This window comes from Manis javanica, chromosome 10 (genome assembly GCF_040802235.1).
Source record: "Manis javanica isolate MJ-LG chromosome 10, MJ_LKY, whole genome shotgun sequence".
Classification (NCBI taxonomy): domain Eukaryota; kingdom Metazoa; phylum Chordata; class Mammalia; order Pholidota; family Manidae; genus Manis; species Manis javanica.
This window is the reverse complement of record NC_133165.1, coordinates 32,200,812-32,272,063: the sequence shown is the minus strand read 5'-3', so window position 1 is coordinate 32,272,063 and position 71,252 is coordinate 32,200,812. Positions and strand designations below refer to the sequence as shown.

General features: G+C 45.7%; 2 protein-coding genes and 1 long non-coding RNA gene across 3 annotated transcripts; 2 read left to right on the top strand and 1 right to left on the bottom strand.

Annotated features, from left to right (window-relative positions):
- Positions 1-16,176: 16,176 nt before the first annotated feature.
- LOC140844042 (uncharacterized) lies at positions 16,177-24,149 on the top strand. Its single transcript, XR_012122170.1, has 2 exons — positions 16,177-16,611; positions 21,684-24,149. It is a non-coding gene; the product is annotated as an uncharacterized lncRNA (long non-coding RNA).
- Positions 24,150-30,766: 6,617 nt separating this feature from the next.
- On the top strand, positions 30,767-64,776 carry LOC108384116 (cytochrome P450 3A12-like). The gene is made up of 11 exons (XM_073215109.1): positions 30,767-31,081; positions 39,447-39,540; positions 41,852-41,904; positions 43,215-43,314; positions 49,989-50,100; positions 50,362-50,452; positions 51,749-51,897; positions 54,051-54,178; positions 55,234-55,300; positions 55,984-56,053; positions 64,638-64,776. Exons 1-11 carry the CDS (start codon positions 30,840-30,842, stop codon positions 64,675-64,677), a joined length of 1,146 nt encoding a protein of 381 aa, XP_073071210.1. The 5' UTR covers positions 30,767-30,839; the 3' UTR covers positions 64,678-64,776.
- Positions 64,777-65,422: 646 nt separating this feature from the next.
- Positions 65,423-70,688, bottom strand: LOC108407603 (speedy protein E4-like). The gene is made up of 6 exons (XM_037003706.2): positions 69,955-70,688; positions 69,320-69,532; positions 68,812-68,870; positions 68,285-68,370; positions 66,221-66,748; positions 65,423-65,554 (listed from the first exon to the last, which is right to left on the bottom strand). Exons 1-5 carry the CDS (start codon positions 70,061-70,063, stop codon positions 66,481-66,483), a joined length of 735 nt encoding a protein of 244 aa, XP_036859601.2. The 5' UTR covers positions 70,064-70,688; the 3' UTR covers positions 65,423-65,554; positions 66,221-66,480.
- Positions 70,689-71,252: the final 564 nt, after the last annotated feature.

The following is a 71,252-nucleotide window of genomic DNA, read 5'->3' as shown; positions in this document are numbered from 1 at the left end:
AGCTGATTGGAGGCAGGAACCAGGTCTGTGCCTCGGACACTGCCTGGCATACAGTAGGTGCTTAATAAGGTACTGGTGAAGAAACGAATGAAGGAAGAACCCCTCAGGGCCCCAGGCTTCAGAAACTGCGTTTTCAGAGAAGTTCTTTGTGGCTGATGAGCAAACAGGATCCCCTTCCCCTGCACACGGCACCCAGGTGCCCCACCTGTGGTCTCAGCCACCCTGAGGCCCCGCCCAGGCGGGGCGTGGCAGACACTTTCTGCTCACCCACCTGCGGCCGCCTTGGCACGCCACCAGGGCAGGCTGAAGGGGTGAGCCAGGGCCAGGTGGGCAGCCAGCTTTCCCGTCTCCAGCCACAGAGAAGAGGAGACCACGACCTGGGCCGGGGGACAGGCTGAACCAGAGGCCACTCCCAGGGAAGACATACCCCCTCCCCAAGCAGTGTGGACAGCCTTCTTCAAGCTCAAGGGGACAGCTGGCTCTGAGCACAAACCCAGCACTGTGGGGGGGTCCTTGGAGAGCTCCAGCCCATTCTGCAGAAGGGGAAGCCGAGGCTCGGAGGGGAGCAGACAAGGACAAGTATATGACAGGCATAGGACATGGTGGCTGACGAGAGCACTGGAGGCGTTCATGGGTACAAATCCCAGCCCTGCCTTCCGCTAGCTCTGTGACTCTGGGCAAGTCCTGGAACGTCTCTGAGCTTTGATTTCATCATCTGGAAATGGGGTCGAGCCCAGCGTGTGAGACGCCTTCAGTGCCTGATGGCTGCAGGCATTCTGGCTGTGGCTTAGGGGTCGTCAGAACCCAGGTCCCACCCTGACCCAGTGCCTTCCCCACAGTCCCTTGGGGACTGGACCCAGCCGGGTTGGCCCAGGAAGGCTCCTCGGGCCAGGCAGGGCCCCAAGCTCAGGCTGCAGAGTGGAGTTCTAGAGTTTCCTTCCAGCGCCGACACCTACCCGGGCCTTGCCATCCCAGCCCAGCGGCTGCGTCCTGTGTGCTCCGAGGATGGGCGGAGGCTGCAGTGCCACAGCAGGGAGAGGGCCAGTGGGTCGGAGAGCTCCACTGGGTGGGGACACGAGGAGGGACAGGCATGCGAGCTGGGAATACGGTCTCGAGGCCGAGGCTCAGCTGACAGAGACCCATTTGGGCAGGTGGCCACTCTGGGGCCACATGCCCAGGTACTCTGCACAAAATAGAGAAGCTACACCTTCCCCCCGCACCACTCCTCGTACTTCTGTCCCCGTGAGTGTCCAAATCCCCACTCCTCCCTTTGCAATGAGACTTTGCACCTCCACCAACAAGACGCGCAATCTCTCCCGGCCCTTGAGCCTGCACGGGCCTTGGGACTTGCTAGCAGAATTTGGTAAAATTGACGCTGCCAATCCCAGCCTGGGCCTCAGCTCCCACTTGCTCTCTGGGTCCCGTGCCCAGCCACCATCAGAAAAAAATCACCGGATGGTGATACCACATAGAGGAGAGCCTGGCTGTTCCGGCTGACGCTGTCTTGGATCAGCTGACCTCGGGCCCAACCTCACACCAGCTAGAGAGCCGGGCCCAAACCAGCGGCACCACCTACCCAGCCTGGGGCTGCCCTGATGCACCAGTAAGACCAGGACCATACATGAGTCAGTCAAACTCTTAGAAGAAAACATATACAGAAATCGCTTGAACATAAATGTGAGCAACGTTTTCCTGAACACATCTCCTCAGGCAAGGGAAACAAAAGCAAAAATAAACAAGTGGGACTGCATCACACTAAAAAGCTTCTGTACATCAAAGGACACCATCAGCAGAACAACAAGGCTTCCTACAGTATGGGAGAATATGTTCATAAATGATCTATCCCATAAGGCTCAATATCCAAAATACATGAAGAGCTTACATGCCTCAACACCCAAAGAACAAATAACCCAATGAAAAAATGGGTGGAGGATCTGAACAAACACTCCTCCAAAGAAATGCAGATGGCCAACAAGCACAAGAAAAGATGCTCCACATCACTAATCATCAGGGAAATGCAAATTAAAACCACAATGAGATATCACCTCACCCCAGTAAGGATGGCCAGCATCGAAAAGTCTAGGAACAACAAATGCTGCTGAGGATGTGGAGAAAGGGGAACCCTCCTACACTGCTGGTGGGAATGTGAGCTACTTCAACCATGGTGGAAAGCAATCTGGAGGTTCCTCAGAAAACTAAAAGTAGAAATACCATTTGACCCGGGAATCCCACTCCTTGGAATTTACCAAAGAACACAACTTCTCAGATTCAAAAAGACATATGCACTCATATGTTTATCGCAGCACTTTTTCCAATAGCCAAGGTATGGAAGCAACCTTAGTGTCCATCAGTAGGTGAATGGATAAAGAAGATGTGGTCCATATACAGAATGGAAAATTATTCAGCCATAAGAAAGAAACAAATCCTGCCATTTGGAACAAGGTGGACGGAGCTGTAGGACATTATGCTCAGTGAAATAAGCCAGGCGGAAAAAGACAAATGCCAAATGATTTCCCTCATTTGTGGAGTATAGCAATGGAGCAATACTGAAGGAACAAAACAGCAGCAGACTCAGTGACTCCAAGAATGAACTAGTGGTTACCAAAGGGGAGGGGTGTTGGGAGGACTGGTGGGGAGGGAGGGAGAAGGGGATTGAGGGGTATTATGTTTAGTATACATGGTGTGGGGGATCACGGGGATAACAGTGTAGCACAGAGAAGGCACGTAGTGGATCTGTTGCATCTTACTACACTGACGGACAGTGACTACTCTGGGGTATGGGTGGAGACTTGATAATATGGGTACATGCAGTAACCACATTGTTTGTTCATGTGAAACCTTCATAAGACTGTATATCAACCATACCTTAATAAAAATAAATTAAGAAAGAAAAAGACAATGTGGGCTGTAGCCCGTCGGTGGGGCTTGCCACTGACCTTTGAAGAAGTCAGCAGAGCCCAGAAGGAGTGCCTGTGGGATGATGATGGGGATTATGTTCAATCTACAGCCTAGTTACAGCAAGAAGCGTCATCCAACTGAATCTTCGAATACGTGAACACGTCGTCACCTCTCTTCATTTATTCAAGTCTTCCTTAGTTTTTCTCAGTAATGTTTTTTTATTTTTTATTAAGGTATCATTGATATTCAATGTTATGAAGGATTCACATGAGCACCATGGTGGTCACTAGATTCACCCATATTACCAAGTCCCCCCATCCCCCATTGCAGTCACTGTCCTTCACTGTAGTAAGATGCTGTGGAGTCACTATTTGTCTTCTCTGTGCCGTACTGCCCTCGCCGTGACCCCCCTCCATTATGTGTGCTAGTCATAATGCCCTTTAATTCCCTTCCCCCTCTCTCCCCACACACCCTTTCTCAGTATGTTTTATCATTTTCACTGAAGTTTCCCAGCGGTGCCGTCCGCATCCCGTACACCTGAGGGAACGTTTCCCTCCGTGCTGGATGCAGCGTCCTCTCCATAGCAACAAGGTTCCCGCCGTAGAGCGAGCGGCTCTAGGTCTGAGGGACGTGCTGTAGTCAAGCCGCGAGTGTCGTAAACCAGGTGCGGTGCGGAGAGGCGCAGGACGTGGCTGGAGCATTGGGACGGCCGCAGGAGGAGCAGACGAGTTTTCCAGGTGTGGGCGCGGAAAGCCGACGAGCCAGCAGTCCAGCAGCGGTGAGTAGCGGAGGGGACCGGGGAGCGGCGGAGTCAGCGGGAGCCGGGCGGCCGGGGCGGCCGGAGCAGGACCGGCCAAGTGGATGGGAGCGCTCTCTGCCCGCCTCCGCTGCCGCAGCTGTCGGAGCCGCGCCGCGGCCGCTCCGCTCTCCCTGAGCCGTCGCGTCTCTCCCCTGGTCTGTCTCCGGCTGGCCGCTCCTGCCGCCGCTGCCGCCCCCCGGGAAGGTCCGCCGCCGCCGCCTCCCCGGCGCTGGGCGGGCGGCCGGGACGCGGCCGGCCAGTTTTCTGGTCCGGGCGGAGCAGGTTTTGCCCACTCTTCAGCCCCTCGCCGGGCCGGGCCGTGCTGCGTGCTGCAGGTCGGCGGCCGCGGGTCCCGGCGGAGCGCGCCACGGGCGGACCGGGCTGGGCCGGCGGCGATGAGGTTGGGACCGGCCGGCGAGGCGAGCCCCGGGAGTGCGGTCCACGTTCCGTGGGGAGGTGGCGCGGCGGCCTGGGACTCCCGCCGTGGGAGACCTGGAGCTGGCGGCGAGCTGGGGCGGCAGGTGCCTTTGCGGAGTTGTTACCCGGTCTCAGGGATGCGGAGGCACCCCAGACAGATCCCCTCGCCCGGGAGAGCTGCTTTTCCGCGTCGGGATGGGGCTCTGCGTGGACGCCCTTTTTCTCTTTGGTGTTTTTGGGGAAGTTGTTATCTGGCCAGAGTCGCGGTGCGCTGCACCCGGGTAATGGAGCTTGGATGGCGCGCTGGGTCTGGGGTGGCTGGCGGGTGGGGGAGGGGGCCGACTGACCGAGGGTCGCGCGCGTCCGCCGCCGGCGCTGCAGCTGCAGTGTTTATTGATTTGTGTGAGTTGCTTGCATGTCTGCTTATGTCGGGGGCGACACGGTGCTGTTCTCCATCTCTTGTTCAGTGAGTAGTGAGATGTCTGCTGATTGCTGTTGTCTGGAGAGGTCCTGTGGCGAGAGGAGGAGAGTTGTCCGCCCGGGGGCGGGGGGCTCTGGCGCGGGCCCCCGCCCGGAAACCCGGTACCTGTTTGTACAGTAATGGGCGACAACGACCCTGCCGCCGGCTGCAGCCCACGCTGTGTTAGGAATTTCGTGTAGGTTTTCCACCAAATGGCTCCCTTTGGCTCCTGCGTTATTTTTATTTATTTCTTTTTCATTTTGGTATCATGAATATACACTTACATGAGCAGCATTGTGGTTACTAGATTGTCCCCATTATCAAGTCCCCACCACATACCCCGTTACCGTCACGGTTCCGCGTTATTTTTTAAACGAGTTTTTAGGACTAGGGCAATAAAGGTGCCTATGTTGATGGGATTGCTGTACTTGCCAGTAAAATGAGGAAATGTGTGTTTGAGTGCCAACTCTCTGCCGCTTCCCAGGCTCCCTGGCTCCCTTTCTCCCTCCCCTCCTGGATGCGAAACTCCAGTTTCTGTAACCGTTCCTGGCAGTTTTAGATTTTGTGTGGGATTTCCTCTCTAGAAGCAGATACCAAGATTTTAACTGTTTCATGATGTATCCTTCCAATTGTAAACACGTGCAGTATATTGGGCTGACACTGAAATCAGTTCTTTCATGAATTATTTTTAGTTATTCAAGTGAATGTTCGCTTTTTAAATTATTTATTTATTTTTCTTTTGGTATCATGAATGTACACTAACATGAGCAACATTGTGGTTACTTAATTTCCGCCTGTTATCCAGTCCCCACCACATACCCCATTACAGTCACTGTCTATCAGCATAGTAAGATGCTCCAGAAACACTACTTGTCTTCTCTGTGCTATACTGCCTTCCTTGTGCCTACCCCCAAAACCCCCTACATTATGTGTGCTAATCGTAATGCCCACTTTTCCCCTTATCCCTCGCTTCCCACCCATCCTCCCCACTCCCTTACCTTTGGTAACTGTTAGTGCATTCTTAGGTTCTGTGATTCAGGGTTTTTTTGTTCTTATGCTCGACATATGAGTGAAAGCATTTGGTACTTGTCTTTCTCCGCATGGCTTATTTCACTGAGCATAATACCCTCTAGCTCCATCCATGTTGTTGCAAATGGTAGGATTTCTTTTCTCCTTAAGGCTGACTAATACTACGTTGTATGTATGTACCACATCTTCTTTATCCATTCATCTACTAATGGACATTGAGGTTGCTTCCATATCTTGGCTGTTGTAAATAGTGCTGTGATAAACAAAGGGGTGCATATGTCTTTTTGGGTCTGCGATTCTGTTTTGTTAGGATAAGTTCCTAAGAGTGGAATTCCTGGGTCAATTGTTATTTCTATTTTGTGTTTTTTCTTGAGTGGACATGGTCCTGAACATTTCAACACATGGACCAGTGATAACGGGCCCATCTGGCACCTTGGGAAAAAGGCTTGTAAGCTGGCCTCCTGTGTGTCCCTGGAGGAATAGCAGAGTTGGCCTCCAGAGATCACGGTAGTGTACCACAATCGTCTGGGACATAGGAGCATCTTATAGGGAAGTTTAGTTTTATCTTTATGGCCAGTGCATGTACCTCCAGTAGCCCTATCTACTGACCCATCTGTAACTCGCACAGGGACGGGGGTGAAAGTCTGGTATACAAGACCAAGATGAGATCCCATTCTTGCCACTGTCCTGTCACAGGACCACTCTCTTGCATGCTTTCTACCTGATGGACAAGATTTGCCTATGCTGCTGTCATTAAAGCAGGTATCTTATTGCCCTTAAAGCTATTTTCTTCTATAGTCCTTGTGGCCTGGTATGCGCCCCCCTGGCTGCAGCTTCCCTGTCATGACTTGTGTGTACCTCCTACCCGTTCAGATGCTGACTGCCTGAGGAACAGGCCAGCTATGGACTTAATGTGCATAGGAGTTTGCACCTAGCTGAATCCTCCACTCAAGGATTATCAGGATTTTATGTTAATAGTCTGGTTACAGTGCTTCAGTTTTGTCACACAGGGGCCATTGTGGAAAATGGGGCACGAGGAGATTGTGAGTCAAAATTTCTGGAGGATTGGGCTGTTGGCAAAGTTGCCATATTTCCAGAATGCCTCACCTGGCCTTTTTGCATCTCCATATCAGTAGGTGTTCCCAAGGGGTGGAGAGTAGAAGTAGGCCATCTCCATATTGATAGGTAATCATTTATTTATTTATTTATTTACTTTGGTATCATTAATCTACAATTACATGAGCAACATTGTGGTTACTAGACGCCCCCTATCATCAAGTCCCCACCATTACAGTCACAGTCACTGTCCGTCAGCGTAGTAAGATGCTACAGAATCACTTCTCGTCTTTTCTGTGTTGTACAGCTGTCCGCATGCTCCCCCCTACATTATGTCTGCTAATCGTAATGCCCCTTTTATCCCCTTGTCCCCTCCCTTCCCACCCATCCTCCCCAGTCCCTTTCCCTTTGGTAACTCTTAGTCCATTCTTGGGTCCTGTGAGTCTGCTGTTGTGTTGTTCCTTCAGTTTTTTTCTTTGTTCTGATACTCCACTTATGAGTGAAATCATTTGATACTTGTCTTTCTCTGCCTGGCTTATTTCACTTAGCATAATACCGTCTAGCCCCACCCATGTTGTTCCAAATGGTAGGATTTGTTTTCTTCTTATGGCTGACTAATATTCCATTGTGTATATGTACCACATCTTCTTTATCCATTCATCTACTGATGGACACTTAGGGTGCTTCCATTTCTTTGCTATTGTATGTAGTGCTACAATAAACATAGGGGTGCATATGTCTTTTTCAAACTGGGCTGCTGCATTCTTCAGGTAAATTCCTAGGAGTGGAATTCCTGGGCCAAATGATATTTCTATGTTGAGTTTATTGTGGAACCTCCATAATGCTTTCCACAATGGTTGAACTAATTTCCGTTCCCCCCAGCAGTGTAGGAGGGTTCCCCTTTCTCCACATCCTCGCCAGTATGTGTTGTTGTTTGTCTTTTGGATGGTGGCCATCCTGACTGGTGTGAGGTGATATCTCATTGTGGTTTAAATTTGCATTTCTCTCATGATTAGCGAAGTGGAGCATCTTTTCATGTGCCCGTTGGCCATCTGCATTTCTTCTTTCAAGAAGTGTGTGGTCAGATCCTCTTCCTATTTTTTAGTCGGGTTATTTGCCTTTTGGTTGTTGAGGTGCATGAGCTCTTTATATTTTGGCTGTCAACTCCTTATGATATATGTCATTTATGAATATATTCTCCCATACTGTAGAGATGCCTTTTTCTTCCACTGATGGTGTCCTTTGCTGTACAGAAGCTTTTGACTTGGATAGAGGCCCACTTGTTCATCTTTGCTTTTGTTTCCCTTGTCCGAGGAGGCATGTTCATGAAAAAGCTGCTCATGTTTATATTCAAGAGACTTTTGCCTATGATTTACTTCTAAGAGTTTTATGGTTTCATGACTTACATTCAGGTCTTTGTTTCATTTCCAGGTTTCTTTTGTGTATAAATGATCGAACTTCATTCTCTTACATGTAGCTGTCCAGTTTTGCCAACACCAGGTGTGGAAGAGGCTTTCATTTCCCCATTGTATATCCATGGCCCGTATGTCGTATGTTAATAACTATATATGTTTGGGTTAATATCTGCCCCCTCTGTTCTCTTCCACTGGTCTATGTGTCTGTTTTCGTGCCAGCACCAAATTGTCTTGATTACTGTGGCTATGTAGTACGGCATGAAGATGGGAATCAAGATCCCCCCTGCTTAATTCTTCCTTCTCCAGATTGCTTTGGTTATTCGGGGTCTTTTGTGGTTCCATATGAATTTTAGAACTATTTGTTCCAGTTTGTCGAAGAATGTAGTTGGTATTTTGATAGGGATGGTTCAGGGACCTGGTTTGTGTGTCAAGTTCTTGGGGGTTGTCTGGTCGGGTGAAACTACAGTTATCCCAGATGTGGTCATAGACAAGCTCCAGGCTTTTCCCACCCCTACCACTGTGGCAGTCAGTCGTACAAGAGTTTTTGAGAGTTTTGGGCTCCTGGAGGGTGTTTATCCTGCACTGGGCACAAATTCTGAAGGCCTCATATTCGTTGTTACAAAAGGTCATCAGGTGGGATCTTGATGAGACCTGTGTAGTTGTGTTTACTGTTACTAATCAAATAGTCAAGGCCATTATAGTCCTACCATGTATTGGATTCATGAAGGCCCTGTGAGCTAGATGTTCATATAAACGGAGATGGTTACGGATGGAGCCTTTGACAGTGACTTGAATGGACATGCCAACCTATTGGATTCTGGTCACAATTATGGAAATGTGTAGAGGTCTGGTAGCCATTAATAGTTTAGCAACTGGCTTCTGTGTATCACACCTTGCTGGCTATGGAGCCCATCACCCGAACAGCTGCGACCAAGGTAATAACCACCTATCCCATCACGGGATGGGTTCGAGACTGGACCCAAAGGCCAGGGAGTGTCATTTCACAGATGCCTACACTGGCCAAATCAGAGCACATAGTTGCAGCAACACAACACCATCTGCGATATTCCCTTGAGTGGAGATCTCTGATGCTTATTTGGGCAAGTGACATATACGAGTGGAAAGCAAGAAGAACTTGCACTTGAGCCATTGGTAGGTGAGAGTCCTTATCAGCAGGGAAAAGCCCCTGTCCCTGAAGATGCTTGGTATAGAGACAGCTCCACTGATGGGCAGCCCCCTGAAGTGGAGGGCTGTGACTTTCCATCCTAAGACCAAGACAATGTGGGTGTTAGAAGACAGAGAGGGGATGAGCAGTCAATGGACTGAGTCACGGGCAGTATGGCTCCCAATCACCCAGGATGATCATGCTCTCCCCTGTAGTTGTGTGCACTGACAGCTGGTCTGTATACCCAGCTTGACCCTGTGGCTACTGACATGGTGCCATGCCAACTGGACAGTTGGTCACTGGCCCCTTTGGGGGCAAGAGCTGTGGAAAGACCTATGGGCCTTAGTCAGCCTAAGACAGTTACTGTATATCATGTGTCTGGCCATTTGCCTTTGGCTTCCCCACTGAATGATGAAGCAGACACATTATTGGCCCACATGCGTTGGCTGGAAGGAAAGCCTGCCTCTGCTGTCTCACAATGTTTGTGTCAGCATTTGTTGCACACATTGCAAAAGACAATGTGGGTTTCTATAATCAAGACAATTTGGTACTGCCACAAGAATGGACCCATAGACCAATGGAACAGACTATGGAGCCCTGATATAAACCCACCCTTATATGGTCAATTAATATATGATAAAGTAGCCATGAATATACAATGGGGAAATGAGAGCCTCTCCAACAGCTGATGTTGGCAAAACTGGACAGCTACTTGAAAGAGAATGATACTGGATTATTTTTTAACCCCATTCACAAAAGTAAACTTGGAATGGATTAAAGACTTGAATGTAAATCATGAAACCATAAAACTCTTCAAAGACAGCATAGGCAAACATCTCCTGAATATAAGGATGAGCAACTTCTTTCTGAGCACATCTCCTCGAACAAGGGAAACAAAAGCAAAAATGAACTCGTGGGACTACATCAAACTAAAAAGTTTCTGTATGGCAAAGGACACCATCAACAGAACAAACAGGATTCTACACTATGGGAGAATATATTTGTAAATGACATAACTGACAAGGGGTTAACATCCAAAATATATAAAGAACTTATACGCCTCAACACCCAAAAAGCAAATAACCCAGTTAAGTTATAAGGCCCGGGGAGGGGCTGTGGTTTACAGTGATTGGCAGATGGCAAGCGCTGGACGAGCACGTCCTCCTTACGCTCATTTTGGGGCACGGAGCAGCTACGCACCTCCAAACACACTGAAGCCCAATGAAAAGGTGGTTCACAGTCAGAATGATGATTCCAAAACCTATTTGAGTTTTCCTGGCCAGCTGGCCTCTCACCTCACCTGTACCTTACAGCTTCTGTTGTAAGATTTACAAGTGCTGGGGATGTCACATCCAACTCGGTGATGTTCGCTGATGCTGCCACATGGCACACGTGAGGGGTATGAATGGAGGAGATGCTAAGGATTCTCACTACAAGGAAAAAAATTTTCTCTTTTTCCTTTTTGGTATCTATATGAGATGATTGTGTTAACCAAGCTTATTGGGGTAATAATTTCTTGATTTCTGCAAGTGAAATCATAATGCTGTACACCTGAAGTTTGCACACTACTGTATGTCAACACCTCAATAAAAGTGGAAATAATGTAAAACCAAAAAGATAATAAGGGAATACTGCAAAGAACTTTATGTCCATATATGTTATAACAGAAATTAAATAGACCAATTCATTGAAAGATGCAAGTATTAAAATTCACTCAAGGAAAAATAGGTAACCCAATTGTCCCTGCATCTTTGAAAGATATTGACTGATAGTTTTAAAAAAAGAATCAAAGACATATGATGGTTAAAGTAGTTTATTAAATGTTTGTGTCCTTAGTGTATCTTGTCTACGTGCTTCTGTTCTTGGCTGGCTCCATTAACTGGTTCTCATGTTTGATTACGTGTGGCAGATCCCCTTGAAATTAAGCAGTCAAGGACTTATTCAACAGCAAAAACCCATTGTTCTAAATATTGAGTCGAGAGATGGAACGTTGAGTGGTGTCTGACTTTCGCTGAAGATTCTGCTTTGTTCTTTCGGGAAGCTGGATCCCACAACACCAGAGACCTCAGCTGACTAGGAATAAAACCCGGGATGAAGAGGCTGTTAATGTAGTGCACGTGATGAGTAGGGCTTCCGAATGTTCATATCACTTTCTGGTGTCCCAGTGGAGGATTATATATTCTGGTAACATGCAGGAGGACACTAATGGGCACCAGCTTACCTGGTTCTCTGGACTCTCTCTGTCCACCCCGAGTGAGCACCTTCTGTTCCTCCTGAGATCTGATCAAGAATGAAATTTCTCAACAATTTCATCAACCATCTCTAATGAAAACAAGAATGATTGCAGCAATGATTATAGCACATGTGCTGTTTTGAATTTCTACATTAGGCATTACATTAATCAAGTCAATAAACATCTCTTTACAAAGTGTTAGGTGATGCCTTTGCGCAAACTAGGGGGAATCGATAGACAGAACATACAGTTACAGTGACTAAATGTTCTTGACCTCCAGCTTAACCTGCCATTTTGGAACATAACTGCATACACCTTTCACAGAGGTTTCAGCATGAGATCACTGCAGTCACAGCTGATGCTGATCAACACTTTCCCCAAACTCCCCAAATTCTAGGAGAGCCCTTGTAAGGAGAAAGTGAAGGTGCCTATAGCCAGGATTCTCACCGGGCTCTGGTCAGCTTGCTCACCACACACGTGTGGGCAACACGTCGTTATTGTCTCTATAGAAAGCTCCGCCCAGTGCTCGGGGCTGCTGTACACCTGCAGGGCTGCGAGGCTGCAGGAGAGCAGAGACGGGAGTGGTGACGGTGCTGAGGACAGAGACAAATCTGCAAGGTGGGAGTAAAATGATCCCCTGGCTGCTCCTGTCACAGAGTCGTTGTGAGGACCCTTGAGGGAGATGTGAAAGCACTTGGTAAGCTGCACGCTGGGGTGGGGATCCTCTGGGTGGAGCAGAGAGTCAGCAGCCACGGGACGCCCCCCTCAGCCTCCTCCCTTTGCTGAAGGTCTACCCGGGGCTTCTCCTCCGGGCAGGGGCTCCCTGCAGGGGGCGGCGGGACTGGGTCAGGAACGATGGCGGCCTCACCCACCCCATCCACCGGCTGCTGGGGCCTCACCTGGGCTCTGGTTGGGGCAAAGGGCTGGACTCAGCCCCTTCAGAAGGCCTGGGCCCTAGTGCTGGTTCCCCCACTAGTTCTGAGCCTGGGTGAAAGTGAAGACCTCGGACCCTAGAGCTCAACAACCACATTTGAATCCCAGCCCCACTAGGAACTGGTTACGAGACCATGTCTGGCACTTATCCTTTCTGCACCCCGTTAGTTCACCTGTGAAATAGGGGCAAAGCAGTGCCTACCCAGAGGACTGTTGGGCAGATTGGACCAGTTCCTGCAGGCCAGCACTCAGAGCAGTAGCTGTTAGGGGTGTTGCCTGAAGGGAACAGGGTGCATGATCAGCTCATGCTCATTCTGATGGGTCCCTGGGGAGGTAATGGGGGGGTATTTTGTGTCTCAGTGAATGGTGTTCTGGCTCCACCTGTCTGGGGCCCCCCTGCTTGTAGCCAGGAGGTGGTCTGCCTGATGGGGTCTGGGAACCTGCAAGAACACCTCAATATGCGTGTTAGAGTTTATTGGCACCTTTAAGGGAGAATAAAGGGCTCCTCGTTATGTTTATTGAGTGTGCCTTACCTCCTTATCACAACCTGTCTTTTGTAACCCCCGCCTGCTTGTCAACACACCTCTGTGGGGCATGGGATTCTCTTAGATGTGTTCACGGGAAGTCTGAGAGGCTCCCCCATAAAGGGGGCCCACCTGCTCTGTTTCAGAGAGTTTGAGGAAGAAAGAAGGGTCCATGGTATCCCTGGTTCATGCTGGTCTCAGCCTGTGGACAGTAAGTCTTCCATCTGGAAACACCTGTGGGGCTTGCCTGGGCCTGGGGGGCTTCCCACTACGTCTCCCCTTTCCACCCAATGTTACCACTGGATCGAACTTTTGGTTCTTACTATGATTGTGGATGCCCTTCGGCAGCAACTGTTGAGAAAGTCGGCAAAAGAGAGGTTTCTTCCTTACCAGACCTGGAGATGACACAGCACACCTGGGGCCACACAGAGGTCAGGCAGAGGGAGGCCTCGGCCAGGGCCCTCTCTTTATTAGGATCTGAGGAGGGGAACCTAGGGCTTCTTGGGCTCACTCCTTCCTGCTGAACTGGAAACATAAGAAGAAGAACTTAAAGGTGGGGAAGAGAAACCACCAGTGGCCCAGTGGGCAGTTAACCCAAATCAAGGGAGAGCTGTACCTCAGAGGAGCCTCCATGGGGGAGGAGGCCCGGCTCTAGGTCTGTCCTGAGGCTGGCAGGGGGTCTCCAGGAGTGGGTGCCTCTGACATGGGGTCTTTGGCAATCAAAGGTGAAGCCCACAACAAACAACTGTCAGGCCTCCCACCAGCCAAATGATGCCCACCACACACGTCCTGAGTTATACAACTCAGTATTTCTTGGGGATTTCTTTTTTTTTTTTTATTTCCTCAGATGTTCATCATGGTGGTTCACTAGTCCCCTACCCCTACCCCCACCTCCGTCCACTCCCGTCCCCCTTGGTAACCTTCTCAGTGTCTGAGTCTAATGCTGTTTTGTTTCTTCTGTTTTGCTTTGTTGTTATACTCCACAAAGAAGTGAAATCATATGGTACTTGTCTTTTCTCAACCTGGCTTTTTTCATGGAGCCTATTACCCTCTAGATCTATCCATGTTGTTGCAAATGGCAGGATTTCTTTTCATGTCTGAATAATATTCCATTGTGTATATGTTCCACATCTTTTTTATCCATTCACCTATTGATGGACACTTAACTTGCTTCCAAATCTTGTCTATTGCAAATACTGTTGTAATAAACATGCGGGTTCATATGTCTTGATAAGTCCGGGATTTTGTTTTCTTCAGGTAAATTCCTAGCAGTGGAATCACTGGGTCAAATGGTATTTCTCTTTTTTCGTTTTTTGAGAAAACTCTATACTGCTTTTCACAGTAGTTGCACCAATTTGCAGTCCCACCAACAGTGTAGGAGTGTTCCCCTTTCTCTGCACATTGGCAGCATTTGTTATTTCTTGTCTTTTGGATATTGGCCATTCTAAGTGGTATGAGATGATATCTTATTGTGGTCTTAATTTTAATTTCCCTGTTGATTTGTCACGTGGAACATCTTTTCACGTGCCTGTTGTCTATTTGTTTTCTTCTTTGGAGAAGTTTCTCTTTAGGTCCTCTGCCCATTTTATAATCAGGTTATTTGTTTTTTTGGGTGTTGAGACACATGAGTTCTTTATATATTTTGGATGTTAACCTCTTGTTAGATGAGTCATTTATGATTATATTCCCCTATAATGTAGGATGCCCTCTTGTTCTGCTGATGTGTACTTTGCTGTACAGAAGCTTTTTAGTTTGATGTAGTCCCACTTGTTCATTTTTTATTTTGTTTCCCACGCCCAAGGAGATGTGTTGAGGAAGAAGTTGCTCACGTTTATAGTCATGAGACTTTTGCCTATGTGTTCTTCTAAGAGTTTTATGGTTTCATGACTTACATTCAGGTCTTTGATCCATTTCAAGGTTACTTTTGCTTATGCAGTTAGACAATAATGCAGTTTCATTCTCTTATGGGTAGTTGTCCATTTCTACCAACACCAGTTGTTGAGGGGGCTGTCTTTTTCCCATTGTATATTCATGACTTGTTTATCATATATTAATTTACCATAGATGTGTGGGTTTATATCTGGGCTCTCTGTTCTGTTCCATTGATCTACGGTTCTGTTCTTGTTCCAGTACCAAATTGTTTTAATTATTGTAGCTTTGTAGTAGAGCTTGAAGTCAGGGAGCATAATCCCCCCCAGGTTTGTTCTTCTTTCTCAGGATTGCTTTAGCTATTCAACATCTTTTGTGGTTCATGTGAATTTTAGAAGTATTTTTTCTAGTTCATTGAAGAATGCTGTTGGTATTTTGATAGGGATTGCATTGAATGCATAGAGTGCTTTAGGCAGGATGGCCATTTTGACAATACTAATTCTTCCTATCCATGAGCATGGGATAAACTTCCAATTTTTGGCGTCTTCTTTAATTTCTCTCATGAGAGTCTTGTAGTTTTCAGAGAATAATCCTTTCACCCTCTTGGTTAGGTTTATTCCTGGGTATGTTATTCTTTTTTGATGCAATTGTAAATGGCATTGTCTTCCTGATTTCTCTTTCTGCTAGTTCATTGTTAGTATATTGGAATGCAACAGATTTTGGTGTATTAAATTTGTATCCTGCAACTTTGCTGAATCCAATTATTAGTTCTAATAGTTTTTTAGTGCAGTCTTTAGGGTTTTCTGTGTATAATAATATCATTTCATCTGCAAATAGTGAAAGTTGAACTTCTTCCTTATCAATGTGGGTGCCTTTTATCTTTCTGTGCTGTCTGATTGCTTTGGCTAGGACCTTCAGTACTATGTTGAGTAGAAGTGGGGAGGGTGGGCATCCTTGTCTTGTTTCTGATCTTTGAGGAAAAGCTTTCAGCTTTTCACTACTAAGTATGATGTTGGCTGTGGGTTTGTCATATATGGCCTCTATTATGTTGAGGCACATTCCCTCTATACTCACTTTGTTGAGAGTTTTTGTCATGAATGAGTGTTGAATTTTGTCAGTGTATTTTCAGCAACTATTGAGATGATCAGATGGTTTTTATTCTTCTTTTTTTAATGTGGTGTATCACATTGATTGGTTTATGAATGATGTACCATCCTTGCATCCCTGGAATAAATCCCACATGTTCATTATGGATCCTTTTAATTTTTGAATTCCATCTGCTAATATTTTGTTGAGGATTTTTGCATTTATGTTCATCAAGAATATTGTTCTATAATTGTCTTGTTTTGTGGTGTCTATGCTGGTTTTGGTATACCTGTTGGCAGCCGCGCTCAGAAAATAGCGCCCAATGCAGGGCAGCCGGAAGGCCCCGAACTTCCTAATGACAAATCATCCCACACCACTAAACTACATGCTAATTGCGCCTTGGCATAAGGACCAATGAGACCCACCAAATGGTTATGCTAATAAGGCATATGGAGCCGCACCAACCAGGTCAGAGCATGAGAACTATATAAGCAAGCCTCTCCTTCCCCTCTGGGTCCTGCCCAACTCATTTGTTTCACAAAGAGCTGAAGAATAAAGCTTTCTGCAGAAGAATCCTGCTGTTGTTGCATGCTGTTCTTGCCGGCGAGGACAGGGCACGCGACAAGTGGTGCCGAAACCCGGGAACCAGAACATCACCGGCACAGGGAGGACCCTTCAGACATCTGGAGAGGATTCAGAACTGCAGGTCAGAAGAAAGCCCGGAGGGGTAAGTTCCGAGAGGCCCCTGCTTTTTAGGATGATGGTTGATGGTTCTCTGTAAATAAGGAGGCACCATGGGGAATGCACCGTCATTAGTCACGGCGCTGCAGACAGCTCTCAAAGAGCGAAACTTGAAGGTCTCCAGCAAAGTCTTAGGATCTTTTGTGAAGGAGATAGACCGTGTGGCCCCCTGGTTCATTTGTTCAGGGTCCCTCTCAATCCCGAGCTGGGACAAACTGGGGAAAGATCTTGATAGAGAGGAGGAGGAGGGTAGCCTGAGGGGAGGCACCAGGCCCCTCTGGAAACTGATTAGAGCTTGTCTGCAAGATGAGAGATGTGAAAAGGTAATAAAAGAAGGTCAGAGAGCATTGACAGATATCCAAGAGAGCATGTCAGAAACGGAACGGGAAACAGAGAGCGCGCGCGGCCGAAAAAAGGCCACAAAAACGAAGGTAAAGAAACCTCAGAGTGAGGGAGAAAGCCCGCCTAGGGCAAAAGCGAAAGAGCCCCGAGAAGCGAGTGACGATCGCCTCGGAGAAAATAGTAAATACCCCTGGAAAGAGTTGAGGGACCTCCAACTCTCCAATAGGGAATCTGAGGAGGAATTAACGTCCGCAGAGGAAGGGGAAGAAAATAAAACCGCAGAGTGTAGAAGTAAGGGAACCAGCAAAGTTGAAAAGCGGACCAAGGAAAAAATGAAAGCAGGGTGTCCCCCGACGCCCTTTGCCCCGCCACCTTACGTGAGTGGCGCACTCTCCTTTTGCCACCCAGATACTCTTCAGGCAATTAGACAAATGTTTCCTGTATTTGAGGATAATGGCGTACGCTCTCACCAGCCCCTGAGCCATAAACAAGTTAAGGAGTTAGCAGAATCCGTTCGGGCTTATGGAGTCAGTGCTAACTATACCATAGCACAAGTTGAGAGATTAACAGAGACAGCCATGACACCCGCAGACTGGCAATATGTAACTAAGGCATGCCTTTCTAGTATGGGGCAATACATAGAATGGAAGGCATTGTGGCATGATATCAGCATGACCCAGGCACGCGCAAACGCGGCCGAAGGACAGCCTGCGTGGTCATATGATATGCTGACGGGCCAAGGACAGTGGGTAGCTGACCAGACCGCCTTCCCCTTACAGGTATACGCACAAATAAACACGTGCGCCGCCAAGGCATGGAAAGCCCTCACCAACAAAGGAGAAGTATCAGGCAATTTGACAAAAATTATTCAGGGGCTGAGCGAGCCATTTTCTGACTTTGTCGCTCGTATGATGGAGGCCGCAGGCAGAATATTTGGAGATCAGGAACAAGCAATGCCCCTAGTGGAGCAATTAGTATTTGAACAATGTACCAAGGAATGCAGACAGGCGATAACACCCTGGAAACAAAAAGGGATACATGCCTGGTTGAAAGCCTGTAGAGAAATAGGAGGGCCACTCACCAATGCGGGCCTAGCCGCGGCCATATTACAGAGCCACAAACAAGCCAGGATCACTAACAGAAGTATCAAATGCTTTCAATGCGGGAAATTAGGACATATAAAGAGAGAGTGTAGGAGCCCAGCTTCAGAACAAACAACCCAAAAGACCCCTGAGTTGTGCCCTAAGTGTAAGAAAGGCAGGCATTGGGCTAATGAGTGCCGGTCTATTAAAGATATAGAAGGGAAACCCTTAGAGTTGCCAAAAAACGCCCAGAGGGGCCCCCGTCACCAGGGCCCGCAAATATATGGGGCAACCAGCACGCAAGTGTCATTCGGGAACAACCAGGCCCCCCAAGGAGAGCCACTTCAGGTTCCGCGGGATTGGACATCCGTGCCACCACCAGAATAGTGTTGACTCCACAGATGGGAGTTCAGCCTATCCCTTCAGACTTTAAAGGCCCCCTACCACCAAATACCATTGGGTTACTCCTAGGGCGCTCTTCTGCTGCATTGAAAGGCCTGGTAGTTCATCCCGGAGTCATAGATCAAGATTATGAAGGACAGGTAAAAATCATGTGTTCGGCTCCCAGAGGAATCTATCCTATATCCCCGGGAGACCGCATAGCCCAGCTCTTAGTTTTACCTAGTCTCCACGCCAATTATCCTGCTACCAACACGGAGAGGGGAGAAAGGGGCTTCGGCTCCTCTGACTGGGATTCAGCCTTCATAGTATTAGATTTAGCAGACAGACCAAAATTAACTCTTCAAATAGAGGGAAAGAGCTTTGAGGGAATCCTAGACACTGGAGCAGATAAAAGTATTATCTCTGCAACCTGGTGGCCCTCCAAGTGGCCTGTGACCCAATCCTCACATTCATTACAAGGTTTAGGATATGAGTCAAGCCCTTCAATTAGTGCCAAACCATTGAAATGGCGAGCCCCTGAAGGACAAGAGGGTACAGTCACCCCTTATGTACTCCCTCTACCGGTCAATTTATGGGGGAGGGATGTCATGAGAGACTTAGGCCTCAAACTCATTAATGAATACTCCACCCCCGCCCAAGGCATGATGATGGACATGGGATACATCCCTGGCAAGGGGCTGGGGAAACACCAACAGGGACACATAGAGCCCATCCTGCCCAAAGTAAAGAATGACCGTCACGGCCTGGGTTTTTCATAGGGGCCATTGAAGATGCCATGCCCATACCTTGGCTCACAGAGGAGGCCGTATGGGTTCCTCAGTGGCCCCTATCCTCTGAAAAATTAGAAGCAGCTCATTGCTTAGTGCAAGAGCAGCTCCAAGTGGGACACCTAGAACCCTCTGTGTCCCCATGGAACACACCCATATTTGTAATCAGGAAAAAGTCAGGATCATGGAGGTTGCTTCATGATCTGAGAGCAGTAAATGCTCAAATGAGAATGCTTGGACCCGTACAACGGGGACTGCCACTCCTCTCTGCCTTACCCAAAGAATGGAAAGTGCTCATAATAGATATTAAAGATTGTTTCTTTTCTATACCTCTAAGCTCCAAGGACAGGGAAAGATTTGCTTTTACTTTGCCAGCTATTAACCATGAACAACCCGATGCCAGATTTCAGTGGAAGGTCCTCCCTCAAGGAATGGCAAATAGCCCCACCATATGTCAACTGTACGTTCAGCGAGCGCTAGACCCAATTCGTAAGACCTATCCCACGCTAAAGATCATCCATTACATGGATGACATCCTTCTTTGCTCCCCACAACCAGCGGAAATAGAAGAAGCATATATAGATCTCACTAGATCCCTAGAAAATTGGAGACTGAATATAGCAAGCGAGAAGGTCCAAAAATCTAGTGTTAGCAAATTCCTAGGAGCAACCATTTACACAGATGTAATTTGCCCCCAAAAGCTTGAGATAAGACATAATCAATTGCGAAATTTGAATGACTTCCAAAAACTCCTAGGGGATATTAATTGGTTGCGCCCATACTTAAAGATACCCACCACTGAATTGACTCCACTATTTAAAACCCTAGAAGGAGACCCACAACTAACGTCACCGCGCTCCCTCACACCTGAGGCATTACAAGCCATTCGCAAAGTAGAACAGGCTTTGATGACAGCACAATTAAATAGAGTGCAATCGAATGAACCCTTTGAGTTGTGTGTCCTTCCCACCCCAGAGCTGCCAACAGCAGTCTTATGGCAGCACGGCCCACTGATCTGGATTCATCCCCAAGCCTCTCAGGCTAGGACAATAGAGTACTATCCAGCAGCCGTGGCCAAACTTGCTTTGAGAGGAGTAAAAACCTCCATGACACATTTCGGAGAGGCTCCAGCTAAAATTATAACCCCTTACAGCGTAGAACAGATACAAGTATTATGTGCTATGAACGATGATTGGGCCATACTTGCTTACAGTTTCTCAGGAACCTTTGATAATCATTTCCCTAAACATCCCCTCATCAACTTCGCCAAAAATCATCTCCTAGTATTCCCTCGGGTCACTAGCCTAACCCCGCTGCCTCATGGAAAAACAGTTTACACGGACGGGTCTAAGACAGGCACAGGTGCCTATGTCCATGATGGCAAAGTTGTGACAAAAGGCTACACGCCTGACACTCCACAAATAGTGGAATGTCGCATAGTCTTAGAGGTCCTACAAATCTTTCCTGAACCTTTAAATATTGTGTCTGACTCCTGTTATGTAGTTAATGCAGTCAAATCTCTAGAAGTGGCCGGGCTAATTAAAGCGTCCAGCCCAGTAGCCACTTTGTTCAAACAGATACAATCAGCACTACTTCATAGGCAATCTCCTTTGTATATAACTCATATCAGAGCACATTCAGGCCTTCCCGGGCCTATGACCCAAGGCAACCACCTGGCAGACCTCGCAACCAGAAGCATAGCCTTTCCCCTGCTAGACCCTGTCACCACAGCTTCAAAATTCCACACACAGTTTCATGTCACTGCCGAAACGCTGCGCAGGCGGTTTAGCATAACCAGGGCCGAAGCTAGGAACATTGTCCTTAGCTGCCAACACTGCTGCAGCTTCCTTCCCGCACCTCATGTGGGGATCAACCCCAGAGGTATTAGGCCTTTACAAGTTTGGCAAATGGATGTGACGCATATTTCGTCTTTTGGGAAACTGAAATATGTACATGTATCCGTGGATACTTGTTCAGGAGTCATCTTTGCCTCCCCATTGTCAGGAGAGAAAGCTTCCCATGTCATCCAGCACTGCCTTGAAGCTTGGAGCGCATGGGGGTTACCGCAGATTCTGAAAACAGACAATGGCCCAGCCTATACCTCTACAAAATTTGCTCAATTTTGTCATCACATGGGGATAAAACATATCACTGGCCTTCCCTACAACCCACAGGGTCAAGGGATTGTGGAACGCGCGAACCGCACGCTCAAATCCTATTTACTTAAACAAAAAGGGGGAATTGAAGATATACCCCCCACACCAAAAACTGCCATAGCCCTAGCACTTTTCACTATAAATTTTTTGAATCTGGATGCTCAAGGCCATACAGCAGCGGATCGCCATAATCAGTGGCCAAAAGACCCACAAGAACTAGTAAAATGGAAGGACGTGTTATCTAACCAATGGAAGGGCCCGGATCCAATCATAATCAGATCCAGGGGAGCTGTGTGTGTTTTCCCCCAGGGTGAAGAAAATCCCTTCTGGATCCCGGAGCGCCTAACGAGGAAAGTCCTAAACAAAGGAGATGACTTCGCTGTACCTCCTGACCCTGCTCCTGACACTGGAGACCCCGACTCAGGGAGTATTGAGATGGGGAATCCTGTCTGCCTTTCCTAAGCCTATGCCTGTCCATTTCAATGCAGCCGTTTTTCCCCGCTTTTTCACCACCAACTCTAGTATGAACTTGCCCTACCTAGTTAAAGACACCCTAGTAGCTCCCCTGGGAGAAAACCGATCCTTCGTAACTAATGGGTCATTATGCTTCACCACTCAGAATCTAGCTGGCTGTATCTCCCTGAAACGGAGGAAATACGGATGGTTCAGTGACATAATTCTAGAGGCCAGTAGCCTCCCCGTTATGTCAGCTAAATTTGAAGGGCCTAATAAGGAAGGGAGCCCGTCCTATAAGAACATGACTATCCACCAGATGGTTCTCTGGATCAATGGCACATTTGTACACTCTCCCAGGAACAATTCCACCGACAGGCCTCGTCAACCCAAATATGCCTCCCATTGTGTGGGCGACTATGAGGGAGAGCTGTGGCCCTGGACTGACTGTCAGTCAACTGTAGTAACGTGGGCAACTGAGAGGCAGGAGTTTACCATCTCCCCAGATATGGAGGGACGGCCAGCCAATGAGGCTTGGTGGCCAGTAAAGGTGCTCGAAGGCGAGTTTCGTCAGCAGCTGAGCATGAACCCCTTCCATAAATGGATGCTGTGTGGAGTCAATGGCTCGTGTACCGACCTCTCCCCCTTTTCCGCCCTCCAGGGTGGGGGAATCGGTGTAAAAAATATCACCTTTTGGTGCGAGAATAACCACATGCGCGCACACTGGAACATGATCATGACCCATAACAACGAGAACTACACGTGTTCAGCAAAATCAGGTCCAGAGTCACCTAATTCCCTTTTTCCACCTTCTCCAGTATGCGTATACCCCCCATTTCTGTTTATCTTATCCAATAGTAGCTTTGACTCCTGCTCCAATGAAACCTGCTTTCTGTCTCAGTGTTGGGATGCGCGTAACTTTACCAATGCTTTGGTAGTCCGCATCCCCCGTTGGGTCCCTGTTCCCGTAGACGCCCCTAACACCATGACTCTGTTTCGAGAAAGGCGCGATTTCGGTGTTACAGCCGCCATAGTGCTCCTGATCTCCGCGACCGCGGTCGCAGCCACCGCCGCTGGTATAGCTTTAGACACCTCCATCAAATCGGCTACAGAGCTCAATAACCTTGCAGCCTCAGTAGCTTCTGCCCTGGACCAACAGTCCACACTTGATGGCAAACTGAAAGGAGGAATAATGATCCTCAATCAACGCATAGATCTCGTGGAGGAACAAATGGAGGTGCTCTGGCAAATGGCCCAATTGGGATGTGAGCGGAAATATCGTGCCCTCTGCATCACTAGCATTCAATATAAAAATTTTACACGGGCAGCTAATCTGTCACGAGACCTGTCCCAGTATCTTTCAGGAAACTGGTCCCAAGACTTCGATGGGACACTAGAAGAGCTGCGGCGAGAAATTATCCACATCAACTCCACCCGTCTAGATATCTCCGTAGCGGAAGGACTCTCTTCCTGGTTCCTCAGAGCTCTCTCCCACGTCAAGGAGTGGGCGGGCATGGCTGGGATGGGCGTGTTCCTGCTTGGAGGTCTCATGCTCTTACTCTGGTTGTTATGCAGACTCCGCAACCAACATAAGCAGGACAAGGTGATCCTTGCTCAAGCCCTAATGGCGATAGACATTGGCGCCTCTCCCCAAGTGTGGCTCAACATGCTTAAGAAGGAAGCTCGGCTTTAGCTTGAGGTAGCTCTTGCACCCTGAGCCCATGTGGCACTGCACCAGGCCCGAGTACCTCAATGCTTAATCACAGCTTTCTTTAAGAAGCTCATGGTGCAAGAGGGTTGAGAAAAAGGGTCCAAACCCTTTGTACCAAGCGGTCCCAACGCCAGCCAGAGGATGCGAGGCAAAGCACTGCAAGAGGTCTTGGACCCCTCTGAGAGGCATGCCTGACTGCATAGGGGTAGATGCCCAGAACCCCTCTCCAAAAAGGGGGCATCAGGAAGTATGATGGAGGTCAGGCCTCTGTCTCCGCCTCTGCTGGCAAGTTCCGCCTTGAGCTTCTGTTAGACAAAAAAGGGGGAGATGTTGGCAGCCGCGCTCAGAAAATAGCGCCCAATGCAGGGCAGCCGGAAGGCCCCGAACTTCCTAATGACAAATCATCCCACACCACTAAACTACATGCTAATTGCGCCTTGGCATAAGGACCAATGAGACCCACCAAATGGTTATGCTAATAAGGCATATGGAGCCGCACCAACCAGGTCAGAGCATGAGAACTATATAAGCAAGCCTCTCCTTCCCCTCTGGGTCCTGCCCAACTCATTTGTTTCACAAAGAGCTGAAGAATAAAGCTTTCTGCAGAAGAATCCTGCTGTTGTTGCATGCTGTTCTTGCCGGCGAGGACAGGGCACGCGACATGTACCCTCTTTTTTAATTTATTTCTAGTTTCATACCATTGTGGCTTGAGAAGCTGCTTGATACACTTCCAATTTTTTTAAATTTATTGAGGCTGTTCTTGTAACTTAGTATGTGACCTATTCCAGAGAACATTCCATGTACACTTGAGAAAAATGTGCATCCTGCTGCTTTTGGATGGAGTGTTCTGTAGATATCTGTTAAGTCCATTTGATCTAATGTATTGTTTAGTGCCTCTGCTTCCTTATTTTCTGTCTGGTTGATCTGTCTATTGATGTAGGTGGTGTGTTAAAGTGTCCTAAATAAATGTGTTACAATCTGTTTCCTCCTCTAATTCTGTTAGTATTTGTTTTATGTATTTAAGTGCTCCTCTGTTGAGTGCATAAATATTTATAATGGTTATATCCTCTTGTTGGACTGACCCTTTTATCATTATGTAATGCCCTCCTTTGTCTCTTGTTTCTTTCTTTGTTTTGAAATTCATTTTGTCTAGGTACTGCTACTCCTGCTTTTTTCTCCCTATTATTTTCATGAAATACCTTTTGCCATCCCTTCACTTTTAGTCTCTGTATGTCTTTGGGTCTGAAATGAGTATCTTGTAGGCAGCATACAGATGGGTCTTGTTTCCTTACACATTCTGCCACTCTGTGTTTTTTCATTGGCGCATTCATCCATTTACATTTAGTGATTGTTAATAGATATGTACTTATTGCAATTTTATTGTTTTCTGCTGTTTTTTTAAATCTCTCTGTTCCTTTCTTTGTTATACTCATCTCTTCTTGTTGGTGGTTTTCTTTAGTGTTGTAATGGACTTCTCTCTCTTTTTAAATTTATTCTGGTGTATGTATTTATTGTAAGCTTAGGCTTTGTGGTTATGAAAGTTTCAAGGATAGCTTCTTTATTATATAATTATCTATCTTAAATTGCTGATTACTCTATTTCAAACACAATCTGAAGGTACTTTTTTTCCTTATTCTTCCTTCTCCACATTTTTCATATTAGGTGTGATATCATAGTCTGCACTTTTTGTGTATCCCTTGATGAATTTTGTGTAGAGTTGATTTTGCATCTTTTGTTTTGTTTTGATTTCATATTTGCTTGGTAATTAGTTGGTCTACTACCTTTACTGCAGGTTTATTTTCAGTGGTGAAAGCTATGCTAAATGACCTTAGGGTCATTTCCACCTACAGCAATCCCTTTAACATATGTGTAAGACTGACTTAGTGGTGGCAAATTCCTTCAGCTTTTCTTTACTGGAAATAGTTTAATCCCTGATTCAAATTTAAATGTTAATCTTGCTGGGTACAGGATTCTTGGATGGAGGTCCTTCTGTGTATTGAATGTATCATGCCAATCCCTTCTGGCCTAAAGAGTTTCTGTTGAGAAGTCTGTGTGTAACATAATGGGATTTCCTTTATAATTAATTTCCTCCCTCACTCTGGCTGTTTCACCACTCACTACTTATCCTTGATCTTTGCCATTTTAATTATTATATGCCTTTGTGTTGTCTTTTGGGGTTCCTTCTGCTAGATCTCTGAACTTTGATGACCTGAGTGTCTATTTCCTTCCCCAGATTGGGGAAGTTTCCAACAATTATGTCCTCAAAGAGACTTTCTAGCCCTTCATATTTTTCTTCTCCTTCTGGTACACTTATTATGCAAATACTATTTTACTTGGATTTGTCACATAGCTCTCTTATCGTTTTTTCTTTCCTAGAGATCCCTTTGTCTCTCTGTTCCTCAGCTTCTTTGTTTTCCTGTTCTCTAATTCCTGTTTCACTTACCGTCTCCTCCACATAATCTAATCTACTTTTAAATTCCTCCATTGTATGTTTCAGTTCAGATATTGTATTCTTCAGCTCTGAGTGGTTCTTTTTCAGGTTTTCTCTTTGTTGAAGTCCCCCTGAGATCTTGAATACTTTTATGTGTATCTGTGCGCTTGTTTATGACTTTTATTTTGAAATCTTTATCAAGAAGATTGGTGATCTGTGTTTCATTTTGCCCTCTTTCTGTGGTTCTTTGTAGTTTTGATTACATGAAGTTCCTCTGCTCATTTTGTCAGTGATTCTGTGTTTGTTCCTTTGTAATAGATGTCTCAGCTATGCTTTCTGGTCTAAAGAGTAATAGCTTTATGGAGAAGGTATGCTATGGTGCTCAGAAGTACAAGATTATTTACTCTCTAGTTCCTGGCTCTGTCTTGCAGGGGTCCCAGTTGTTCATGTGCCATGGGTAGGGCACCTTTCTTTCTGGCTTCTGTAGTGGTCTAAGTCTTGGTGGGAAGTTTGTTTGAGCGACAGCCTTTGTGATCAGCTCAGGAACCCCTGTTGAGCTCAGTGGGTGGGACTGCACTCTGCCTGGCCTGCAGCAAAGGTGGAGCTGCAGGGTTAATGGGATGGGTGGACCAATGTGCTGCACAGCACTGGGTTTGGACACCTGCAGGGAGGAAGGAGCTCTTGGGGCTTGCTCCTCCAGGCACCTCTATGGTTGGGCTGAAATGGAGCCAAGCAAGCTGGGAGAGCCTCCCTCTGCCTGCCAGGCAGCAAAGTCTGATGCTGCTGCTGGGCCAAGTGAGTTGGTTCCCAGCAGCACACAGGGAGGTGCCTCAGGGACGCATTGCCAGCAAGGGGCATGGAGTGTCTGGAGCTACCAAGGGTTCCTGATCTCTTGGGCTGAGGAAGGGCTGGGGAGGTGTCTTCCACCTGCCCTTTCTTCTGAGGAGAGAGTCCCAGCCAACCCTCATCACCTCTCATGTCCCTCCCACTGCTGGAAAATCTTTCAATCTGCCACCTGTGCTTTGGGTCTCAGAACTTGAGTGTGCCTGGCCTCCACATTGGCTGGAGTTTCAGCCTCCCAGATTATTCCACCTGCCCCTGTTGTCTGGCCCCAATTATCACCAGAACACAAAGTAATGTGGGCTTATGATGCCAGAGCAGATCTCCTGGGCCAGGTGTTCAGCACTCCTGGGCTCCTATCCCCTCTGTGCTCCATTCCTCTTTCTCCTGCCTGTAGGCTGCTATCAAGGGAGGACTTGGGTCCCACTCAATCTCAGCTTTGCCGCCTCACCCTTTTCTGTGTGGTCTTCTATTCTTCCTCAGATGTAGGGGATCTTTTCTGCAGTGTTCATGTCGTTTCTAGGTCTAGTTACATTTGCTGTGTTTTCCTTTCTTAGGTGCTTTTGGGAGGAGGTTTCCTTACTGCCTTCCTATTATACCATCTTGAATCTGATCCCAGGTGCTTACTATTTTAAGTTCTTTCTTTTCTTGAACTACAGTTGATATACAATCTTACAGTGGTTTCAAGTACACAGCAGTGACTCAACAGCTACACACATTATTAAATCTTCATGCCCACTAGTGTAGTTACTGTCTGTCAACATAGGAAGATGTTACAGAACCAATGACTATGTTCTCCATGCTGTACTATATCCCCATGACCAACTTACAAATCAAAATTAACACACAGCAGTAGACTCAGACACTGGGAAGTGACTGGTTGTTATGATGTGGGAGGGGAGGGGATGGGAGTGTGTGGTGGGTGAGGGAATGAAGGTACAAAAATCTCAATCATAACATAGAGTGGTTATTTCTTTAGTGTATCTCTTCTCCATAAAGTGTGGGGTCCATAAAGGCAAGGATTTTCACTCTTTTACACTTAGTCCTTAGTACACAGCAGGCATACTGCCACATTATGGCAGTGGGGGAGAGTTGCATACCTCCTCCACTGTGAAGAATGTACTGCCACTTCCCCCTACCCTGAAGCCAGGAGGGCCAGAAGAGTAGGTTACTCCCCTGGCCACCAAAATGTAGATTTCAACCATTACCCTAAATGGCACCATCAAATTTTACCCTCTGGGAACAGTGGAGGCTTGAGAGCTGAGTTACAGACATGTAATCAGCTTTCTTTGTTACACATTCAAGACTCTGACTGTGAAATGCGAGTCAAGTGCCCACACCATTCCAGAACAACACTCTCTCCCCTACCCCAAGCAGTTCTCTTGGCCTGTAAAAGCCAGGACAAGCTTATCAGAGGACATGATCCTTGGCTAACAATATAACAGGACCGTGACTCAGACTGATGGTGCTCCGTGCCTCCCTGAGGCCCTAACAGCCTGTCCACCTACCCTGATAGCTGAGACTAATGCTTCCCTGAATGTTCTTGGAGATTCAATTTTGACTGATGGCTAAGGCGATAGAGAAAGCAGATAAGCTCTTCTCTCTGGATGAGGGTGCTATGTTTCTCCTACCTGTGTAAATGGCGTAAGGCTGTACCATAATTACCTGTTAATCTGAGTAATATCTGGTCACAGTCACATTTGTACCCCTAGCATTTAGGGAAGTATTGAAAGCACACGATGAGTCATTAGTACAGGGATGAGTAGATGAGAGGCACAGGGTGTGAGGGCATCTCCAGACGACTCTAAGTGCTCGAGTCCCATGTTGGCTGCTCCCTTCATGGAAGGGAAGGGCTCAGAGACTGTGCCTTCTTTTGTTTCCCATGGTAGAGCCACGCCTTTGCCCTGGTTAGGACACCGTGCTGGCTACTAGACTCCCGGCAATGACCTAGCCTAGTGCTGTGGGGATAGATTCCAACCAGCTGGGCGAGGCCCCAAGGTAAACATGCAGGCGGATGGTCACATTAAGTTTAGTTATGAAATCATCAGAGGCCACTATGCATTTTGAGAAAGATGAAATCATATTAGTTCCCACAGGGGTTTTGTCTCCAAGAAGAATAAGAGAGGCTTTGTGGTCAGGTGAGAGAATTAAGTTGTCAGTTGTTCTCAGGTGACACTAATATTTCCTTGACTGGGTGAAGTCCATGTGCCCCTCTGGCTGGGAACACAGGGAGGGAGATCCCAGGGGACAAGCCCCTCAGTATGGTCGTGACTTGGGTTCCCTGTGCTCCTGCTGGGGGAGGTGGAGCCTCTGTCCTGGACACCCATGGAGGGGAGTCTCCATGGAAACAGGGTAGAGCTTTACCTGGGCAGGAGGCTGGGCCTTGGGTCTCACTGTTTCCCCAGTGACCCTCATCAGGGAAGGGCAAACATTGAGAACGGTGTTTCAGAGCCACTGACTTTTCAACCTGTGTTCATGTTAGCTTATTTATGGTATGCTGTGTGTGTGACCAATGGCTCTTGGGAAACCACTTGCAGCCACGGAGCCTCAGTTCCTACTTCTGTAAAATGAGAACCATAACATCACCCTATTAAACTGTACCCCATGAGGGCACCAGAAAGGGCAGATTTATTGGGTTTCCTGGGATTTTCTTTCCTACTTTTTCTGGGTCATCTTCCAGATTCCCAGTCTGTCCTTTGCTAGTGTTCAAGCTTGTGACCATTTCCTTCCTGAATCACCTCTTTGTGGACCATTGTCACACTCCAGAGCTATGTAGCCACATAAACATGGGTTTCCCAGGCCAGGCAGAGGGGCACTGGTCAGAGTGAGCAACGAGCTGGGGTGACTCCCTGATTCTAAGCCCTCAGAGCTTCTCCTGCAGGCATGTGGCAGGGCTCACACAAGGCTCTGATTGCTCCTTACCCTTACCAGCCCCTCACTGCCTGTTAAAAACCCTTTTCACCAAAAAGCAAGAAGCCATCTGCTCCAACCCCTTTGCCCCAAAGAAAAAGCTCATATCACCTCTTTGGAGTCCTGTGTGTCTGTGTGTGATGTGACAGTTGCCATGTCATTAGTGGCTAAGACAGGGGTCCACTTGGCAATCTGAGCCTACTTCTCCTCTTTCTCCCTAACACCGACTGCTTTTGGACATTGATCTTTCCAGGCAAGGCAGCCAGTCTTTGGTGTAGAATCTGTCTGATGGCTGTCCACTGCAGGACCCTCTGCAGGGCTGGATGGGAAGCAACACAAATTGATATTGCCTGGTGCAGCCATCACCATCCCATCCCTGTCCTGCCTCCTCTTCAGGAGCCTTCTTATCAACGGGATCCTGACCCTCAGCCTTAAGGTGCAGAGATGGTGGCACATGCACAACCAGGCCCTCTTGTTGTGTATTAATACCCAGGAAGATGGTGTGGTCACCCAAAGCCACAGGAACAGGACACATGGGGGCCCAGAAAACTCCCCTCCACCAACAAGCATGGAATGCTCTGCTAGGGACTAGGGTCATAGTGGTGACTGACACCTAGATGGGCCCTTGAGAAGTGCTCAATCTGCTAAGAGCTCTAGGTGCAGAGACCAGCAATGGAGCTGCAGGGCAGAGAAGACAATAATAGAATTGGTGGGGGGAGAGGTTGCCCCGGGGAGGATGTGCTTTATCTGTTCAAGGAGGTTGGTGGTGAAAGACTATTACAGAAAGGGCTCTGTCTGAGCTGGGTATTGAAAGAGGAGTAGGATTCTTCCAGGGGACCCAGGCACATTTCTAGGAATAGGAAACTGCATCGGTAAAGATGCGGTAACCTAGCTTGTTTGAAAGATTTCAAGTAGTTTGGATTTGGGGCAGCCGTGGCAACAAGGGCAGACTGGCGATTTAAGGCCCTTTGATAGAATATCTGTAACCTTTAAACTACCTGATAACGTTGCCTTTTTGGTTTCCTATAAATATTAACTCCCAGTGTGTTCAGCTGGGTGTGTCCATGATGCTCTGTCAACTATAAAGATCAAGAGACATCTGCAGGTGAAGCACAGGGACATGCTTCTACTGGCTGCAGCCCAGACCCACCCCATCTCCCAGCACATAAATATGCCAGCCTCACAGAATCCTGCTGGGTGGGAAGGAAAGATCTGCACATACAGACCAGCAAAGAGTAGCTCATCCTGTGGAAGGAAACTCAGAGGAGAGACTCTCGGTAGGACAGCGGCCATGGATCTGATCCCAAGCTTTTCCACAGAAACCTGGGTCCTCCTGGCTACCAGCCTGGTGCTCTTCTACCTGTGAGTAACTGTCCAGCTCACCTCCTCTGTAACCTTGGACTAGGGTGCCATTCAGGCCCTCCTTTCCCTTATGTGTTTTGAAGATCTAAAAAGAGTTGGTGAAAGGGAAGATGCTTGCACCTTGGTTTCTACAAACCCATATTATTGATCTGCTCAAGGAGTAGTCCACACCCTCACCTCCCAATTTCTGAGGCTAGGAGGGCTTGAGGACATTAATGCTCCTGGGGATGATCTCATGCACTACCAGGGTGGGCCTAGACTAATGCACCAGATTGCAGCAGAGACAGGTATAAACAACTGGCCGCTGAGTAGCAGGCTCCTCACCCACTTCCCAGGCTCTGGGGATCCTGGGAGCAGGAGGATGATGCTTGATTTAGTCCCCTGACGTTGGCCCTCTGGGTTGTGTCAGCTGCAGGAGACGTGTAGAGGGGGTGGCCCCTGTGTCACTTGGGTGGCCCTGCTCCCCTCCAGCCATCACTCACACAGGACGCCTGGTGCAGCCAGCGTTTGTGGGGGCTGGGGACTGCTCCACCTTCTCTTTAGACTGGCTCATCCCTCAAGCTACTCCTGACACTTGGTTCCCCCTCCCTGTAATGTGCCCCTGTCAGAGCTCCTAGAATACAGTAGAAATCTTGAACTTGTTTCCCTTTCGTTTTCCTTTTCCTTCCTGTCTCTTAGAGGGTTAGCATCAGTATAGGGTTTTCACTTCCCAAGCATGAAATCTGCTAGCAACCTGCAAAGGCACAAGCCCAAAAGGCATATTGGATTTTACATGTTTTCCCCTTAGTTACAGTGCAGAAGCATGAATGAAAACCATCTAGCAGAGGAATTCCTCTCAAAGGTGGGTGAGGCTCTGGGAGGAGGGAGTCCCCTGCCTGGGGCAAGTTCTCTATGAATTTCAATTAGATCGAAGGAAGACAAGGGCAAAATGTGGGGGATGAAAGGGTTTACTCTCAAACTCAGATTCCCCTCACTTGGAACCCCAGCTGCTCAGGTCTCTCTCTCCCAGCTTTTGCTCAGCCATGCTACTGTGCTGGGCACAACTCTGCGGCTGGGTCTCCAGTGACTGGGAGGTGCCTGACTGATTACATACCAGGAACAGAAGAGAGGATAGAATGGGTGCTTCCTTTCCACCCCTAGCCTGGACCAGAAATTCCATGACTGACCAGCAGCTCTGCCACGGAGTATCCCATAAATGTACAAACAACTCTAATAAGGTCAAGTGGGAATCCTGGTCAAAATGTTCCATTTTCCCCACAATCCATCCCTCCAGGATTCTCACCTCACAATTTCTGTGCCCCCAAACTTCCACAGTGGCCTAGTGCAAAGAAAGCTATGGCACTGTAAACAGATTAACAATGAACAAATAACAGCAGAAATTATGTTACAGATAATAAAACTGTAAGATAAATTTCAGCCGAAATAAGCAGGTGAAGAGAGGCAAAAAAGGGCCAGGTAGTTTATGTGAATGCACCCCCGGGTGATGTTCCACAGCCTGGGTATTACAGGCCGGAGAAGTCACACCTGGTCAGGGAGGTGGGGGCTTATAAGGGATTAGGAGGGGGAGGAGTGGGCAAGTTATCCTAGGGGGCGTGGGAGGTATGATTGGCTAAAGGTGACATGATAGATAACTAGAAACTTTTTTCCTTCCAAGAGGGAGGAGGCTGACATCCAGGTCTTAGTTGGCACATCAGAAGGATGGAATTCAGGAAGAGATGTCCCCTTTCCATATAAGGCATGGACCTTGGTGTGTGGGCTGTTCTCCTTTTATGGTATCTCTCTGTTCTGTTTGCATGTCCTTATTTTTCCTTCCTCCAGCCTAACATTCCAGCCTTTTGGTCATAATGGGCGACGACTCAATCTGGCTACTTCCGGCTGACAAGGGGCGTCGTGGGGGTTTGAGGCTGGTATGAGGCCGAAGGAGGGGGCTCAGTGGGAAGAGGTGAATAATGGTGAAGTAACATCTGGTTGGTGGCAGCCCGGGTCATCTGGGTTAGCCGCTGTTGGAGGAACCTGGGGACACAAGGGGCTACTAAGAGTAAACCACAACTGTTATTAAGGGGCCTAGTAGGGGCATTAGCCAGGCCATTATGGGGGACTGGAATTCTGGATTGAGTTTACATCTCAATGACTAGTATTGGGATTTAGTATAGATAAGACTGCATTATTGAAACAATACTTTTCTCTAAAATCACCCTCATTTTTATTAGAAGTAGCTAGATTAAGAAAATAATTAACAGTTGGCTTGATTATTTGCATAAGTACAGCAAGAAGAGCAATTGATTACATAGGCTCTTTTAAATATGCTTTGCTGGAACTTTTTATAAGGAATTTTAGATTGGACTTTTAAAGATTTCTTGAGGCCAGAAAGCCAAGCTAGACTTTCTCTCAGGTTGTGCCTGCAGTACCTGTACATTTGGGTGAATTCTTCTCTTCTCTGAGGTTCTCAAGACATTCTTGAGGTTCCTGCACCTGTCAGGCAGTGACCTTCTTTACTCACCTGGTAAGGCTGCTGGGAACTCTGTAAGCAAGTTACCAGGCCAGTTCTTCCAAGGGGCTTTGTTGGCTTTATAAAGTCAATCTTAGTTCTTTAAAGATGTCTGTTCATATCTGAGTTTACAGACATGTCTCTCAGGTATGATGTTCTAGTCAAAGCCTTGGTAATATAACCAGTGTTTTTAATTGGTCCTTTTATAAGGAAAGCAGATTCTTATTGAACTTGTGCAAATAAACATACTGCCATTAAATATAAAAATAGTCACTGAGAGTTTTTAAATTTTGGAGGGATCAGGTAGAGAGAAAGATAAAGTTTCAATTCTGCTTATAAAGGCAGTCATTTACTAAACTGCTGTCAGCTTAAGAGAAAAAAGCTTAAAACACTTTATCAACAACATTTGAAACAAAAAGCCACAAAGTCATCTTCCTTAGTTTACTTAATCCTATATAACTAATACCTGTTCTGCTGAAATCTAGTTCTTTACTAGCTTAAGAGTAATAAAACAGTGACTATAAATAATAAGACTTACAAATAACAATGGTTAAAGATTTGATGAGAGCTTACTGTAAGACAGTTGACATAAGGAAATTCTGATATTTTTGTAACACAAAACATTTAGTAATAAAGTTTAGCATTCTTCTTTTTGACAGTGCTTTCTAGGTAATTAAGCAGGTAATTGTATATCAGATAAATAAGCTAAATTAGCCAAATACTTTCTCCAATGAGAAAAAGTTCCTCTGACATGTTCCAGGGGCCCTCTGGAAAATATCAGAGTTAACTAGAGGTAAAAGTACCTTTTTGAATTTGATTTTGGGAAGTTGTCAGAAGAAAGTTTTTTGGCATTGCTTAAATAGGATTATAGGTTGCCATGAAGCAATACTTATCCAATTAACTAGAATGACAACAAATTACTTCAAAGGCAAATAAAGAATGTTACACAGTTGTTAGCAAAGTTTAGCTTTTAGTCCTTTTAATATTAAGATCTCATTTTCTTAAAGACTCTTGACAACTCACTGAGACTTTAAGCATAAGAAACTGCCTTGATAAAACAATTAGAAGAACTCTCTGGATTCTTTCAATATTAAGAGCAGACTAACAGTTGAGAAAACTTTGTCCTTTTAACTGAAAACAAAATTCTAATTTTGCTGTGTACTTAATACTGCGACTCATTTGCTTTAATTTTATATAGCATGACCATATTAAATTCTTCTACAAACTTTTTACAACTTTCTTTTTACATTTAGATTTCTCCTTCTAAATAAACAGCTGTACTTTAGAACAAAGTTACTTTCTTTTATTAAAAGATATATTTTTTAGCATGCAGAAATGTTTTCCTTACTACTTTAAGTAGTTTTGATTAGAACTTAAAACTATTATTTTAACTTTCAGTGAACAAAAATAGGCTACTATAAACTGTTATACTAACATTCTTCAGATTGATACATCTATGAATGTATAATATCATTTTTGGAAATGTGCTTTATAGCACAGTTTCTTATTAGGCACAAAATATGTCTATATAACTTAGCAAACTTTAAGAATTTTGGTTACTACAAAAATTCTCAGGCTGTTTGCATATATATACACTGTTATACATTAATACAGTATTATTATTAAGATATTTATTTGCTAGGCTTGTTTACTTATTTTTAGCAACTATGCTAGATTACCTACAAAACCTTTACTGAATATTAGACAAAGCCAAGCCTTTAAGCATTTTATTCTTAAAATATTTAGAGATAACATCGACTGAAATGACGTTAGGTATACTTAGGCAGCTGATAACAACAAGGACATGCCCACCTCAGCCAAATCCAAATTAGCATTAATGCTTAACATTTTTATCAGATTTTTTGGAAGTTTTAGGATGTCCAATTTTCATAAGCGCTTGTTTTTAAATAAAATATTTTTCATCTATACACCTAGACACACAAATGTACAAACTGAGATATAATGACTACAGTCAGCAACACCTCCCACACAAAAACATATACACAGACAGACAAACTGATGTGAAGACTTGAGTCACTGATATGCAATTGCTTTCCTTCTCTTCAGCTTCTTGTCTGTGGCTTCTGGAACTAGAGGGCGGGAGGAGCGTGTTCTGGTGGGGGAAGAGGGCGGTGAAGGCGTAATGAGATGGGGAGGGGTTGGTGCAGCCACCAGAAGAGGAGAGCAGGACAGTGGCATGGTTGAGAATGCAGGACTTTAAGATGGCAGTGACATGTGTGAAGACAAAGGACTTAAAGATGGTGGTGGAGAGAAGGGTGGGCATCGCGAGCTGAGGGAGGCGGGCAACTGAGGTCTTCTGGAGGATCTGAAAAGGAAGAAGGACTGAGCAGAGTAAGAGGCTGACAATCTGCAACTAGAGATTGGACTAGGAGAACCTGAGTCATTGAACACCTAACATAAAGGTCTGGGCGGGAGTGCAAAGTCCAAAAGGCCTGCACATATGGGATTTCACTCTAATCTCTGCTCCAGTGGCAATAATTAATCAAGGTGGTGAGGAGGCTAAAATTGAAAGTTCCCTCAGGGGGCCAGTGAGATTGATTGTCTAAGGGATACTCAGGCCCGGCCTCAGAGCAAAGGAAGACTAGCTTCTATATGCGAACTTGCCGGGACAAATATAGAGTAGCCAAATTAGAAATGAGACACCACAGTGGAATCTGAGCTCTGCTTTTGAGGGCTGGTTCCTCGTGTCTGCGCCACTTCCCGACTAATCCCGCTGAGAGGGGCACTCAGCATCCCAAGCACGCCAAGTCAGGGGAGACGTCCTGGGAGCCTGGGTGAGGGACGTCTCCCCCACCGCAGGCCCAGGGGAGCCCGCAGATGTGCTGGGGCCTGGGGTAGGGACGTCTCCCATACCACAGGGCCAGGGGCAGGCCAGATGCCTGCAGAGGGTGGGCCACCTGGACATACGTACGATTTCTAACGGACCAGGTGAAATGCAATTAGGGAGGGAAACAGACTGGGGGAAACTGAGGGACTCACCGGAAAATAGTCCATGCAGCGGAGAGCAGGCTGAGGTCCTGGGTCGGGGAAGGAGGGGGTGGGGCCACTGGTGGCCAGTCGGGGCCCTGTGCTCACACTCCTTCCTGGGTTTGGGCACCAAATGTAAGATAAATTTTAGCTGAAATAAGCAGGTGAAGAAAGGCAACAAAGGGCCAGGTAGTTTATTTGAGTGCACCCCCGGGTGATGTTCCACGGCCTGGGTATTACAGACTGGAGATTTCACACCCAGTCAGGGAGGTGGGGGCTTATAAGGGATTAGGAGGGGGAGGAGTGGGCAAGTTTTCCTAGGGGGCATGGGAGGTATGATTGGCTAAAGGTGACATAATAGATAACTAGAAACTTTTTTCCTTCCAAGAGGGAGGAGGCTGACATCCGGGTCTTAGTTGGCACATTAGAAGGATGGAATTCAGGAAGAGCTGTCCCCTTTCCATATAAGGCATGGACCTTGGGGTCTGGTCTGTTCTCCCCCTATGGTATCTCTCTGTTCTGTTTGCATGTCCTTTTTCCTTCCTCCAGCCTAACAAAAACCATAACAGTCCTCAAGCCTGCGGAGCCAGCTGCATTCAAAGTCCTACTCAGACTGAGTCCATAACTCACATGTCCACGGGAGGCCAGCAGCTGAACCGGCAGGGGTCTCCAGGCATGCGAAGCAGGCAGCAGCTGTTGTTGGAGGGCATGCCCAGTCAACTAAGACTGTAGAAGAGAATTACCATAAGGGTAATAAGAACATGTTTTAATGTTATCTACAGAGACAAATGTCCATCAGGTAGGATGCATGTAAGAGAGTGGTCCTGTGATAAGACAGTGGCAGGAATTGGGTCCCATCCTGCTTTAGCATACCAGACCTTCACCCCTCTCCTGTGGGAGTTACTCATGGGTTTATATGAAGGGCTACGGGAGCCACATGCACTGGCCACAGTGATAAGACAAAACTCCCTGGTAAGATACTCTTACCATTTTGGGTACACTACCAGAATTTGGGAGGACCACTCTGTGGTTATTCCAGGAACACACAGGACACCAGTTTCCAAGCCTTCTCCCCAAGGTGTCAGATTGGCCAGCCATCACTGGTCCATGTGTCAAAATGTCCAAGGCGTGGCTGTGAGATGCAGTCACAATGCACATCTGCTAAGGCTCTGCTGACTTCCCTAAAAGTCGGGCAGGTCTCCCAGTGGGCTACAGCCCACATTGTCTTCTGTTGTGGACCAAGTCGTCTGCTTTACCATTCCCTGGGGATGCCGAAGGCAAATGGCCTGCGAGCCACTGCCAGAGGCCCCAGCCATAGCCATCTTCAGTCACATGGACATGCAGCTCAAAGGGTCTTGATGGGTCTTCCTCACACAAGACCGTCACAGCCTTGACTGCCTGTCCTGCAGTGGCAGAGGTAAATGCTCACATTTCATCCCAGCCGCCCTGATGCCTTTTCATACCAAAGGGCAAAAGGGCCTCAGAGTTCGTTCCAAGTGTGGGGTAAACACTCTCCAGTAGCTTACAGGACAAAAGCCTCTTGCAATGCCACAGTTATCTGTAAGAGAATCACAAGGGAGCATAACATCATACATAATATTAGATCCCCAGTTTCCAAGGGCATTTGAGCTTGTTGCACTAGGACAGCCCCACCCCTGCCACCATTCACATCAGTGGGGGTCCCAAGAAACCACTCGGAGTCACAATATATCAGAGATTATTCAGCTCCTGTGTCTACCAGAGCCAGGACACACAACAAATTCAATGGGGACTAATAATTTACTAAATTACTCAACAAGTGGCTGCAGCCAGTCCCCGAAAGCGAGTGCCTTGATCCTTCCCTCAGTCAGAACAAAACACCCAATCATCGTCCAGCAGGGTCAGGCCAGGGTCTGCACACCCTCTCCCCCAGGAAGCCTGCAGACACCCGGGCCGGACGTGTGGCTTTGCCTTTGACTTCCATTTCTTGGACCTCAGGGGCTGGAACTGCTGCTCTGGCTTAAACTGTCACCACAGCTCTAGTAATATCTGATTGGGCTGTCCATCTAGTTTCTTTTTCACTACTCCTGCCTTTAACAAATCAAGCCACACCTGGGTCCTCCAGACCTTCATGGGGCCCTTTAAATGCTTTCTCTCAGTAGCAGACTGTATCTCCTTCCTGCTCTCATCGGCTCTGCCTCTCCCAGACCTGCTATAGTAGTACAAGCAACCTCACTTATGGGTTGCCCTAAGTGAGGGAAAGAATAGCCACTAGGGACCCAAAGACGGATTGGGAGAGCTGTGTGGAGCCCCAGATTTCCTATTCCCACAGTGAACAACTCCTCATCTAGACCCTGATGGTCCATATTGTAAATAATTTTCATGTCCAACTCCCATTAACACCTGTTGAAGCTGCACATACGTCTGCCATCTAGTGGGAGAAGAAGGTAAATCACCCCGATTAGGCCACGCACTGCTGTCAGCCAATCCACACTGTGCGGGGTGTGTTTGGCTGTGGGGCTGTCATTAGGTACAGTCACCACCAGGCAGCAGACACAGGAGCCTTAGAAGATGCCAGTGCAGCCAAGAGCCAGTAGCTGTAGGCAGTGCCCTCCTCATGCCTACCCAAGGGAAACACAGGAAAGATGACGGACTTTACAGTCTACAGAATTTTAAGAACACTCTGACATGAAGTCCTCAGCTGCCATAAGCTAATCACCACTAAATTGGTGGGGGTCCCCAAGGAGCCAGGAAGAAGATGATGAGCATCATTGCCCTTGGACTGGCTGCTGGTGTTTCCGGCCCACACACTTCGGCCCAAGTTTCCTGGCTCCCGTTCCCAGTCAGTGCCCGGCAGCCCCGGCAGCTGCTCCACAGTCCCTGTGACCTGCCTTCTGATTCACTTCATAGATATGGGACCTACTTGCATGGACTTTTTAAGAAGCTGGGAATTCCTGGGCCGACACCGCTGCCTCTTTTTGGAACTGTCCTGTCTTACCGCAAAGTGAGTGTTGAGTTCCCACTTTGCTTCTTGTGGTCGCAAATCCCAGTTTAGCTGAACAGTAAAATTGCCCATCCCCAGGAGGAAGTTCTGAGGTCACACTTTCCTGAAACGCGGTGTGTACAGACACCCAGCATTGCCAGGTGCTGCCCAGCACAGGCCTTGATGTTCCACCTTGTGAGCATCATTAAGACAATTTTGTTTTGCTCTGTGCAGATTCCCTGGATGGCAAGTTTGTACAGAGCATTCGGAGAAAACCACAACAGGGTCCCTCGTAGCAGTTCACTAAGTGTGTGAGCTGGAGTCAGACTGTGCAGTGCATAGCATGAGCTCTAGCCAGTGTTTCTTCTCCCCTCCTGGATAGCTGTGCACCTGCTGTTTGTTGGTCAGCCCGAGGATCCATCCTGGGGTCATTTGTGCATGCCGGAGTTCTCACAGAACTGCTGAGCCCGCACTTGTGTCCACGGCAGTGCTCCACTCTGCTCCCCAGGGCATCTTTGGGGTTTGAGAGATGGACAGGAGCTTTCTGCCTCCTTGTGGGCCTTTAAAGGAGGCAGCGTGTGTGGGTGGGCTGAGTGGGCAGTGGGGGTAACTGAGACAGGATGGTGGTTGTCCAAACTCAGATATTTGATCTCTGAATGAGCTGTTACAAAGACAGAATCATTAGATAAAGTCACTAGAAAGTGTATGATTTGATGAAGTTGTTCAAGTTTCACTGAGCAGAATGGTGATGCATGAACTGTGAATCTTGGTGGAGCCTTTGTGGCTAATCATGCTCTGACCCCTCACCCCAGGTCCGGACCCTGGACAGAAGGGACCATCTCATGTCCAGGAGGCCAGGAGGCAGTGCCTTGCAAGCAGGCTGCCCTCTGCCTCAGATTTCCTTTCCTGAAGACACAGTCTTGTCTCTCAGATCCTAATTCCCCCAACTAGGCCTAGTATCCCAGAAACGTGCTGTATTTTTTCCTAGTCACACATTTTTCCTTGTGAGAAAGCAGTAAGTTCCTTTCCACTTTCCCAGATCCACTCCTTAGTAGAGGTACCTGAATATCCACATTTCTGTCACAATCTTTGTATAGTTAAAACCTCAAATACCACAGCTGAAACTTAGTGAGAGGAAGAGGCATTTTTTAATTCCAGAAGTGAAAACTGAGAGCCAGCGCTGTGCTTTCTTTATTCCCGCCTGCAGTGGAGGCACCTTCCCTCCTTCTCTGGGTTGAGCTGGAAACTGGAAAGCGAGTTCTCTGGTCATTCATTCATTCACTCACTTTCTACTCAGTAAGCATGCCTGAGTCTTATTGAATCCTCTAGAGGAAAGGAGGTCCCTGAAGTCTTTAAGTTCCTAATTCCACTAGAATTCTAGAGAGGCTTGTGAGACAAAGGAAGGCTGCTGAGGAGTACTCAGGTGTGGACATGAACGTTCCTGTGGCCAGGACTCTCACCTGACCCTGGTTGGCTAGCTCACTACACACGTGGGCAATATGTTGCTGTTGACTCTATATAAACAGCTCTGCCCAGTGATCTGGGCGACACGATGGCACGGCTGCAAGGCTGCGGGAGAGCAGAGCAGAGGCTGGAGTGGTGGCAGTGCTGAGGACAGAGCCTGGGACGGCTGTGCAGGCCGAGAGGCCCAGAGGCAGAGACTGGCTTGCTGTGTGCAGACTCGCTCTGAGTGGATGGGATTTTTGTAATTGACCTGCCGCCATGGAAATAAAGTTGGGTATGCCCTTTCACCCCAATAACATTCTACTGTCATTTCTTCGGTCACACTGAATCCATAGTGAACTTGCCCGGGGCTGCAACCCATTGACAAGATATCAGGCCACTCTGCCTCCCCCAGCTCGGTGTCCTCAGGTGTCTATGGAGGTGATAACTCAGAGAATTTGGAGATGTTAGAGACAACACATGCACAGACAGGTCAGAAAGACAAGCTCTTACCTGGTATCCACAGACACGGTAAGTGATCAGTACCCACCATCCTGGGAGAAAACTCAGGAGTGACTTTAAATTCTCCTTTTCAAATCTCTCTCCTATTTTCTCCCCTCTGCCCTCAGACAGGGGAGGAGAAATGCTGCCTAGAGCTCAAGCTACGCACTGGACAGGCTGACTCCAGCTCACATGCTTAGTGAACTGCTACAAGGCACCCTGTTGTTTTCTCTGAATGCTCTGTACAAACATGCCATACAGGGCTTCCCTCTAACTGCCAGTGAAAGGTAGTTTGCTTGATTTCATGCCATTTGAGTCATTTATGAACCGATTTTAGGTAGGGTTCAATCCATTCACATAAACAATATAATTTCATTTCTCCTTGCAGGGCTTTTGGGATTTTGACAACAAATGTTTTAAAACCTATGGAAAGATGTGGGGGTGAGTATTCTGGAAACTTCCACTGCATAGACTTGCTATGCTGAGGCCCCCATTGGTGTGCAGGCCGGTCTTAGTGCAGAGCTTCTTGAGATGAGGTCATTTGCCAGAAAGCTTTTGGGGGCTGGTCCTACGAGGGCTCCCATCTGTCACAGGCGTCCAGGTCTATGGTCTGCATCAGGCCTGGAGGGTGGCAGGGCATCGCTTCTCTCCAGACGTTGGTGGCTCAGGGACTGTAGCGTCCCTCCCTGCCCATGCCGCGCTCTCCCTTCCTCTACATTTTCCTTCCTTACGTCCCCTTTGATTGCATAGAATGCATTATTTCAGACCTTCTAATGTGTGCTCATGAATGCATTCTGTGACCCTTTTCCCACATAATTCACCTTTCAGTAAAGGCCAAAATCCTAAAAATAAAAAAAAAGCCAAAAATCCTTTGTTTAAATTTTGGATTTAAATGTCATTTTGAAGAAGGACCAGAGGACAGTGTGATTAAGTTTGTACTTAACCTGGTGCCAGGGGCCCATCCCCAGTAATGGGCATTTTGACAGCGAGGAGGTCAGGCCGAACTGGGATGTGTCACAGACAAGGAGTCCCTTTGTGTGGTGTGTGGGTCACAGTGAGCCTGCCCTGCTGCTAAGGGGAGCCTCCTACATGGAGCTCAGGGCCCTCTGGACCCAGGTTTAAGAAGAAACATGTGATGAGAAGAAAATATTGAACAAGTGAATTATATGTGCTCCTCTGTGTTACATTATCCACTTTGTCCTTTTGTTCAAATTTTTCTAACCTTACTTCTGTGAATTACCTGTCTTTAATAGTTAAAATCATATTCTACAAGTAAGCTAATTGTGAAAATAGGGCAGAAAACCAGTCATAATCCTGCTCTCACTTTTGAAGCATTCCAAGTTTTTTCATTTGCAGACACATTTTTCCATATTTGTGATCAGTATGCCTACAGTTTTCATCTAATATTATTTTATATATAGTGTTAATATTTTTTATGTATTTTCAAATCATGATTTTTAATGGTTGAGTTGGGTGGTCTTTCCATCAGTAATTTTTTGTCTTACTTTAATTGCCTTCAATCATCTACTAACCTAATTAGCTTTCTGAAAATGTTTTAAACATACAAATATTGTGGAGAATGGTATAGAAAATACCCATGTACACACCACCTTGAGTTAACTAATGTTCTTTCTAACTGTGATTTCTAGAGTATGGATTATGTAACATCAGGATGAAATTTCAGACTTCTACTGTGATTCCAGCTGCAGATACCGGTTTGTTAAATGTCATCAGCTCTTTTCCCCTCACAGGTTTTATGATGGTCGACAGCCTGTACTGGCTATTACGGATCCGGACATGATCAAAGCCATACTAGTGAAGAAATGTTATTCTTTCTTCACAAACCGGCAGGTAGGCACCCACTTCTTAATTTACAATTTTATTTATTTATTTATTAAGTTGCCTCCAAAATGTCCAGGGTGGTCCCATGTCATGTACCCTTCATCCAGTGCCCCCGGATGGTAATGTCTGTATAGCTGTAGTACAATATCAAAGCAGGAAGTCTGACATCAGTGTTACCCACAGAGTGAATCAGATTTTCACAGTGTTATGTGCACTCATCTGAGTGTGTGTCTGTGTGTGTGCATTGCTCTATGAAACATTTTTCTCTATAAGTCTGGCTAGGGGATTATCCATTTTGTTTATTTTCTTGAAGAACCAGCTCCTAGTTTCATTGATTCTTTCTATTGTTTTATTCTTCTCAATTTTGTTTATTTCTGCTCTGACCTTTATTATGTTCATCCTTCTACTGATTTTGGGCCTCCTTTGTTCTTCTTTTCCTAGTTTCATTGTGAGTTTAGACTGTTCATTTGGAATTTTTCTTCTTTCTTGACATAAGCATGTACTGCAATATACTTTCTTCTAAGAACTGTCTTTGCTGCATCCCACAGGTTTTGGGCTGTGAGTTGTTATTTTCATTTGTCTCCATGTATTGCTTCATCTCTGGGATGTTTTCAGCAATTATTTCCTCAAAGAGACTTTCTATCCCTTTTTCTCTCTCTTTTTCTGGTACCCCTATAAAGGTGAATATTGTTCCATTTAAATTGGTCGCACAGTTCTCTTATTATTCTTTCATTCCTAAGGATCCTTATTTCTCTTTGTGCCTCTGCTTGTTTGTTTTCCTGTTCTCTAATTTCTATTTAATTTACCATCTCCTCTACCTCATCTAATCTACTTTTAAATCCCTTCATTGTCTGTTTCATTTCAGATACAGTATTTTTCAAAGTTTCTATCTCTTTTTTGAAGTTCTCCTTGAGATCTTGAATATTTTTCTGTAGCTCCATGATCATGTTTATAATTTTTAGTTTGAAATCTTTATCAAGAAGACTGGTGATTTCAGTTTCACCTAGTCCTCTTTCTGGCATCCTTTCCTGAATTTTTGTTTGGGCAAATTTTTTTTGCAATTCCATTTTTTAGTGATTTGTACCGAATAATAACTTTGTGTACATGGCACCCTCTAGTGTCCAGAAGCTCTACTCTCTGGAGCTGCCGAGCACCTGGAGCATTGGCAGGGTCGCAGGCAGCAGCACCAGTGCCTGCCATGAGTAAAGAGCTCTTTCCTGCTTCCTGGCTGTAATGCCTGCCTCCACTGCCCGGTCCAGTAGTCTGTGCATACAGGGAGGAGCCTCTGTGTTATGTCCCTATAGCTGCCGTGGGTAGAGCTCCTTCCTCCTGTTGGCCTGGCATGATGGTGGGGCAGCAAGTGTATGGACCGGTGCCTGCCGGAAGGAGCTTCAGGCTGCATACAGCAGTGGGGCACCTTGGAATCACGTTGCCAGCCATGGGATGGTGCATCTGAAGCTCATGAGTGTTCCCAACCTACCGGGATGACTATATCCAAACAATTCTGTCCACATGTCTTTTCTCCTGAGCAACAAGCTCTGTGTGCTCTTTGCCCCTTTAGCACCCCTCTTGCTGTTGGGAAATCTTTCAAAGTGCCTGCCTTTCTTTTGTCCCAGAGGGGCCAGTTGTGCATATCTGTTCTTCACAAGCAACTGTACTCTCAGTCTCTCTAGGTTTTCTGCCTGTCTTTGCTTTCCAATTCCTCAGATCTCCAGAGCACCATGTAATGCGGGTTTGTGCTCCTGAAGCACATCTCCAGGGTTGGGTGTTTAGCAGTCCTGGGCTTCTACTCCCTCCCTGATCCTTTTCTCTTCCTCCTGCCTGTGGGCTGAGGTCGGGGAAGGGCTTGGGTCCTGCTGGATTGTGGCTTTGTGCCTTTACCCTTTTCTGTGAGGTCTTCTCTTTTCCCCAGCTGTAAGTAATCTGTTTTGTAGGCTTCAGGGCACTCTTTCAGAATTAGTTGTATTTGCTGTATTTTCATGTTATATGTGATTTTGGGAGGAGGTTTCTGTCTCACTTCACATGAGGCCCTCTTTTTCTGAACCAAAAGTAGCTCTATTAAACTTTACATTTATGTCAATTAGTGTAACTCCCACCACAATCAAATGATGGAACTCTTCCACCACTAACAGGCTCCCTCCTACTATTCTTTTATAGTCATTGTGTTCACCTATCTTTTCCTCTTATCAGGATCTTCAGAGAACAAACTTCTTTATTTTGATAAGGCTCATCTATTGATTTTTCCTTTTGTGGGTTCTGAATTTGGTGTCAAGTCTGAAACCTCTTCACCTACCCCTAGATCCAAAGATTTTCTCCAATTATTTTTTCTAAAAGTTATGTAGGTTTTTTTTATATTTAAGTCTACAATACATTTTGTGTTAATTTTTTTATAAAGGGTGAGGCTTAGGTCAAGGTTCATTTTTTTCCTTGTGATGTCAAATTGCTCCCCACACATTGTGAAAAGGCTATTCTTCCTCCATTGCTTTTGCACCATTGTCAAAAATGAGTTGGGCCTGTTCGTGTGGGTCCATTTCTCATTCTCTGTTCTATTCATTGATCGATGTAATTCTCCAACCTCCAATACCCCCAACCTTGATTACTGTCAGTTTATGGTGAGTCTTAAACTCATGTAGAGTGATACCTCCCACTTTCTTTCATGATTGTTTTAGCTATTCTAGGTCCTTTCCCTTTCCTTACAAATTTAGAATAAGCTTATGTATGTTTACAAAATAGTTGTTGAGCTTTTGATAGGAATTAATTTAAACCTATGAAGCAAGTTAGGGAAACCCTTTATCTTTCCCAGGTCAAGTCTTTCATTCCATGAACATTGTGTAACTTTCCATGTATTAACTGTTTCTTGGAATCCTTTCACCCATATTTTGTAGTTTTTGATATAGATGTCCCATACATATTTCATTAACTTTATACCTGAAGTATTTCATTTTCTTTGGAGTGACTGTAAATGACATTGTTTCTGATGTGTTATTATATAGAAATTCGGTTGATTTTTGTGTGTTGGCCTTGTTTGCTACAACCATGCTGAGCTCATTTATTAGTTCTAGAGATTTTCTTCTTCTATTTGAGTTTTTCAACATTGACAGTCATGTCACCTGAAAATGGAGGCACTTGTTTTTTTATCTCTCCAGCTGTGTGCCTTTTATTTCTTTTTCTCATATACTACACTTTAGATCTACTATCAGCAAGTGTCTAGTACACAACACAGTTTGACTAAGGTCACCATGTATACATTAGCTCTCTAGAACTTATTCATTGTATATTTGCAAATTTGTGGCCTTTGATCACTATCACCCCTACCCACTCTGCCTAGAACATATCTACTATTCTACTCTCTGTTCCTATAACCTTAACTTCATTTTTTCAATTCTACATATAAGTGAGACAAAGTGTTATTTACTCTTCTGTGTCTGGCTTAATTCACTTAGCATGTTGTTCTCCAGGTTCTTCCATGTTGTGGGAAATGGCAAGATTCCCTTCTTTCTTAAGTATGAACAATAATCCATTTAACATATATGTGTGTGTGTGTGTATATATTTCCTTTGTCCATTATTCTGTCCAACTACATATAAAGTAATTATTCATAGTAAAGATTTACCATTGACACTGTTAATCCAAGTATTTCATAGACCCTTTGTTCCTTCTTCCTCTCTTTCTTGTGACTTCATGGTTTTTTATAGTGGTATACTCTGAGTCCTTACTGGTTTTTTTTTCTGTATCTAAGATACATTTTTGCTTTGTGGTTACCATGAGGCTCACATAAAACATGCATAGATGTAGCAGTCTATTTTAAGCTACCTATTTTATGCTGTTCTCATCTAAAAGCTCAATGCTTTTACTGCTGAACACCCATTTTATATATTTGATGTCACAATTTGCATGTTTTTATTGTGCATCCACTAACAAATTATTTTAGCTGTAGCTGTTTTTAATTCTTATCTCTTAAACTTTACATTAGAGCTATATGTGATTTACACAGAGCAATTACAATCCTATTGTATTCTGATTTGACTATATATTTACATTTACCAGTAAGTTTTATCCTTTCAAATGATTTCATGTTATTAGTTAATGTCCCTTATTTTCAGTGTGAAGACCTCCCTTTAGCAGTTATGGTAAGACAGTTCTGGTTGTGATGAACCCTTTCTACTTTTGTTTCTCTGGAAATGTCATTATCTCTCTTTCACTTATAAAAACTCACTTCTCCATTTCAAGTATACTTAATTAGCAGTTTTTCCCTTTAGCATTTTGAATCCCACTATCTCCTGGATTTCAAGGTTCCTGTTGAAAAATCCACTTATAGCCTTATGAGCATTCTGTTGTATATGATAGTCTCCTTTACTCATGCTGCTTTCAAGACACTCTATTCTTCTATGATTTTTGACATTTTTATTATGATGCATTTTCATGAATTCTTGGATTCAAGTTCATTGGGGATCATTGAGCTGCAGGTATTATGAAATCCATATATTCACCAAGGGTTGAGAAGTTTTCATCCATTATTTCTCTAAATAAGCATTCTGCCCCTTTCTTTTTCTAGGACTCTAATAACATGAATATTGTTTCACTTGGTGGTATCCCATAAGTCATGTAGGCTTTCTTCATTTCTTTTCATGTTTTTTTCTACTATTTCCTGGACAATCACAAATGCCCTGTCTTTGAGTTCACTGATTCTTCTGCTTGATTGAGTCTTCTTTTGTAATTATGTTGCATTCTTTAGCTTCAAACTTTCTTTTTTTTCTGTTTTATGTCTCTTTGTTGAACTCACTGTTTTTTAAATTCTCTTCTAATTTTGTTAAATCAGTTTTTCTGTTTCTCTTGTAGCTTTTATGACTTCCTGAGAACAATTATTTTGAGTTCTTTGTGAGTCAATTTGTTGATTTCCATTTCTTCAGGGTCAGTTATTGTAAGTTCATTGTGTTCCTTTGGTAGTGTCATGTTTCCCTGATTCTTCATGATCCCTGTAGTGTTGCAATGGTGTCTGTGCTTTTGAAGAAGCAGTTAGCTCTTCCACACTTCATGAATTAATTTCAGGAAGGAAAAACCTTCTCTTGCAGGCTGGGGCGTGTGGGAGTGCGCTGTGGCCCTCAGTCTAGCGGGGCGGGATGGCAAGTGTCAGTGTGTGTGTGGTGCTCCCATTCTGGGAGAGCATGGTTGGTTTAGGCAGCTGAGGTTCAGAATATGAGCAATTCATGATCCTTTGCAGCAACGGGTGTGGAGGGACCACAGTGGCTGCCAGGGCTGTGAGGGTCCTCAGCAGCACTTCCAGGCTCAGTGCTAAGGGACTGGGGCATGCAGAGGTGGTAGCCAGGTGGGTGCTGAGCACATATGAGTCTCATCTATGGGCCCTGACTGCAGGCATATGTCCAATATGAAACTCTTGGGATAAGGCAGCAAAATCAGTACGGGGTCTGCAGTGGCTGTGCTAGCTGCTGTTTTCCTCATCAGCAAAGGTTTCTGAGATCTTTTGCAGAGGACAATATACAGAACCACAGTCCCTCCAGCTGCATGGCTGATGCTGGTAGTCCTGTCCCTCCTTTCTTCCTAGCTGTCTCTAGATGGCTCAGCTATGTCACCCTTTGGGTGCAGTGGCACCAAAGTGGGTCATTTGTGCAGTGCCCTGAAAGGCTGGAGAACCTGGGGACTCACCTGCTGTCCTCTCCCCTCAAGGGAACCACTGTCTGGGGAGCTCCCTCTTGGCACTGAGCAGAGCATGAGGTGGTGCAGGCAAAACAAAAACCTTTGTGCAGTTATTCTCAGTTTTACACTCTAATATTTACTGAATTTTCTAAATGGGTAGCTGAACTCTCTTGGGCCAATTTTTTGTTGTTGATAGCTCATTGCTGTTGTATTTTTGGGCCTGGAGGCTCTTCTGCCATCTTGGTGATGTCACTCACTCTTCCATCATTAAGTATGTTGGCTCTATAAGGTACACTTGATATCAAGTTAAAGAAGTTTCTCTCTCCCCCTAGTTTGTGAGTGTTTATCATAAAAGGGTGGTGGAGATACCTATTTTAAAACAAAATATAATTTTGGAAGATAGAGGAAAGTTTCAAGCATGTTGGTTGGATAGGCCAGTTGCAAGGTGAGAAACAGAATTGCATCTCTCTTTTCCCTTCTCCCCTTGGGTGAAAAATGCAGAGGAAGAAGATTCCAGGTAATTGCAACACTTCTTCGAAATATCAAATAGATTTCTAGTTTTTAAGTATTAATATATTTTTTAATCACTCTGTCAAGACATCCATTTTTTGAGTTGTTCATGATGTAGATACATGTAAACAGAACGGGTCTGGGGCAGATAGTTCACCAGGCTACCTGGCTGTCTGTCTCAAATCCAGTTCTACTCTGCAGAGCCCAGGAGAATATACTGGTTCTTTATACTCTATTCCCATGGAAGAATAGTTTTCCTTCCACATGGGTCAAGTGCACATAAAAGATGATTGCAACATAAACCTGGAAACTGCATCAGATGCATGGATGTCTCCTGAACCCGCACAGGAGCTAGGCCTTATGGGATAAATATTTATTGACCATCTAGCATAAGGCCTGCTACTAAGTAGACCCTCACTAAATATTTCTTGGATATTTGGTGCCCATTTAGCAAATATTACACAACACTAGAGACCTCCCCAACTGTTGGTCTAAATTTCCTTTGTTTTTGACTCTAGAAACTTGCTCCAGTGGGATTTATGAAAACTGCAGTCTCCATGTCTGAGGATGAAGAATGGAAGAGAATACGAGCATTGCTGTCCCCAACTTTCACCAGTGGAAAACTCAAGGATATAAGAAGATAAGAGGACTTCTAATTAGTAATGTACAGTAACTTTTGCATCTGAAGACAGGTGCAAAATATGACAGCCTATTTCCAAAAGGCAGTCTGCTTGATTACAGCTTTCTAGAAAAGTTATTTTGTCTTTATGTGTTAGAAGAGACAAGGTAAGATTTGTTATAAATTGTGACTTCCTGCTCCATGCTTGTGAATGCCATGTCCTTCTAGCACGTACCTTGGCATTTATTTTGAGTGCGTCTTATTTTCCATCTAGATGTTCCCCATCATTGGCCAGTATGGAGATGTGCTGGTGAGGAACCTGAGGAGGGAGGCAGAGACGAGCAAGCCCATCACCATGAAAGAGTAAGGGGGAAGGCAGCTGCTGGGATTCTGAGCTCTGCCCTGAGGCCTTCCCGCTGCTGCCACGGAGCTGACACTCCCGCAGAGGAGTTACCCCAGTGCCAGAGCAGAAGCGGGTGTGTGGGGGTAGAACTCCAGTGGGTCACCAGGGAGTGACCAACAGATGGGGCAGCCAGCAGAGAAAGGGTCTGCTTCTGTGCACACGGGTACTCACTTTATATGCTACTGTTGGCCTTGGATATTCTGGAAGACAAAAATACATAGCTTAGCATGAAGAGACATGATCAGATCAAAGTTGTGAGAGAAGAGTCCGTGGAATGGTGGGAGGGGAAGGCACCTGGTGCTTACTGGTGGGCACTGGGAGGGACAGGAAAGTTACAGTGGGGAACTTGGAACAACCTAAATCCCTTCACCATTTGCTGAGGAAATCAGCAAAATACTACATATTGATCCTTACCCTTGCATCTCTTTCCTTCAGTCTCTAAACAGAGGAGGCCGCCTACAGGCTATGGGTAAGGTAACCATAAGGTTACAGTCTAAGCCCAGATATTTAATTACTCAGAAACAGGTGTATCCTGGGCTGTCCTGGGACAACTGGGACATGCGATCACTGTTATGGGATCCCAAAATCAGAATCCGAGTGATATAACATTATTTTTTTAAACAAAATCTTTCTCAGTTCTACATTTACAGATGCGAGTCTGCCCTCAGGGCACCCTCAGATCACGGTAGCTGAGGAAGAGTGGGTCTCCCAGGAGACTTAACAGGCTTGTAGACAGGGAGGGAGGGTATTGTTAACAACTGAGAACAGGGTGTTGCTGTTCTGTGTGTGCTGAAGAGGAATCAGCTGAGCGTAGCTGCTGTGGTGACGCAAGACCCAGCTCAATGTCACCTTTCTTGATGCCCAGGAAGAGTTCATTACTCCACCCTTTGTCCTCATCAAGCACAGGCTCACACCTCCTGTGGCCCACACTCAAAACACACGACTGCATTTTGTCTGATTGTGGGTCTCCATCCCTCTGCGGCCAAACTCCTTGAGCTCAGAGGTGGGTCTCTGATCTCAGTGCCACCGTACCCACAGCACAGGGCCAACACGTATCACTGGCACCTCATGAACACCCCAGGAGTGAGTGTGATGGCAGCATAGACACCTCAACTGGCCCAGCAAGTGGCTCTGAGAGTGTGTGTCTCCCTGTCGTCCCTGGTTATGAAGTTACATGGTCTTCCTGGTGCCTGTGCTGGGTATGCAGAATAAAGTGGTGCTGGCTTTAACTTCCATATGTTTCTTTCTCTCCTCAGCATCTTTGGGGCCTACAGTATGGATGTGATTACTAGCACATCATTTGGAGTGAACACTGATTCCCTTAACAACCCACAAGATCCCTTCGTGGAAAATGCCAAGAAGCTCTTGAGATTTGATTTCCTTGATCCACTCTTTCTCAGCATAAGTATGTGCTTCCATCCTCCTTCCCTTCGTTTCTCACTTTGTCTTCCCTGTCTCTCTTTTTTTTCTTCTTTCTTTTTTTCTAAGCAGCTTTACTGGGATATAATTCACATACTACATAAGTCCATTTACAAAACAATTAAAAGGTTTTGCAACCTAAGTGTCCTTCAACAGGTGAACGGATAAAGAAAAGACAATATGTATGTATGTGTGTGTGTGTGTGTTAATATTTTTGTTAACTCAGCTTTCAGAGTATAAGTTCTGCACTTCTTTTGCTAAAATTATTCCTAGGTGTTCAATTCTTTTTATCTTATTTAAGTTGAATTATTTTCTTAATTTTGCTTTTGGACCATTTATTGTAGTATAAACACAATTTATTTTGTATTTGTATCTGGTATCCTGAAACACTGCTGAACTTCTTTATTAGTTCTAATAGATTTTAGTTGGTACCTTAGGATTTTCTATATATAAGATCACAGTATCTGATAATACAGTTTCACTTCTTCATTTCCAATATGAATGCTTTTTTCTCCCCAAATTCCTCTAGCTAGAGCCTCTACTACAGTGTTGACTGGAAGTGGTAAGAGAGATATTCTAGTCTTGTTTCTAAATTTAATGGAAAGCATGCAGTCTTTCACAATAAAGTATGGTGGCTGTTTCATAGGAATCCTTCATAAGATTGAGGAAATTCACTTCTATTCCTAGTTTGATGTTTGTTTTTATCACATAAGGATCTTCAATTTTGTCAAAGGCTTCTTCTGCATCTGTTGAGATGGTCGTGAGATTTCTGTTTTTATTCTATTGATATGGTGTATTACATAACTTTGAATTCCTGGGGTAAACTCCCCTTGGTTATGGTATATAATTCCTTTTATATGTTGCTAGATTCAGTTTGCTAGTTTTTGTGATGATTTGTGCATCCATGTTCGTGAGATATGTTGGTCTGTAGCTTCCTTGTGAAAGCTTTGTCTGGTTTTAGTGTTAGGGTCATACTGGCCTCAAAGATTGAGTTTGGAAGTGTTCCCTTTGGAAGCATTTGTGAAAAGTTTGCTGTTATTAAATATTTGATAGAATTCACCATTGAAACCATTTGGAGTTGACCTCTTGTGTGGGTAGTTTCTTGATTACTAACTTAATATTTAAATTTCTATTCAGATGGTCTATATCTTTTTGAGTCCATTTCTATACTTTCTATCTTTCTAAGGAATTTTTCATTCCTCTAAGTTATCTAATTTATGGGGGTACAACTGATCATAGTATTCCTTTATACCCCTTTATATTTTTTATTTTTTGGTCAGTAATAATCTCCCCTCTTTCATTTCTAATGTTACTAATGAGAATCTTGTCATTTTGTCATGGGTGATGTAGGGGAAGGTCTTCTAAAAGAATCGGCTTTTGGTTTCATTGCTCTTCTCTATTACCTTCTATTCTCCATCTCATTAGTCTCTGCTCTCATCTTTAAGTTTCCTTCTGCTTTAGCTTTAGTTCACTGTGGTTTTTTCCAGTTTGTCAAGGGAAATGTTAGGTAATTGATTTGAAATCTTTGTTCTTTTTAAATTTACCTATTTACAGACATGGATTTCTCTGTGATCATTGCCACACTGCATCCTCTAAGTTTTGTATGTTATGTATCCATTTTTATTAATGTCAAAATAATTCCTGATTGCCTTTTGAATTTTTTCACCCATTGATAACTTAGGAGTGTATTGTTTTAACCTCCACATATTCGTAAGTTTCCCAATTTTCTTTGTGCTATTGATTTCTAAATTCATTCCACTGGTTGAAGGACATACCCTGTCTTGTTTCCATTGTATGATTTCTTGAGAAGCACAATTAATTAAAGTAGCAGAGTATGGTTGTGTTTTATCCAAACAGATGCTGGGTCAATGGATAAAAGGCTAAGACGTCAAGGAATTTAATCCTGTTCCTTTAGTCACCAAAGGATGCACTAGGGGACACTGATCTCACTGCTGCAGTGCGGGGCCCTGTGGGTGGGCTTGCCCCTGCTCCGCCATGGGCTTGAAGTCTGAGCAAAAGTCATGGAGGGAATGGATCCCGGTTGAAAAGTCTTGTAATGTAATCTTCCATGGGTGTAGAAAATTGTAATTGTTTCAGGTTAATTTTACATTTCCACTGTGCTTTCCTTTTTCCCTACAGTTCTATTTCCATTCCTTATCCCTATATTTGAAGTAATCGGTATCAGTCTGTTTCCAAAAAATATTACTGATTTTTTCACAAAATCTGTAAAAAGGATTAAAGAAAGTCGCCTCAAAGATACACAAAAGGTAAAATCTGGTGGCAGTTACATGGGGGTGCTCACTTTTTGATGATGTGTTCAACTGTATACTTTTGGTTTGTGTACATCTCACATAGTCTTAAGGTTGCTAGAGAACTCCAGGGTTTAGGATAGGAGAGTTATACCAATTTGGTGGGAATGAAGAAGAGAGATTTGGGGAAGGACATGAGAAAATGAGTCAGAGACACAGTTTAAATTTAATATACACTTGACAGCATATCACTGAATGAATATCGTAGAGATGAAAACTTCAGCACTTTCCTTCAAGAAATTGTCAAAGGATAAAAATTAACATTTCAAGATCATTTTGCTATTCTCATAATTCCCCCAAATCTTAGATTGGCAAAGAATCACTTCAATCACTTCCAATCCTGTTATTTTACACATTTTCTAATGGAAGCCATATCAGGCTACCTAGTGGAGCACAACATGTTAAATTGACCCTGTCATGATGTGGACATGGCCAGGAATCTTCGCTGGACATTGAGGCTGCAGGCCGGCTAACACAGCTTTCCTTCATGAGGCCTGGACACCAGCAGAATGATGTCTGCAGGCCAGGAGACAGGGCCGGGTTCCCAGGATGGCACTGTAGGTTGTGTAGACTTCAGGGAGGGTGGGGCACTTCACGACGCTCACACGAAAGCTATGGGTGAACACTGCAAAGCCACAGGTTAATCTGTGTGGCTCTTCATTAAGCAGTAAGGCTGGAGAAAATTAAAAGGATTAAAATCAGGACTTCATCCTGAGCATCAGACAGGATGGAAAAGGTATGCGCACCTTGATGGGCAGGAAGCTGTGTTCAAAAGCCAGAGAGACCAAGAATCAGAGGAGGCAATAACGGAAAAGCAGCTGGACAGGATGGCTGGATTCCTCTCAGGGAAACATCCTGCTCTCCCAGATGTGTAGCTGAATATTTTTGTTCACTGATGATCTCAGTCAGACTCTGGACTTGAAGGGGCCATATTTTCAGGGAAGAGGTCAAGTACTAGCCAGTTCTGACTTCACAAGTGACTCCCAGTTTGAGATTTCTCTTTCTACTGCTAGAACCAAGTGGATCTTCTTCAGCTGATGATTAACTCCCAGAATTCCAAAGAAATGGACGGCCATAAAGGTAACCAAGAAGGGCTTCAGAGGGCCTGCTATAGGGGGGCTCAAAGGCAGGGGTGGTTCTGAAGACAAGCAGGAAGTTTTCCAGGCAGATGAGAATTTCTGCCACGTTGCAGAAAGGCACTTGTTAAATTTAACATGTAGGAAGAAGCACGTTCTAGAAGCATGCAGGCAAAACTTTGTAGAAGGCTTAGAGGCAATCATAAACTATTTTGTGCCGAGATGTCCATCTGTGGTCTGTGGATCACCTACATCAGGACCTCGATGGTGCCTTTCTTCAATGTCAGTTCTCAGACCGCACCCAGACCCACTGAATCAGAACCTCTGCCTGGAGACTTGCATCAAGGCTTCATCACATCAGGAGGCACATTGATCCTGGTTGGTGGCCGCTAGAATTTATAGCAGGAGAGTGTGAACACTTTGCAAGCAGGTGGAGGTAGGGGAAGGAAATAAGAGAATGGGTCAGAGACACAATGTTTTATACTAATAATAGGCATGACTTGCAGCACTTGGTTAAAGTTGTGTTCACTAGCTTAATCTCATAAAGTTTTATTTTTCCCTTTTTAATTAAAAGTAATTATGAGGGAGGCGGAGCCAGGATGGCGGCGTGAGTAGAGCAGTGGAAATCTCCTCCCCAAAACACATAGAGCTATGAAAATATAACAAAGAAAAATCTTCCTAAAATAGAGACCACAGGACACAGGACAACATCCAGACCACATCCACACCTGCAAGAACCCAGCGCCTTGCGAAGGGGGTAAGATACAAGCCCCGGCCCGGCGGGACCCGAGCGCCCCTCCCCCCGGCTCCCGGTGGGTGGAAAGAAACCGGAGCGGTTTTTTTTTTTGGCGAGCGCTTTTTGGAAGCCTTAAAGGGACGGGCCCACGTTGCTAGGGAGGCAGGGTGGCGGGACCGGTGAGCAGGTGCCTGGGACCGGCGCCTGAGGACAAAGAATATCCCGCGTTTCTCCCTGCGGGACCGGCGGGCGGGTGCCTGAGACCGGTGCCTGAGGACAGAGGAAATCGCGCGTTTTTCCCCTTTTTTTTTCTCTTTTTGGCGAGCGCTTTTTGGAAGCCTTAAAGGGACAGGGACCCCAGTGCTAGGGAGGCAGGGTGGCGGGACTGGTGAGCGGGTGCCTGGGACCAGCGCCTGAGGACAAAGAATATCCCACGTTTTTCCCTGCGGGACCGGTGGGCGGGTGCCTGAGACCGGCACTTGAGGACAGAGGAAATCGCGCGTTTTTCCCCTTTTTTTTTTCTCTTTTCTGCGAGTGCTTTTTGGAAGCCTAAAAGGGACAGGGACCCCGGTGCTAGGGAGGCAGGGCGGCGGGACTGGTGAACGGTGCCTGGGACTAGTGCCTGAGGACAAAGAATATCGAGCGTTCCTTCCCTGCAGGACCGGTGGGTGGGTGCTTTTTGGAAGCCTTGAAAGGACAGGGACCCTGGTGCTAGGGAGACAGGGCAGCAGGACCAGTGAGCGGGTGCCTGGGACCGGCATCTGAGGACAAAAAAAAAGAAAAAAAAAATCGCTTGTCTTTTCCTTTTTTTTTTTTTTTCTTTCTTTCTGTTCCCTCTCTCATTGTTGCTGTTGTTGTTTTGGTTTGGAGAGTGCTTTTTGGAAGTCTTAAAGGGGCAGGACAGGTCACTAAAACCAGAGGCAGGGAATCTGGGGATCTCTGGGCACTCTAACCCCCAGGGCAGCAGGGAGCACAGAGACCCCTTACGGAGATAAATAGCCTCCTGGCCGCTCCCCCTCCAACGGGGCTCCACCATTTTGGAGGAACAGCCACAGCCAGGCCAAGCCCACAGCAACAGCGGAGATAAACCCCAAAGCAACTGGGCAGGAAGCAGAAGCCCTGTCTGTGCACAGCTGCCCAGCACAAGCAACTAGAGGTCGCTATTCTCCCAGGAAAAGGCTACAAACCAACAAGAAGGGAAGCTCTTCCAGCGGTCACTTGTACCAGCTCTGCACACTATCTCTATCACCATGAAAAGGCAAAACTACAGGCAGACAAAGATCACAGAGACAACACCTGAGAAGGAGACAGACCTAACTAGTCCTCCTGAAAAAGAATTCAAAATAAAAATCATGAACAGGCTGACAGAGATGCAGAGAAAAATGCAAGAGCAATGGGATGAGATGCAGAGAAAAATGCAAGAGCAGTGGGATGAAGTCCGGAAGGAGATCACAGATGTCAGGAAAGAGATCACAGAAGTGAAACAATCCCTGGAAGGATTTATAAGCAGAATGGATAAGATGCAAGAGGCCATTGAAGGAATAGAAGCCAGAGAACAGGAACGTATAGAAGCTGACATAGAGAGAGATAAAAGGATCTCCAGGAATGAAACAACACTAAGAGAAATATGTGACCAATACAAAAGGAATAACATTCGTATTATAGGGATACCAGAAGAGGAAGAAAGAGGAAAAGGGATAGAAAGTGTCTTTGAAGAAATAATTGCTGAAAACTTCCCCAAACTGGGGGAGGAAATAATCGAACAGACCACAGAATTACACAGAACCCCCAACAGAAAGGATCCAAGGAGGACAACACCAAGACACATAGTAATTAAAATGGCAAGGATCAAGGACAAGGAAAGAGTTTTAAAGGCAGCTAGAGAGAAAAAGGTCACCTATAAAGGAAAACCAATCAGGCTAACATCAGACTTCTCAACAGAAACCCTACAGGCCAGAAGAGAATGGCATGATATACTTAATGCAATGAAACAGAAGGGCCTTGAACCAAGGATACTGTATCCAGCACGACTATCATTTAAATATGATGGTGGGATTAGACAATTCCCAGACAAGCAAAAGCTGAGGGAATTTGCCTCCCACAAACCACCTCTACAGGGCATCCTACAGGGACTGCTCTAGATGGGAGCACCCCTAAAAAGAGCACAGAACAAAACACCCAACATATGAAGAATGGAGGAGGAGGAATAAGAAGGGAGAGAAGAAAAGAATCTCCAGACAGTGTATAGAACAGCTCAATAAGCGAGCTAAGTTAGGCAGTAAGATACTAAAGAGGCTAACCTTGAACCTTTGGTAACCACGAATCTACAGCCTGCAATGGCAATAAGTACATATCTCTCAATAGTCACCCTAAATGTAAATGGACTTAATGCACCAATCAAAAGACACAGAGTAATAGAATGGATAAAAAAGCAAGACCCATCTATATGCTGCTTACAAGAAACTCACCTTAAACCCAAAGATAAGCATAGAATAAAAGTCAAGGGATGGAAAAACATATTTCAGGCAAACAACAGTGAGAAGAAAGCAGGGGTTGCAGTACTAATATCAGACAAAATAGACTTCAAAACAAAGAAAGTAACAAGAGATAAAGAAGGCCACTACATAATGATAAAGGGCTCAGTCCAACAAGAGGATATAACCATTCTAAGTATATATGCACCCAATACAGGAGCACCAGCATATGTGAAGCAAATACTAACAGAACTAAAGAGGGAAATAGACTGCAATGCATTCATTGTAGGAGACTTCAACACACCACTCACCCCAAAGGATAGATCCACCGGGCAGAAAATAAGTAAAGACACACAGGCACTGAACAACACACTAGAACAGATGGACCTAATAGACATCTATAGAACTCTACATCCAAAAGCAACAGGATATACATTCTTCTCAAGTGCACATGGAACATTCTCCAGAATAGACTACATACTAGCTCACAAAAAGAGCCTCAGTAAATTCCAAAATATTGAAATTCTACCAACCAATTTTTCAGACCACAAAGGTATGAAAGTACAAATAAATTCTACAAAGAAAACAAAAAGGCTCACAAACACATGGAGGCTTAACAACATGCTACTAAATAATCAATGGATCAATGAACAAATCAAAATAGAGATCAAGGAATATATAGAAACAAATGACAACAACAACACTAAGCCCCAACTTCTGTGGGATGCAGCGAAAGCAGTCTTAAGAGGAAAGTATATAGCAATCCAGGCACACTTGAAGAAGGAAGAACAATCCCAAATGAATAGTCTAACATCACAATTATTAAAACTGGAAAAAGAAGAACAAAGGAGGCCTAAAGTCAGCAGAAGGAGGGACATAATAAAGATCAGAAAAGAAATAAACAAAATTGAGAAGAATAAAACAATAGCAAAAATCAACGAAACCAAGAGCTGGTTCTTTGAGAAAATAAACAAAATAGATAAGCCTCTAGCCCAACTTATTAAGAGAAAAAGAGAGTCAACACAAATCAACATAATCAGAAATGAGAATGGAAAAATCACGACAGACTCCACAGAAATACAAAGAATTATTAAAGACTACTATGAAAACCTATATGCCAACAAGCTGGAAAACCTAGAAGAAATGGACAACTTCCTAGAAAAATACAACCTCCCAAGACTGACCAAGGAAGAAACACAAAAGTTAAACAAACCAATTACAAGCAAAGAAATTGAAACAGTAATCAAAAAACTACCCAAGAACAAAACCCCGGGGCCGGACGGATTTACCTCGGAATTTTATCAGACACACAGAGAAGACATAATACCCATTCTCCTTAAAGTGTTCCACAAAATGGAAGAAGAGGGAATACTCCCAAACTCATTCTATGAGGCCAACATCACCCTAATACCAAAACCAGGCAAAGACCCCACCAAAAAAGAAAATTACAGACCAATATCCCTGATGAATGTAGATGCAAAAATACTCAACAAAATATTAGCAAACAGAATTCAACAGTATATCAAAAGGATCATACACCATGACCAAGTGGGGTTCATCCCAGGGATGCAAGGATGGTACAACATTCGAAAATCCATCAACATCATCCACCACATCAACAAAAAGAAAGACAAAAACCACATGATCATCTCCATAGATGCTGAAAAAGCATTTGACAAAATTCAACATCCATTCATGATAAAAACTCTCAGCAAAATGGGAATAGAGGGCAAGTACCTCAACATAATAAAGGCCATATATGATAAACCCACAGCCAGCATTATACTGAACAGCGAGAAGCTGAAAGCATTTCCTCTGAAATCGGGAACCAGACAGGGATGCCCGCTCTCCCCACTGTTATTTAACATAGTACTGGAGGTCCTAGCCACGGCAATCAGACAAAACAAAGAAATACAAGGAATCCAGATTGGTAAAGAAGAAGTTAAACTGTCACTATTTGCAGATGATATGATACTGTACATAAAAAACCCTAAAGACTCCACTCCAAAACTACTAGAACTGATATCGGAATACAGCAAAGTTGCAGGATACAAAATTAACACACAGAAATCTGTAGCTTTCCTATACACTAACAACGAATCAATAGAAAGAGAAATCAGGAAAACAATTCCATTCACCATTGCATCAAAAAGAATAAAATACCTAGGAATAAACCTAACCAAAGAAGTGAAAGACTTATACTCTGAAAACTACAAGTCACTCTTAAGAGAAATTAAAGGGGACACTAATAAATGGAAACTCATCCCATGCTCATGGCTAGGAAGAATTAATATCGTCAAAATGGCCATCCTGCTCAAAGCAATATACAGATTTGATGCAATCCCTCTCAAATTACCAGCAACATTCTTCAATGAATTGGAACAAATAATTCAAAAATTCATATGGAAACACCAAAGACCCCGAATAGCCAAAGCAATCCTGAAAAAGAAGAATAAAGTAGGGGGGATCTCACTCCCCAACCTCAAGCTCTACTACAAAGCCATAGTAATCAAGACAATTTGGTACTGGCACAAGAACAGAGCCACAGACCAGTGGAACAGATTAGAGACCCCAGAAATTAACCCAAACATATATGGTCAATTAATATTTGATAAAGGAGCCATGGACATACAATGGCAAAATGACAGTCTCTTCAACAGATGGTGCTGGCAAAACTGGACAGCTACATGTAGGAGAATGAAACTGGACCATTGTCTAACCCCATATACAAAGGTAAACTCAAAATGGATCAAAGACCTGAATGTAAGTCATGAAACCATTAAACTCTTGGAAAAAAACATAGGCAAAAACCTCTTAGACATAAACATGAGTGATCTCTTCTTGAACATATCTCCCCGGGCAAGGAAAACAACAGCAAAAATGAGCAAGTGGGACTACATTAAGCTGAAAAGCTTCTGTACAGCGAAAGACACCATCAATAGAACAAAAAGGAACCCTACAGTATGGGAGAATATATTTGAAAATGACAGATCCGATAAAGGCTTGACGTCCAGAATATATAAAGAGCTCACACACCTCAACAAACAAAAAACAAATAACCCAATTAAAAAATGGGCAGAGGAACTGAACAGACAGTTCTCCAAAAAAGAAATACAGATGGCCAAGAGACACATGAAAAGATGCTCCACATCGCTAATTATCAGAGAAATGCAAATGAAAACTACAATGAGGTATCACCTCACACCAGTAAGGATAGCTGCCATCCAAAAGACAAACAATAACAAATGTTGGCGAGGCTGTGGAGAAAGGGGAACCCTCCTACACTGCTGGTGGGAATGTAAATTAGTTCAACCATTGTGGAAAGCAGTATGGAGGTGCATCAAAATGCTCAAAACAGACCTACCATTTGACCCAGGAATTCCACTCCTAGGAATTTACCCTAAGAACGCAGCAATCAAGTTTGAGAAAGACAGATGCACTCCTATGTTTATCGCAGCACTATTTACAATAGCCAAGAATTGGAAGCAACCTAAATGTCCATCGGTAGATGAATGGATAAAGAAGATGTGGTACATATACACAATGGAATACTACTCAGCCATAAGAAGTGGAAAAATCCAACCATTTGCAGCAACATGGATGGAGCTGGAGAGTATTATGCTCAGTGAAATAAGCCAAGCGGAGAAAGAGAAATACCAAATGATTTCACTCATCTGAGGAGTATAGGAACAAAGGAAAAACTGAAGGAACAAAACAGCAGCAGAATTACAGAACCCAAAAATGGACTAACAGGTACCAAAGGGAAAGGAACTGGGGAGGATGGGTGGGCAGGGAGGGATAAGGGGGGGGAAGAAAAAGGGGGGTATTAAGATTAGCATGCATGGGGGGAGGGAGAAAGGGGAGGGTGGGCTGCACAACACAGAGAGGACAAGTAGTGACTCTACAACATTTTGCTAAGCTGATGGACAGTAACCGTAATGTGGTTGTTAGGGGGGACCTGATATAGGGGAGAGCATAGTAAACATAGTATTCTTCATGTAAGTGTAGATTAAAAATTAAAAAAAAAAAAAAAGAAAAGAAAGAAAGAAAGAAAAGGGGATTACTCCTTAACAGGATAAAATTATTGGTAAATCAAAGATCAACGCATGCTTTAAATATCCTTAATGTTGATCACTTAAAGGGTGTCAGATTATCAGCTATGGAGGTACTCTTTTCTGATAATATTCCTTTCTCTTAATTAAAAAAAAAAAAAAAAAAGCAGTTACTGTGTGCTGACCTCCAATGAGTTCTGCACAGTGGTATAGAGGGCATGTCAAAGTGTGGGCAAAGGGTCTGTTTGTTTCTATGCAGAAGATCAAGGCCTAGCTTGGATACCCAGAAAATGAACTAAGATACGATATGAGGAGGAGCTTCCGGCATCAGCACTCTCTGGAGGACTTGTGCCGGGGGATGATCATCAAAAAGCCTCTACAGGGATCCGGACGATGCTGCGGTTGTGGCTGCATCCAGCCCACCGTCTCCTGGACTTGCCATAAGAATGAGGAGGGAGATGTCTAGGCTGGCATGTGCATACAGTGAGACAACGAATTTGACCGGATCTATACTGTTGGAACTCAACCAGGAGTTGGGAGGGGTGCAAGTTGTAGCACTCCAAAATCTCATGACTATAGACTATCTATGGTTAAAAGAACATATGGGATGTGAACAGATCCCAGAAATGGGCTGCTTTAATTTGTCTGATGGTTCAAGTACAGTTGGACAATATCCATGATATCATAGATAAATTTTCACAAATGCCTAGGGTGCTTAAATGGTTTTCTTGGCTTCACTGGAGATGGATGGTAATTATAGATTTGCTTTGTTTATGTCACCGTATTCCTATTATGTTAATATGTGTGTGCAAATTAGTTAGTAGTTTAAAACCTATACATACTTAAGGTACTATACAAGAAGATATGTCAAAGAAATAATCAATCCTCCCATGTTTCCTTCATATGCTACATCTATAGCTTTTCTTCTTCCTTCCTAATTACAACCCTTAAATAGAATTCGTGCCTCATATCGAATTTACCGAGTATCATAATTCCTCCAGTTGGTAAAGATACCTCGAGACAAGTGCTGGGCATAGAAGCCACAAGGCATAAATCTGCAAAGAAGTAAAAAAGCTAACCTTTGCAAACAATATGGCTTCTCTCTCACTTACCAACTTTACATTTCCCTGTATGGCCCCGGAAGATGACTGGTTAGCCAGAGACGGGTAAGATTCCTCAAGGGAGGAACAACCTAAGACAGGCACAGTCGCAGGGGGGCCATCAGGTGAGAATTTGGGGATCAACAGAGGTGAGGCTCAGAACCTCACCCCCCCTGCTTTGAGAGAAATCTGCATCCGTGGATGTCTTGCTGCCCTTGTCTAGCCTGGATTAATACTTAGTCCATAGGCACACACCTGATCATCTGATCATCTACATTTGCCTTCTTACAGCACTAAACTATGTTTTCTACCTTTATCTTGCATCTACCTACCACTTCAGCATTTAATTAAAAATAAAAATAATAATAACAATAGGAGAAATGTGGGATCAACATATAAATCAAGTACAAAAATCAAACGAATATTCATATTTGACCTGATTGTTTATAGGTCATATTGCATGATCAAAACCGAAAATTTCTGTGATGAATGCCCTTGTACTGTTCACCATGTAAGAATTTATTCACTATGTAAGAATTCGTTCACCATGTAAGAACTTGTTCGTTATGCTTCAGAAGATTGGAGACTGACGAGAATTAGGCTTGAGATGGATTAATGATTGTACATTGAGCGTTGACCCCCCTATACTGAATTTTATTGTTGTTAACAACCATTTGATCAATAAATATGAGAGATGCCCTCTCAAAAAAAAAAAAAAATGTGGGCTCTTTTTGGCACATGATAGGCTATTACAATCCTATGTCTCTAATTTCATATTTTTAAAATAGTTCCCTCCCAATCTGAGTCCCTTTACTCCACCTTCAAATGGTTCTAGATTGTGGCAACCAAATGCATGAAAAATCAGTACCTCCAACTGCTACCTCAGGGGAGATTTGAATGAAACAGTCTGAAAATTCCAGTAGTGCCTTAGGAAGGGATGGAATCTGTAAAAACTCTGGTTCCTTGTTATTCTCCACAGACTCCTAGAGGTAGCCACAAATCCCAGGAGTATGACATGACGCTCCATCTCATTCTAGAAGATTCTGGCTTCTTCTAGATTATCCTCCCAAGAGGCTCCTTACTTCCCCACATAACTGTCTGGATTGACTTCGTGCTGAAAACGTGCATCTTCCCCGGGCTCAATGATCTGGAGGTAAGCAAAAAAGAGGATGTCAGATTTCAAGGAGTCAACTCTCCAGATATAAAGCTTATTCACGTTCCTGGGCAATTTTAGTCAATGCTTACACTAACTTATAAATCCCGTTTGCTGTCTAATCCTTTATTCTAAACTCCAATTCATTTTCAATTGTGATTCTTGGGCTTTGGTGACCCTGACTCCCAAAGTTACTTAACATGCCTAAGGTCAGACCCAGCAGTCTGATGTCTAATGGGCACTCCAGGTGGCTCTTCTAAGGGAGCAGAGCGCACTTGGAAAATGCCGCTTTATGCTTTTGCACACCTTGGTCATTTTGTGCTGCTTAAATTCTGAACTTCTAACCATACCACAAATGTCAGTAACATGTCCACATCATGAACCATGAGACCAGATGCCTGACCCCTAATCGTAACCCTGGATGCTATGTTTGGCTACAACGCTTAGTCTTAAATTTGCCCTAGTCCTAGGGCTACTGTCTGAAAGTTTGTGTCCCTCCAAATTCCTATGTTGAAATTCTTCCCCCTAAAAGTGAAGGTATTACAGGAGGTGGCGCCTTTGGGAGGTGATCAGGTCATAGGGGCCCTCATGGATGAGATTAGCACCCTTATAAAAGAGACTCCACGGAGCTCGCTTGCTTCTCCCACCATGTGAGGACATCACGAGAAGTTGGCCGTCTGCATCCCAGCAGAGGGTCTTCACCAGAACCTGGCCTTGCTGGCACCCTGGTCTCAGATGTCAAGCTGCAGAGTTGTGAGAAATGAACGTCTGTTGTTCATAAACTACCCAGGCTGCAGTGCCCGGGTATAGCAGCCCAAGTGGACAAGACAGCTAGTTCATGAGATTCTAAACAAATCTTTGCTTAATCCTCTGCTCAGATCTATAACCCTATGTGTTGATTGCAGTAAGTCACGTTGAAGCTAGTATTTCTTAAAACTTCCCTGTTCTGATAAACTTCTTTGACTATCAAGCTGAGGGAAGGTTTGTACAAGAGGGGAGATCAGTGCAGAGATCGTGAGGCAGGGGATACAAATCAGGGAATGTGGCCATGAGAGCTCATTTAGAGCAGATTTGCATGAAAATAGAGCCAGGCATAACTTATGTTTGATTGTTGGATATGCAGACTGTTCCATCTGATACCCTATTGTTAGACATTTACTTGGTTGTAAATAAATGCCTGTAGTTGGTACATGGAGGATGAAAGGCCAATATCAATAAAAAGAGAAAGTCAAAACAGAAGAAATGGAAAAAATTGCACACATACTCACTTTTCCCAAGACTCAACATCTCATTGAAGCCATTATTTCGGCCCAGTTACTTAGGGTGAAATGACTTCAATGAGATCTGTGCCTCTGTGATAAACTGCTTTTCCTGAGATCTGGCACCCACACGTTTCACCCGGGTCATACCTGTGTGTGTCCTTGGCCTTTGGCTGGGTGCTGAGTCAGTGTCTGGAAGGGTGACCTCCTAAGCCGACACAATGAGGTACTCTGTCTACACCTGAGGATCCAGACTTCCCTTCTTCTGGGCCGGTGAACCCAGGCCTCCGTGGTCCTGGGAGCGCTCACACAGCGAGCAGGCTGCGGTCTCGCCTCCACATCAGGAGCTCTGGGTCAAATGCTTGGATCTGGAAGCCAGGTGGCTCTGGCCTCAGGTGGCCCCTCATTCCTCACCCAGCCTCCAGTTCCTTCTCGCCTCCACATCCCACGATCCCGTGTTCCCCCCACTGCAGTCCGGCACCCCCACCCCCAGATCCGAGCTGCTCACACACCTCCTCACACGCTTCCTGGGAGACCCAGGCCTTCCAGCCCATGGATTGGGCGAATTGGACTCTCCGTTGGTGGAACAGACGACTCTTGGAATGGTCGTTCCTGTAGAGGAGCCAAAGGATGGCCAGTTTGTGGCCTTCGTCCTCCTCCATGTCATTGGCCAGGTAGCTGCAGAGATACATCGGGCTGCTGGGCAGGAGCAAGACGGGAAGGATCCCCAGCCAAGGTCAACTTACAAGGAGAGGCACAGGCTTAACTTGACAAAGGACCTACGGGAGCCCTACCAGCATCACACAGGGCCACCCAGTCATCAAGAAGCCCCTGTGGGGCAGGGACCTGAAGGGCACCTCTCACAGCTGGATGCTGAAGACAAAGGCCTTCGGGGAGGCCTGAGGGCGAGCAGTGCAGTTTCCATGCAATGTCCCCATCATCTTCCCTGTGTCCTTTAAACCGGTTGTATGTGCGCACCCTGCGGCTCCCTGCGGAGTGAGGACGTGTGTGCATCCAGAGGGCAGGAACTGACTGGCCGGTTTCTGTAGTCATAGCTTCCCTACCATGTGGCTCGGGCTGGAGTATGGGTGCCACGTGCCCTTCTCAAGGCTCTCCTCCCAGCCCTCCTAGTCCCTGGCATGGAATGCAGTCTACAAGATTTCATTGAATGAATGGACAGATGGACGGATGCTTTTATCTCACAGTCAAATGCCATACTGATTGCCTCATGGACTCAGTGTAGCTTAAACGTTTGCAACACAAAGTAGCGTGCTGAGGGCTTTATGAACATGTGGATATTTTGACAAGACCTGCCTGCAACGGTGTCTGGTCTGATAGTTTGGAGAAGGGGAGGGGGGAGATAAGAAGTGAAGTAAATATTACCCAGAACGTGACATGACACTAGGATTTTAGCTGATGTGCTACTGGGGGACCGCAGTTAGGGGTCCAGGGGAGGCATGGGAACAGTCGTGCTCTTCGCACCGACTTTAAGGCTAGGTCATTTTCTTCCAATATATATATGTCTGAAAGACACCTACAAGTCAGAAGACACAATGTGAAAACAGAGGGAAGGGATTTCAGATGGAGCATTGGAACAAAGCAGTGCAATATGAGGACCATCAGCAAGTGTGATGCTGACTGTGGGGAGGGTTGAGTTCAGACTGAGAAGGCTGGCCTCGGCTTAGAACCCCCTTAGCTGGTGACATTGCTGAGGAGGGGTGGGGAGCATTAGACCTGTGTTCTTGGAGGATTTGGGGCACGTAAAGCCTTGTAGAAAGCACGGATGGGGAATGTTTACACTCGGTCTGTGTCACATGACGAGGGCCTGCATTGTGGCGTCTGCCTGGGAACCCAGAGTTGGACGGTCCACTTGATGTGGACTCAGGCAGGAGAGCAGCCGAGGCTTCTGAGGGACGCGGTGCGGTCTCAAGCCTGGCCATCTGGGGACAGCGTGGTGCCCATTCTGTCCCTCTTCTTGGAGGGTTTTGTGTGGTCTTTTGTTTGTTCCTGTGTTTTAACTGGTGTTAGACTTGTCTGTCTCCACAGACAACAGTATAGAAACCACTCTGTTATAATCCTATCCTTGGTATACCAAACTGAACATTATGTGTGGAGTAAAAAAGAAAATAGATGCAAGGTCAGAGTCCCACACCTCTCCCTCTGCCCTCCCAGAGGACTGATTGTTGATGGCCGGCCACTGACAGCAATACTCACAGAGCTATGAAGAAGTGAATTCGCTGGTACTCCCAGGAGGGGAGGCCAGCCCGGCTGAAATATGCTATGACCATGGCCAGGAGATACTGAGGAAGAGAAGAACGCCACAGGAGAGTGGTCACATCCCAGAAGAAGAAGGATGGGGGGGTGAGGGAGGGGCAGGCTGGGGGCAGACTCCGCCCGTGTGGGGAGAGGGGCTTTAGGACGCTCGTGGATGGCAGGCTTTGCTGGTGGGACGCCGGCTATTTAGGACAGCCGCTATCAGAAGGGTCTTTGATAAGCTGGCACAAAGGGGAGTCCCCAGGGCCGAGGCGAGAAGGGACTTGCGTTGGCAGCCAAAGGGGTGGAACCCAGAGGAGTAGGGGTGGGGGCAGGGCTGCCCCTTCACACGCAAGGTGCCTCCAGGCCCCGCAAAGGGCAGTGTGGACAAGGCACCGAGTTGGAGACAGAGGCGAGATGGTGGGTTTAGAAGGCATCCCTCCAGCCCCCCAGCTAGAGAGGGAACACATGTCAGTGGACAAAGTTACCTTGTCAGATATCCTCAGATTTTTGTCCCAGGCCAGGAATCTTTTCACAACACGGTCCCCTGTGAAGAGAGGCACAGGTTACAGGGACAGCTGGAGCAGGGCTGAGCAGAGAGCAGCCATGCCTCCTGATGGGACCTTTTGGGGTGTGGAGGCCTAGGTGCACTCACTGGGCCAGAAACACGCTGCCACCCTTCTTTGGTGGCTGGGGGGGGGCAGGCATTGTCTCCCTTGACGGTCACGTCAGCGCGCCCAATGGCCTGTGAGCACCCCGCAGGCTGACGGAGGCATTTAGATTTGAAAGCCTCAGGGGTGCAGTGGAAGCCGAGCTTTCGTGTTCCAAGTGCAGACTGCTTCTGCCTCTGGCCTAATCCTGCCTCATTTCTAAGTGTCCCCGGAGGAGTCCTCTGGGAACAGAGAGGTCACCAACTGACAGGGAATTCTTTTCCATTGGAAAAGTCTAGTCGCTGGAAGTTTCTCTAAAGGGGAATAGGCTCAGGGTTCCCCCTACCAAGCAGCCTTTTGAAGGCCTCGTGGTGCTCGGGCAGCACCGGGGACACCCGCCGTCGCTTCAGCCTCATCTTGAGGCCGCACAGCATGTCCACGACCCAGGCGTCCGCCGTGCCCAGGGCTGCCTCCTCCGACTCCTCCTGGAGAGCGGCCGACCTCTCCCGCTTCCCGCGCCATCTGGAGCCCTCTGGCAGAGGGCTGCTGTGTGCCTGGGCTGCTTGACAAAGAAACAAGGTGACAGCGTCCAGCTGTTGTCTTTGGGATTCATCCCTTGGTCCCCGTGTCCCCTCCCACTCCACTGCAACTACCCCCAAAAGAGAAGCTGCTCCTAGCGTCTCTGCTGTCGCAGACCGTGGCCTTCTCCCCAGCCATCTCTTCATCCTTCTCCTTTGCTGGCAGCCATCTGCCCCCATCCACTTTGCCATTGTTCCGTCTCCCCGTTCTTAACAGTCTTCCTCATTTAGATAATTCCTCCAGGTGCCCTTCCCCGTGTGTGTCCTTGTCCCCACACCTACACCCTCGTCCTCCAGTCCCTGGCCTTCTCAGTGTCTCCCTCCTTCACACAAGCCCCACCTGGGTAGGCCTTTCTGCCGTCGGCTCCCCGTCCTCAAGCCCCTCGTCCCTCCGCTGCCTCACCTGGCGGTCCTGGTCTCTGTGCGTCCAGCATCACGTCCGGCTGGTGCCCGGAGGGGCCAGGGTGGGGCCTCTGGCTCACAGCCTGGGAACTCGATGGAACACTGGCCATGATTTCTGCCCAAGTCTCGCCCCATCCGGGACCAGACCCTGTGCAAACTCCTCTTGTGGATTCTCACTGAATGTGAGCCCGTTATCCCTACTCCAGGCTGAGGAGACCCTAGGAGTAGAGAAAGCTCTGAGAAGGTGCTTCTGGCTACCTGTGCTGCCAAGCACCTGCCAACCAGGAGGGTTGGAATCCTGTGAGGTCATAGGTTGCTGCAACCTAGCAACCAGTTTGAAGGAAAAGCAGGCAACTGCCAGTCCAATCTGAACAGGGGCAAACAAGGTCTCCTGCCACTTGCCCAAGTTGTGACCACCCCCCAAGATGATCCTCGAGCCGTCCAGGTCACCTTTCAGCCCTCCCCCACAGATGACGTGTCCTCTCCACTCTCCACTTGACACATGGGTGGACTCTCACCCTCTGTCACGTTCTCCTACGGAGCATGTCTAGTGAGTGGCTAGGAAATTCAGGGTACGAAGAAACAGTCAGCCCTACAAGAGTAACATAGGTATGTAAGAAAGATCCCAGGTACATTGACTTGGCCTCAAAGGTTCACTTTAAAACACTTGACAGAACAGAGCTCTTCTGCTCAATGTTCACTGACACTAGAGGGACTCTAGTACAGACCACTGTACAGAGGGACACATCCTCACCCATCAGGCACCTTTGAGCCCAAGAGAACATTTTGAGGATGTGGAATCATAGAATATGGTACCTGTGCTCATGCCCACTTCAAACGGTGCCTACAATTTCAGCAAGTTTATGGATTTCCCAGAGCCTGCCCCTCAATTCCAATTAAGAAACTCTACTCTGTGTATAAAACTTCCGATTATGTGTATCGCTTTGTCCTGGAAATTTCACCACCATTTGTGTATCATATGAATAAAATGTCACATGCACAATGAAAAGGAGTTAAATACCTAGGAATAATCCTAACCAAGGAACTGAAAGGCCTTTACCCTGAAAACTACAAGACACTCTTAAGAGAAATTAAAGAGGACACTAATAAATGGGAATTCATCCCATGCTCTTCGCCAGGAAGAATATAGTCAAAATGTCCATCCTGCCTAAAGCAATATACAGATTCAACGCAATCCCTATCAAAGTAGCTACAGCATTCTTAAATGAACTAGAGAAAGTAGTTCTGAAATTCATATGGAACCACAAAAGACCCCAAATAGCCAGAGCAATCCTGAGA

What these genes read in the sequence shown, in the direction of transcription:
- LOC108384116 (XM_073215109.1), top strand. Translation starts at nt 30,840, where the DNA reads ATGCTTCTACTGGCTGCAGCCCAGACCCACCCCATCTCCCAGCACATA. An exon ending in ACCTATGGAAAGATGTGGGG is followed by an intron (nt 41,905 to 43,214) that starts GTGAGTATTCTG and finishes TTCCCCTCACAG; the next exon opens with GTTTTATGATGGTCGACAGC. An exon ending in TCCACTCTTTCTCAGCATAA is followed by an intron (nt 51,898 to 54,050) that starts GTATGTGCTTCC and finishes TTTTCCCTACAG; the next exon opens with TTCTATTTCCATTCCTTATC.
- LOC108407603 (XM_037003706.2), bottom strand. Translation starts at nt 70,063, where the DNA reads ATGGCCAGTGTTCCATCGAGTTCCCAGGCTGTGAGCCAGAGGCCCCAC. An exon ending in ACAGAGACCAGGACCGCCAG is followed by an intron (nt 69,533 to 69,954) that starts GTGAGGCAGCGG and finishes TTTGTCAAGCAG; the next exon opens with CCCAGGCACACAGCAGCCCT. An exon ending in ATCTGAGGATATCTGACAAG is followed by an intron (nt 68,371 to 68,811) that starts GTAACTTTGTCC and finishes TCTCTTCCTCAG; the next exon opens with TATCTCCTGGCCATGGTCAT.